At 46.9% G+C, this 70,851-nt stretch overlaps 1 protein-coding gene and 1 non-coding gene across 5 annotated transcripts; both read left to right on the forward strand.

Moving 5' to 3' along the window:
* Positions 1 to 9,262: 9,262 nt before the first annotated feature.
* PANK3 (pantothenate kinase 3) lies at positions 9,263 to 35,579 on the forward strand. Of its 4 annotated transcripts, none has more exons than XM_075164103.1 (7): positions 9,263 to 9,677; positions 19,305 to 19,657; positions 21,493 to 21,746; positions 22,391 to 22,567; positions 24,258 to 24,381; positions 27,540 to 27,665; positions 29,071 to 35,579. In XM_075164103.1, exons 1-7 carry the CDS (start codon positions 9,650 to 9,652, stop codon positions 29,119 to 29,121), a joined length of 1,113 nt encoding a protein of 370 aa, XP_075020204.1. In that variant the 5' UTR covers positions 9,263 to 9,649; the 3' UTR covers positions 29,122 to 35,579. The 4 variants fall into 4 exon arrangements, with proteins under 4 accessions (XP_075020204.1, XP_075020205.1, XP_075020206.1 ...); XM_075164104.1 differs by lacking the exon at positions 9,263 to 9,677 and adding an exon at positions 17,230 to 17,468; XM_075164105.1 differs by lacking the exon at positions 9,263 to 9,677 and having other exon boundaries at positions 19,497 to 19,661.
* Positions 35,580 to 41,721: 6,142 nt separating this feature from the next.
* Positions 41,722 to 41,793, forward strand: TRNAD-GUC (transfer RNA aspartic acid (anticodon GUC)). The gene has a single exon. It is a non-coding gene; the product is annotated as a tRNA-Asp (tRNA).
* Positions 41,794 to 70,851: the final 29,058 nt, after the last annotated feature.

The raw sequence follows: 70,851 nt of genomic DNA on the forward strand, positions 1-70,851 counted from the left end.
GCTTTTGTTTGACTGGGGCTTTGGAAAGATGCACAGAACGCAACCCTGCCATGGCAAGTGAAATGTTTATTTCCCATTAGGGAAAAGTGACCATCTAGCTACCATGCAACCAGAAGGCTCTAACACGCTTAGCTTCTTCTGCTACGTCATCTCTCCTTAACTGCAGCGGTTCATTCATATGTCTTTGTTACTACCAGAGCAACTTGAGCAGAAGGGACATAACCAATATAATAGCCGTCTCGCTAAATAAGTGTCAGTATGTGGAGCCTGCCATCACTGAAACATAAAACAATCGCTAGTTAATGTGCCAAACTCTGACTGAAACAGCACAGCTCAAGAGCCAGGGAAAAACTATCCCTGGTGGCAAGTACTACGGGCTACTTTTTATTTTGAATATAACGTCAGAAGCTCATCGCAGCTGGAGTTTATGGTGTACAACACAATCACCCAAACCCACAACTTACAGGTTTCAAAAATCCATGCAAGTAACTGCAGACACTTGTGCAAATATGTGCCTGGCACACCACTACCATTAATTTTTCATTCCTGCTTAAAACACTTCGTTTTCTAAAGCAGCAGCTGCTATGGTGCCAGGCAGAAGAAATCGACTGAGCAGTGGCTTACAAGCCCTCCGTGCACCATTTGTAGCCACTGAACTGCCAAGGCCCGAAACACGGCCCCTCTTCACCACCACCCAGAACTCTGTTCGCTTTGTCCCTTGAGCAGCAACGCGTACGAGGAAGGAGGTGACATTTACTCGTGGCCTCGCACCTGCTGGAGGGTGCTTTAAAAGGAATGACCTTGACTGGCAAGGCAAAAGCCATCAATATCTTGTTCGCACATCACTCTGGGATTTATTGAGGCAAAGCCTTGCAGCAAAGTGACCAGCAACAACTCAGCAAGGCTGGCCCTCTTCCTGGCCCTTTTCTGTCATGGCACTTCAATGTTAAGCGTTGGGATAAGGAACTAAGAATATCTATTTTGTAACTAAACGATGCAATTTTTGTATGCTTTTAGGCAGCACTTGCCGTTGGATAGTGATGCTTTATGTCAATGATTCTCTGACTCGCTATAGAATTATTTTATGTTAAGAAGAAAATAAAAAGCATTCAGATGTGCCAAAAATGTGAGGTTAACTGAAGTGTAATTAGCTCTGAAAGTTCCTCTGTAACCTGCCTAATGTTACAATAGATTTCAAGAACTGCGGATACAATGCAGTAGTTTTTACCTCTATAAAGTTTTAATATAAAGTGAAGAAAGATACTTACCCTTAAAAAATGGCAATGCAGACTGGTGTGAACTGATGTATTTTATTAATAGATTCTCATTGTGATGTAAGTTTAAATAAATTGTTGGGTTATGGAAGATTGTAACATACCTTGTGATGCAGATTATTTCTATGTGTATTTGACGTGTTGAGTCTGACCTTTTAGAGTACGGGAGGTAGCTCACGGAAAACGATGGGGGAACTACACACGTTCCTCTTGGGCAAATGTAGTCCCAAGTAGAGAATGGCTGCAGTTAAATGTAGTATGAACAGTGGTTACATATTTTTATGGCATCACAACCTAATCTTTTAGGAGTCTTACACGCACAAGTCAAGCCACGTAGTTTTTCAGCTTGGGCATTTTCTTCAATGAAATACTTTATTTGCTGCTTTTTTTTTTTCCTTAACCGTTTAAGAAAGGCCTGCAGTAAAAATACACTCATTAACTGATGGAATAAATGAAGAAATATTGGGAATTGGGGTCAGAGGAAGTCTGACTGAGGACATGGAAGTCACACAGCCAACAGTGGATGACAGGGATCTAGTGATGTCCTGACACGCGTATGTTCCAAATTTGCTGGCACACCTCTGTGGCTGATTGTCGTTAGTGACCCAGATGTAACAGACCTCTCCCGTTCCTTGCATTCCAGCCTCAGCATAGAATAAAACGAAGCTCCCACGTAGTCCTCAGCCTTCCCTCACCCATGCCCCGGTGTAACGCTCACATACTGCTAATTATGCTTCAAACTACGGCCCATAGCGTTGCCTTCGCTATTCCATGCAAAACTGGTGACAGCACTCAGCCAATAAAACCACTCAACTTTAATGAGCATCATTAAGCCTGAACTATGAAGGTTAATTATATAATTGTAGCAGATGGTAGCATTTCACCTAAAGCAAACCCAGCTGAGCCCACTAAAAAAGCTAGCGGGAACTGTTCAAAAATTTCTAGGTACTGGCTGCAGTAACTGGTTTGCACAACAGTTCTTTGTATTGCTCGTGGCTTCCTCGGCGAGCACTCAAGCGACCGCAGCCCAAGGATAAAATGCTCGTTTGTGCTTCTGCTTGCAGTGCTCTAGGTATCGCTTTTTAGCCATTGGTCTGAGGCAAAGAACGCCAAGAAACTGTCTATGAAAGCGTTTCTTTCTCTTTGTTTTTTCTAGTCGGCAGGGAATAGTTAGATGGTGTTGCTGTTTGCAGGGTGTTCGGCTGTGGGTTTTGCGTTGTTGTCTGGGGGTCCTCTCACTTCTGGTCTCTGTGACCTCATTTAAGAGTTACCTCCCAATTCCTGCTTCGGCTTATACAAGACAGCCTCAGTTCAGTGGGCTAGACAGGCAGAATTGTCTCAGTTTTGCCAAGCCCAAGGTGCTCTTGAGTCATCCCTTCGGCTTAAGGCCCAGCAAGATTCAGACTGGATCACTGGGTGGCAAGTCCACTACCGTTCTGCTCGTGTGAGCTGAGCCAGAACGTTTCCAGGATGTGCCTCATAGCTTTCGAGAACGGCTGAGGTGAACGTCAAATGAGGTGCCCCAAGCCGGCCCTTGGGCCCCACCGCTGGAGCAGGACGGGAGCCCGGAGACGGTACTGCCAGCCACTGGCAGGAGCCTTCGGGTCCTGTGGCGCACCCTGCGTCCTTCAGCTCTGCCAGCCAAACCCAGCGCTGAGCCACCCTCGTGCTGCCACCGCACGCCTCGGCCCCATGCCGGGGCCTGACCCTGGTGCCCTGGCACTGCCGAGGCCCTGCTGGGCTGGCCACTGCCACCCGTGTCGGGGTCCCCAGGCAAGTCACTTTCCCCGGCTGAGGCAGCTCTGTCCGCCTCCCGCTGCCGGGCTTGCGGTCGTTTGTTTCCTCACTTGCGGGGGGGGCCATTTAAAGCGCAAAGAGAGCGCGGACCAACGCCACGACCAGGGCAGCCCCCACCCCCTCCACCCCCGCCCCCACTCACCCCGCCCCGCCGCGGGGCGCGGCGCTGCGCGGGGTCCGCCAGCAGGTGGCGCCGCAGGGCGCGGCCCGTCCCGCTCCGCCCGGCGGATGTGTGGGGACGGCACGGGGTGGCACGGGGTGGCATGGAACGGCACGGGGTGGCACGGCACGGCACGGGGTGGCACGGGACGGCACGGGACGGCATGGGACGGCACGGGGTGGCATGGCACGGCACGGGGTGGCATGGAACGGCACGGGATGGCACGGGATGGCATGGCACGGCACGGGGTGGCATGGCACGGCACGGGATGGCACGGGGTGGCATGGCACGGCACGGGGTGGCATGGCACGGCACGGGATGGCATGGAATGGCACGGGGTGGCATGGAACGGCACGGGATGGCATGGGATGGCATGGAATGGAATAGACTATTTCAGTTGGAAGGGACCTACAACGATCATCTAGTCCAACTGCCCGACCAATTGAGGGCTGACCAAGTTAAAGCGTGTTATTAAGGGCGTTGTCCAAACGCCTCTTAAACACTGACAGGCTTGGGGCACCGACCACCCCTCGAGGAAGCCTGTTCCAGTGCTTGACCAGCCTCTCGGTAAAGAAATGCTTCCTCATGTCCAGTCTAAACCTCCCCAGCACAGCTCTGAACCATTCCCACGCGTCCTATCACTGGACACCAGGGAGAAGAGCTCAGCACCTCCCTCTCCACTTCCCCTCCTCAGCCCAAAGTCCTCATCCACTCCTCGTAGGAGCATATGTATATGTGATACATGGAACTTCTGAGGAGGTTTAAATAATAATTTCTCAGGTTTTACTGATCCTGTGCCATCAACTTCCTAGCACTGTTCACATTAGTCCTGTGAGGAAAGGAGCCCCTGCTGCTCCTTGAGCTGCAACTTGGCCTGGGGTCACTGCCGTCAGGAGCCCGCGGTTCACCCCAGGAATCTGCAGGAACCGGCAGCAGGAGGACGGCCCTGCCGAGCCCCGGGAGGGCGCCTGCGAGACCTCAGGGTGAACAACCCTCCTTCGGTGCCATCCCTCTGCAGCAGGACGATGGCTCTGTGTGCTGGCACGCGGGGCAGCTGGTCTCCCAGCGCAGCACCTGCAGTGCAGCGGCCTCAGGACGGTGTCATGACGGCAGCGTCACGAGGCTGCTGTTGATGGTACCACCGTTACTTTGGTGCTAGCACCTTATGGAATAACAACTGATTCTGCTATTTCTACCCTAATTCTGCTGCTGTTTGCTCATACATGCTGAGGCACAAGCACTGCATGCCTGCAGAGTTTATTACCCGGCAGCGCTGTACTCCAGTGACCAGTGCACAGCCCTGCAGCCCGTGATACCTCTTGTCTATGCAAGAAAGCGCAGCTGTTCCCCCAGCACCTTCAGCCCTCAGAGAGCCCTGCAGGCAGCAGGAAACTCCTTGGGCGTGTCACGGAGCACACACGCGGTGCAAGCAGTACGCATTAGTATGAGGAAGCTTAAACTTACACCATGACGCATAGGGGCATCCCTATGTCTCACAAGCAGGAGAAACAGAAGTTGCTGCGAGACTTGCATAGCTTTGCATCTTGTTCCTACATGATCTCTTGACCTTCTCCTTTCCCAGGGCTTCTGTGCTGTCAAAGTGAAGTGATGCTCAAGGTAGTCTGTGGATGACACTGCCTTCTCCTACTGTCTACAACTCTTGTCCCCATGGCACACGATTCACTCCTTTTCTGTAAAAATAATCTTTTACAACTGTTGAGGCTTACCTGGAGAGGGACAGTACACACCCTACTGCCGAGATGTGTGGAAGGGAGGAGAAAGGGTTAAATGAGTCCCACAGGATCAATGGCTTTTGTGCTCAGAGGATAGCTCAAAACTCACAGGGAATGAGTCCACTACATTTGCAGTGGTCCACAGTCTTCCAGCTAATCTTCTACCAGCAGCATTTGAACAGGCAGCTCCTCTGCCGTGCCTCACCTGCAGAGGACAGGTGAACCTGGACCCTGCACCACTCCAGGCTGCCCGCTGTCGCTGCTATCCCATGCTCCTGCATTGGCACCTTTATCCTGCCCCACCTTGTCGCCAGTGCCGAGACCCAGATCCTGCACTAGCGCAGGGGATGAATTTCTGCAAAGACAAAAAAAGCCAGAACTTAGGTACAGATTTCACCACCTTGGCAAAACGGCACGAGGCTTTGGCCCAGCGCACAGCTGTTCCCCAGCTTCATCCTTGGAAACTGTTTCATCTGAAACTTAAAAATACAGCAGAAGAAATAACACAAGTCAGACAATAAACATGAAATTTTCACTTGAGAAAACTGAAATTTTGTGCAGTGACAAGCAACTGAAGCCACAGTCCTCCACCGAGAAGGGTTGTTAATGACAGGCCAATGACTCAGCCCTGCCTGAGACACTTTGCGTGCAGAGCGAGGTGACAGGAACCAAATACCACAAGGTATTTACGTGGGGACTTTGCAGCACACAGATACTATCATGCTTTGGCCTAGCATGTGATAAAAGCATGCACAACAGGCAGTTACTATAGAGGAGCTTAAAATTCCTTAATTATATGCCAGCATATTTTGCATCTCTTAAACTGCCCTAGTTTCTTCTGGGTAAAGCACTCTTCAAATTGTTGGGGTGGTGGGTTTTTTTAAATTTTTTTTTTTTTTTTTACTATTTAGAGGTAAATACCAAAGTATGATTTAAGGCGCTAAGATCCAGATAGCTCAAGTTGGTCATACCAATAAATAAATGAGATTCTAATACAGCAATAAAACAATTTTTGTCTCGCCCCAAAACAACTTTGTAAGTAATACTCGTTTAAAAAAAAAAGTCCTCACCTCCAGGTATATCATTCATATAGAATCCTCTCACATGGCTTCATCCCACACAGACACTGTATAGTACTTTAGGATAGTTGTTAACAACTATCGCGTGGAATTGGTTATATAAATATACATATACCCACACATTTATATTTATATAGCAAATCACACATTCACGCTCAGATTTATTTATTCTTACTTATGGGATATTCAAAGCAGCGTTCTGGCTGACGTACAAATAATTGCAATCTAAAAGTGCTTGTAACCTATAAATCAGCTTGCTCTGCAAATTAAGGAATGTTCTGAGCCTCTCACAGGTCAAACTTCTGGTTTGAGCTAAACCTTTACTCTGAGGCAGACTACAGATAGCTAGGAGTTGAGCTTGGCTTGTTTTTTTTCACATATTCTGTCTTAGCTGTGAGGATGTTCAGCTAACACATTTCACCTTCTTGTGATGCAGTACTTAAACCGAACTTTCAGATTTGCTGATCTTGTTTTTAATTGAACAGCCCTCAGTTCTTTAATTATCACAGAGCCCTTTATTTATTCGCATTTTTTACATGGGGAGATGAATTAAGGTGGTTTGCTAGATAAATAGCCTAAAGTGGGCATCCAGTGTATTCAAATTCAGAACTTGCTCCTAAGAAACCCATGTACAAAATATCTATTTTTGTCCCTGAGCGAAGTCAGAGGCTAGGAAAGCAATCACCAAATCTGCATTGCTGGAAAGGGAGAATTATAATTTCCTCAGTGAAAGGCTGGGTCAGGAAGTTTTCTGCCTGTTCCAAGAGAGCAGGAATCGGACAGCTGTCAGGCAGTAGACTAGGTTTTTCTTGTTTTTCTGGGTTGCATGTGTATGTTTATTACTGGCACTTCCCAGAGATGGTATTTCATTTCCTCTAGAGTTAGAAGGTGCATAGGAAACATAGTCAGAGTGCAGGCGCTGGAAAAAATGCCTCAGGATTAAGGTACTGAAAAATCTCACTGCAGATCTGTTTTCCCCAACCCCACCAGAGATGCCTGCGTGACACCGGATAGCTCATTTTACACAAAACATTCCACACTGCATAGTCTGGTGACGGGCAGGAAATTAAAGACCCTATCTTACAATCACAGTGTATATTTATGAACAGGCACAAGTTAACTTCCAGGTAGCAGCTAAATTCTTGTATTCCCTAATATGTATGTAAATGCTTGTGTTTAAAATTTCAATAGTAAACTACATTGCAGTGAAAAACCGCAAAGCCACACCAAAATTTCCTCTCTTTAAGAATAACACATGGGAATTTCCACAATTACATGCAGCTTACAGGATGAGAGAAGTTCTGCAGCCTTGTTAATACACTCTTAACTTCCTTTAAAGGACAAGAAGTAAACATTAAGAAGACTTCAGAGTAAGTTTTCCAAATACAGACTTTTCAGAAAGGAAACATGATAAATGGGAGATGGCATCCACATCAGAATTTTGGCTTTCTTCAATGTAAGATTCTAGATGAAAATGAAGAAGAAATGCTTTTATGACAGGTTTTAGAATGACACTCAACAAAATACCAGTGCTCAAAGCAGATGCAGAGCCCCAAAATGAGGCATCTGGGCTCCCTCATCATGCACAAAGGTGGTCAGCGTGGGGAGCAAAGCTCTGCTGGACCTACTGAGCAGGAACTGAGGACAGGTCTACATCTGAAGTCTTTCCCTGTAGTAGGGCTGTAAGCGAACCCTGTCCTCTTCTGGGATCCGACATCCAAAATCCCCTCCTGAAGGTAGTGACCAGGACTAAGCAAAGGTCGCTTGGTATGGGGTAAAAGGTTTTTTGGTACGTGTTCAGGGGCAGTGGGGGAATGGAGGATGAGAAGACAGTGGTTCCTGTTTTTACACAGTAGGTTCATGTAGAACCGCTTGCCCAAGGAGGTTGAGGATTTAGTCTTTCCTCGGTTTGTGAAGGGTGGCTTCAACACAGACTTTTGCCAAAGCAGAACTCCAGTCACATCAGGAAACTTCAGCTTCCAAGACAACGCTGATGCCCAAATCCTCCTTCTGGACCATAGCTTTTAGATCCATCCTAGACCACAGTAATTGATCTAGAATTACACGGCACTTTATCACAGAGGGGGGGAAAAATGGCTGGCTGCTTCATGATGAGTTCTTGCTGGAAAACCGGGGGTTGGGAGCAGTAGGTCAGAGACCTTGCCATGTCCTGCCGCGGTCAGCAGGCTTCCCTCCAGCCAGGACACCCTCCACCACCCTCGTAACGGGGCGTCAAGTATCGGCCTACGCTTGTACTGCGTGAGGAGAAACTTCCCGAGGACTGAAGTTGTTTGTGTAGTCACTGGAGTCCAGGCACCAGCAAATAAAAGGAGCAATTTCCTACACTGCTTCTGGTGTGTAATTGCGTGAGCCCTTCCGGGCACAGTCAGGGGAAATGAAAAACAAACTTCAGCTTCCTCTTTATTTACCGACAAAGAGCCTTCCTGTAGTACTTATACCTCCGGAGCCACGCAGAGGGCGAACCCTGGGGCGGCCCGACACCCCGGTTCCACGGCGGCAGCTGCCATGGCAGCGCAAGCCCCTCTTGCCCTATCCCCTCTGCCGTGTCCCGCTTCCACACGGCCAACGCAACCGCCGTGGCCCGGTGGCTGCGGCCTGGCCCGGCCCGGCCCAGAGGCAGCGGAGACGCCGCGGCCGCCGCGGGGCTGACAGGAACCCCCCCCACCGCCCCCGCTCCCGCTCCCCTCAGCCCGCGCGCACCGCCCGGGCCCCGCCCCCCCACCAGGCGGTGGCGCCTCCCGATTGGCGGCGCGGCCGTGGGGTGACCGGCGGGCGGGGGGCGCCGCGCGGCACGCCGGGAGCTGTAGGCAGAGCGCGGCGGGAGCGCCGGGCCGGACTGCGGCTCCCGGCGCGCCTCGCGCCGCCCCGTGACGGGGCGGGGGGCAGCGCTGCGGCAGCGGCGGAGCGGGCGCGCAGGAGCCGCTGCGCTGCCTCGGCCCCATTGTGTGGCGCGGCCGCGGCTCCCCGGTGCCGGCCGCCATCTTGTGCCGGAGGGTTCCGCGCCGGGCCGCCGCGTCCGCCTCGGCCGGGGCCTCCGCAGGGGGCCGGGGCTGCCCTCCTACCGAGAGGGGTCGCGGCGGCGGCGGCGGGCAGCCCCTGCGCGCCGGGCCGCGCCCGAGCGGGGCCTCTCCCGCGCCTCCGCCCCCAGGGGCCGCCTCGGGCCGCTCTCCCCGGCCGCTGCCGTGCCTCGAGGCGGCGGGAAGGGCTGCCCTCCGCGGCGCGGCGGCCCCAGGACTGATGCTCGGCCGCTCGCAGCGGGACGCAGCCGCCGCGCCGGGCCGGGCGTGAGGGCCGCTCCGCGCCGCCTCCCGGCCTCGTCTCCCCGCCCCAGCCCGAAAGCCGATGCCGCCGCTGGACGAGCACCTGCCCGGGCCCCGGGCGTAGCGGTGGGCGCTGCCAGCGCCGCTCCCGAGGAGGCGGGCGCCCGCCGCCCACCGGCGGCGGATCAGGAGACCGAGGGCCGGCCCCGAGGAGCTGCCGCCGCTTCCCGCCCCATCAGGCGAGGGGCAGGACACCCACCCCGAGCGCGGCGCCGCGCCCCGCCCGCCCCAGCCGGCAGGCGGACCGGGCCGCCGCCGCCGCACCATGAAGATCAAGGACGCCAAGAAGCCGTGTAAGGCCGGGGGCTGCCGCCGCGCGTTCCGCCGCTCGGGCCGGGGGCAGGCGGCGTGCATCCCCGCCGTGGCGGGGCGCGGGGACCTGGGGGGAGGACTCGGCGGGTTGTTCGGGTCTGTGGATTTGGAAGCCGCCTGCCGAGACTCCTCTCGCTGCTGTGCGTCCCTTTTAAGTGAGGTTTCAGGGTTCAGGTGATCTTCAGTGTTAGCGCGGGAAGGGCTTCTCTCTAAATAGAAGGTAATACAATCAGTTTTGGGGGGATGGGTGCTGTTTTTAGTGAAGATGGCACTTGATCAGTGTACTGAACACCTGCGCAGGCAGCTGCAGTGGCTACAGTTTTGTTTTTTACGGGCTAATCAACTTCTGATTTTTTTTTTTTAAAGAGAGAATATTTGTTAATGTTTGGGTACAAGTCTTTCATTAAAGTATGCCGAATGCCCCCCTTTAATAAGCGCAGCTGTAACAATATTTCTTACTATTTATTCTTTTGGATTATCGTATTTGTTTTGGAGGGCGCAAACATGATTCACACACAGGTGAATGGAAACAAAATGCCTAAGACTGCCAGTACTTTTTTGTGGGAAGAGAGAACTGGACTGGGTAAAGTCAGTCTACATACAAGCAGTGTTTTCCCAGTGTAACAGATAAACAGCTGTGCAAGTCAACACACCTGTCAAACTTACACAGGTGTACCTTAGCTGTAAGGGATGCAGGTATTACTGCACTGAGTTAGGCTATTTTTTTCTTTGTCATCATACTTAAAAACTTATTTTCAGGGTGAGTTACTGTATGGAAAAGATGGCTAGTCCAAAGAGCTAGGCCTGCTGTTATTCTCAGTCATATGACATGCCTGTCTAATGAAGCGCATACAACTAAGACAGTATATTGAAAGTGTATATTTTAAATACATTGTTTGAGTAGCCCAACAAGAAGAAAATCACCAAACATGTATTTAACACAGAAAGTATTAGTGTAGCTCTAGAAATAGCTATAAACATGGAATTGAGTTTGGCTGTGAAAATACTTTGTTTCTTGTAGTGTGCTAAGGAAACCTTAAATATGCATCTTGTAGCACACAATTAGCCATCACCTCTTATTAGTGACAGCGTGTGGAAATTGCTGAATTGACTTGTTATCGTGTTTATGAAGAGTACAGTTCAGACAGCATTTTTTTCCCTGGTATAATATTTAAGGAAGGATATCAAGACTCTGAAGCAGTAGTTGGCTGTAAGACATTATCGTAGTTTGGTAATTTTAAATGGTGAGAGCATGGCTGCTTCTACTGCAGAAGCCTGCTAATTTTAGGAATGTCTCTGCTGTGCCTCAAAGACTGTTTTCTGTAGTGGTGGATTTAAACCTTATGTTTTAATAACAATGCCAAATGTTATCAAGAAGTTTTTACTGCTTAAATATGCTAAATTTGTAGTAGCACTCTTCCAGTTCTTGAACCTGAGCTTTGATGTTGGTTTTATGATGGGAATCAGAAACAATTGGAACTGCATAAGTGGTGGAGGGGAAGAATACGGTATCAAACTACGTCGTTTATTTCATCTTGACTCTTCCACATATTTTGAAGCTGGTGGCTTTTTTAAAGATAATAGCACCTAGTTTCTTAGGCAATGAACTTTAGACTCATTCTGCAGACCTCTGTCCTGGTTAGTTGGGCTGACTGAAGTGGGAGAGCAGTTGAATGTTTGAAGAGGAGCAGATCCACGAAAGGCTGAAGATGGAGAAGCCCATTGATGTTCAGGGGCTTTGGTGCCCAAATACTGCTGTCGCTTTGGCTTATATGCTCAAAATGACCTGTAAGCTGAGTTAGGCTCACAATACCATTTTCAGACTGTCTAGTTACAAATTATTTGGCTAAGACATCTGTAGACACTTTTCAATACAATTGCTGAATGGGTATTCGTTTCTTAGGCGAAGTGAGTATTTAATCGTCTGTGTTGGAGCCAAATTTAATGCAGGGGAAAAAGGGTTAATCATTACTTAACAAGAGGTTGTTAGTCTGCTCTAAGAGCCTGCGAAGTGGAATTGAGAAGATTGCTTTAGCCTACCTGTACTTCTATCTGTGATGTTTAGCATCATGAAAGAAAGCATGGTTGCACTAAGTGCCATGTCTGTCATAAGAGAGGTGAGGGTGAAATGGAGACACCTAGCAAGTTCAGAATTTCTGATGCAGATACACTGCCTAGACATGCTTGTGCGATCCTCCCTTTCAAATCTTCACCTGGCTAGTGCTGTTGCTACTTTGTTGTTGTAAAAACAGTGAGAAATGCAGCTGAATTTATGGAACATGGCTTCTGAGATTGACTGTCTTGAAAGAGACTAGTAAAGGGCCATTTAAATTTCTTTTGCAGGTGATGAGAGGTGATAGGCATTTTAAAGGAAGATAGCAGAAATTCAAATTAGGAAGACCTTGTAGGAAGCTAGCAGTGGAAGCTGGAGAGGTTGTGGGGTCTCCATCCTTGGAGGATTCTTGAAAAACTTCACAGGTCTTCAGGTCTTGGCTGGACAAGACCGTAGTTGACCTCATCTAGTGTTGGCGATTTTCCTGCTAGTATGACTGAGAGGTTGAACTAGATGACCTCCAGAGGACCCTTCCAACCAGGAGTTGCGTGATAGCTCTTCTGAGGAAATGCCTCTGGGGAAGAATGGCTGCTTCTCCTAAGAGAAACTTCTAAAGGTTATTTGGGGGTGGATATGATACATGTGAGAGCAGAGTCTTGCAGAACCGCTGCTGCTTGAGATCTGCCTAAAGGGAAGAGGGGAGCCACTCATTCAGAGAGCTCTTCATGTTGGCGGGGGAAGGCAAGGTGCCCGAGAGGAGCAAAGTGCCAGCATGCTGTGCTCTTCAGGGGACGTGGAGTCCTTCACCTTGGCTCTGGAGTGTAATGGACCGCTGAAGGAAGGCTTCTAATATTTAATACGCAGTGTATGTTTCTTTTAATTGTTTATTAAAAATAGCTTGAGAACAAATGCTTGCATTTCCTTTGAGGCGAATTGAGACACATTAATGTAGGAAAGTACATAGTAGAGATTGGCAAAATGCTGCATCAATATAAAGAAAAGATGAAAATCTTAAGTTTATTTTCTCTAATGTGCTTCTAGGGACACATGTAGTCATTGTGGACACAGTGATTCCATGCAGGATTTGTGTAGTAAAATTGATGAAAAATCCATTTAGGTTGCTGGAGAATCTTTTTTAAATGGATTTTTCTGTTCATAGAACTTGCTGCTTAGTCTTGTGGTATCCTAGCATTTTCTTATTAGTCCTTCAAAGCTGATTATTAGCCCATAGCTGATGTTACAGGCTCTCATTTCACTGCAGTTGAAAAATGTGTTTCTAATAATGGGTTAACTGCCAGGCACAGTTTATACTGTGTTTGCATCTGTAAGTGTTAGATTATGCCTGTGCATGCTGTATCTCACTATAATAAAAATACCTATCCCCAAAGAGATTGCTGCTGAAATGTCAACAAAATTAACAGAATGAGCAAGGAGGGAGAAGATGAAAGCAGCAATATTTCATCTTGTATTAGCTTTACATGGTATGCACTTGTAGATGTGATAAACCTAATGAAGAGCAGTTACAGTAATTGCCGATTACCACCTGTCCTCCCACTGGTAAACGTGGCCTTGCTGTAGCGTGATTAGAGGTGGCTGAGTGTGGAAGCGTGGTGAGTTTAGAGTTTGATGGAGAAGTTTTCCCATGAGGGAAATGGGAGGATGTGTATGTCAGATACATTTAATTTGAGTGTTAATTCTATCCAGCCCAAATCTATTTTGAGGTGGACTTGGGATATTTGAACCAAAAACCTGTTACAAAACTAGGTAAGCAGAGAAATTCTCCGGTGTCTCAAGGGCTAAGGACACTTGATGTGCAGTTTTGCTCTGTAGAGGCCCATAGGCACACATCCATATAACATAGGTACAGCAAAGGCACTTTTCTGCCTAACCATCAGGTGAGTCCCACTTGATTTAGCAGTTCAACAACCTTTGATGTGTTTTCTCTTAACTTGTCCCATTGCGCATGTTAGCTACCTTAGACTGCTAGCTGATATAGGTGTTAGAGTTTACCATTAACTTTTACTCTGCTTTACATCTGTATGCAGATGTTTTAGGGAAATACTGGAAGCATATGAATGTGTATGTGTACATAGAAGAAAATGCATTTGGAGAAACTGCAAGATATGTTTAGTTTAAGTTTCTGTGTTTATAAACACTAACTGTGTAATAGTTCAATATAACTTTTATATAGTTAACTTGTTTAACCCTAATCGGATAAGAATGGGATCAAGGTTAGTTTTGTTATCAAAGGCTACGTACTGAGCTGAATTAGAAGATCAGTTTTGTGCATCAGAACTGATAATACTGCATACTTTCATAAAGAACTGTTGCAGTGCTGGCAGAAGTAAACTTAAGTTTTCATGTGATTTCATGATCATTTTCCTTTCTCGTATTTTAAGCCAATATAGAACCATGAACTGCAGCGCGTTTTGGCAGTTGTTATCCAAGCCACATTTGTACTTGAAGTGCAACAGTCTTGCATCTTAATAATACGAAAGCTTTCTTACAAAGATGACAAAATCTGGTAACCTGTTCTCTGCTCTCACTGACAACTGTGAGGTGGTTTTTTTCCCCACCCCCCACTTAAATTAGGAGGTAGCTATTCTTCTTCAAAGGTTGGTTCTTGTTAATTTAATGTAGGGTTGACCCAGACTGTTATTTTATCTTACAGGGAGAAGGAAGTATTTTAAAGGTGTTTGTGTTTCAAATGTGTCGTTACATTCGTAGGAAAGAGTTTACCAGTAATCTGTTTCTCAGTCTTTAACAGCTAAATACAAATAGAGCGTTAAACCGAAGAATCTTATGTGTGACTGAATAAGGGGGAAGTAGTTAAGTCTTTCAGTGTGTACTTCCTGCAGCTTTGGATCCAAAACGGATGTACAAAGTCAAAATACTAGTATGTGGTCTGTGTGGGGAACTTCGAAGGTCCTCTGCGCTGCTGAAGCAGAACCCATAGAAAAGGAAAACACTTCAACCTTTGTGCTTGTATTGGCATGAGAAGGATTTTTTACTGTAGTTATTTCCTTTTGGCATATAAAGACCTTACATGATAAGATATAAGTAACCTTAAGATTGCTGCCAGAAACTATGTACACCAAGAACTTGAGGAGTGCAAACACAAGAGAATGAGGCCTCCCTGTGTAGCTTTAAAGAATAATTTAAAAAACAACCAACAGCTATCAGCTTGGGTTTTCTTACTAGGCAGAACTGCTGCATCATTACTTGACCACAGCACCTTGTGACTGCACTCTTCCCATGCAGGAAGTGGTTTTCTACATTTCAGGAAGTAGATCTAGGGAATCCTCTTAAACATCTTTTTTTTTTTTAACTCTGAGCAGGTTATAGGCACTCTGAGAGGTTTGAGAGATCAAAGCTATCTTCATGGCATGTATGGAACAATCTGTTGCTTTACAGCAAAGGTCCCTGGTCGCGTGTCTACATAGGGACCACAGTTGCTCCTGACAGAGCTGGGGCGTGAAAGAAAATCTGGGTTTGGAATTAAGGAGGTTGGATATTGTGATACTCCTCTCGCTGTCCCGTTGGAGACAGTTCAGTTTGGTGTGAAGTATCACATTAAACCATATGGGTTTTGACTTCCTAGTTTGTGTTCTACTTTGCATGTTTGTCTCTTCTCAGATAGTAAAAATATGTATTTTATGTATTCTTAAATAGAGCCTGGCTTGACTTCCTAAAAGCAGAATGCATGTTTTTGAAGCAGTTTTAAGGAAGTTGGGCTTGTTGAGTAAAAAGCTCGATCCCTGCTTTTCTTTTTCAAATTGCAGCTCACCTCTGCAGAGAAGAGCTGAATTTTGAAAAGACAGGGCACTGGGTTTGTTCCGTGAATAGCAGTTAAATTCTCAGCAAGGAATACTTCTGAGCTGTACATCGCTTTTTGTAGAGCCTTCCTAGGAATAAGAACAGTTATAAAGAGGAAAAGCTGAGAAAAATCTGTTAATGACCAAATCCCCACAGAGCTGCAGAAAAAGCCCAGTTTTAATGCAGGTGCATTGACTCTCCTTATGAATTGAAGCTGCGGAATGATGGTTACAGTTGCGCAAGTCCTCAAACCTGGTATCTGCAGACCTATAAGCTTTGAACAAAGGTTGTGCAATTGGTATTCATCTCATCCAGGCACGTTTCTTTAACTATGACTGCCATAAGGATCAAGCTGATGTCTGGGAATTTTTTTTTTCAAAAGATTGTGCTGCCATCATTCTGCTCCTAAATCTCTCGCTCAAAGAAGCATGACCCACAGATATGACTATAAAAATACTTTTTACAGAATCATTTATGTATCCTCAGCCCAAGGTATACGCCATGCTATTTTTATCTTGTTCCAAGACAGCTTTCAAATAGAAGACTGCCTCAGAATTAAAGTTTTCATGGATTTGAGAGAGCATCCAGCTACAGATGCTGGTACATATGCTGCAGATACAATACGTAAAAGTGAAAACGCTTGTGCTTCAAACATGCCTCAAAGAGTAGCAAGATCACCTTAAGCAGAGTGCTTATATATGTAGTATAAAGTAATGCACAGGTTCCTTGTATGTGTGGCATGACTTGAAGTAGATGTGTCCTCCTCAGCCATTGCCACGATTAGCCTGGCTGCCCTATGGAGGGGAAATCTTGTGGGAAACTCGAGCATGCTCTCCATAGTATGTTTTCTGAGTAGACCTTCATCCTGAATCTCTCTGTGGCCTTATTTGAACCCTGCAAAGGAAATCACCTTTTGAGTAATTGGAAGAGGAACTGGTGTTTTCACATGGGTTCCTGTTTTCTCCGTTCCCCCTGCATCCAGATAGGGTGGATCCTGAGCCAAGACCCACCCAAAGCAAACTGATTTGAAGGCTGCAGCAATAGAAGGAGAGTTCACAAGGTTTCCGTATTGTGTCCACGTACAATTACGTTCTAACTCTGTAGAACCAGTGTATTTCTAATATTTAAAGGTAGCTCAAGCATGGATGAATCTTGTATCCTTGCAGTCCCAAAATCACAGCAACAGTTCAACTGATTGTGCGCTTGCCATATATGTGTCTGTGTATCTCCTTCTGTGTTTGGAAAGCAAAATGGCTTTAATTTTCCTGGCTAGACCTGTATATAAATCAATCAAGAGTGGCTTACATACACAAGGATTCTTGTGTAATATCTTTTTCTGGGTTGCTGGTATAAGGAGTAAGTTAACAGTACGTGGGCCCAGTTGCTTGTTAGAACTCCTCCACCGTGCAAATGAAACTTGAGCAATGTACTTACCAGCCAAATCTTGACAAATTTTCCACAGAAAAATGTGAAACTTCTTGGGGTTTGTCGCAGAGGTGAAAACTGACCTATTTCTTCAGTCTCAAAATCTTTAAATTGCTGTTAAGATCACTCAGTTAACCCAGAAAACTGATACTGTACAGCATGATCCCATTTTTCAGCATAAAATGTTCTCATTTGAATTATGGAATAAACTTCCTTACAGTTCAACTGTTCTTGTTTTTTACTTGGTATACAAGATTCATAAACCTTAAGACTTTGAGATGTGACTAATGCTGTATTTGCAAAAGCCTTTCGAATCATTTAACGTGGAATGCGGTGGATCTTCTGACAAACAGGCACGACTCCCACCAAATCTTCCTTAAGCTCATCGCTTGAACTCTCAGCTGTTTCCCTCTCTTTCTTCTTGTGGAAGACTAGATCCTCGTTACTCAGTAGGCCCACTGAACGGGAAGAATCCCAAGTATTTTAGGTAGTACTTGGCTTGCTGTGTCCTAGTTAAATTCTGAATGGGTTGGATTGACTCCTACAGGCACTTTCTGGTGTGCTGGGTGAATCAACTTCCCTTCTTCGGTTTTGGTCTTGTGACATTGTTTATGATGAAAGACTGAAACTTAGTGAGATCGCTTAATAAATCGACAGTTAATTGTCATTAAGATAGCAAATTTTCTTATGTCTGGAGTCACAGTGCAAAGAAGTCGGGTATGCAGTTGTAAAGTCAATTCATATGTGACTTTATGCGTAGTCTTATGCTTAGATCTTGGCTTTATAGAACAGATATCAGGTTTATAGAACTTCTTTATTCCCACTTGGAGCTAGATTTTACTCACAGAATTTATCCTTGTATTTAAATTTTTTTTTCCAAGATGAGTAAGGTTACTGACTCAGTCTTTTTTGTTAATACCTGATAGTATCCTCTGGATATCCATTCCTGAAAGTTGAGGCAACTTTTAAGTTTCTTTTCTTTTTTAACTTTTGCACTCATGTTATAAATGAACTGGCATGCAGCCAGCCTTGACTAAATACATTCAAATATTTTGGTAGGCCATTCTTCTTAAGGATAGATCCCTGCTGGTAATGTAAATCCAACATAATTACATCTTACTCATGATGAACATGTTAACATCGTTTTGGTTTTGTTCCTGAGTTTCAGTGCTTCTATGATATATGAATTGCATCTGAAGAAATAAATTGGAACTCTACAGAATATTAAACAAAAAAAAAAAAAAAAAACCCCCAAAAAACCAAAAATAACCCAGCAAGTGATAGTGTCAATTAGAAAATAAAAATACCAGCTTACCAGCTGGATGTTCAGGATCTTTCTTAAACTTACAAATTAAGTTTTAAATGCTGTTTCTGGGAGGTGACAGTGGGGAAACTCTCAGATGAAGATGTTGTCTTTGTTGTAGGGTTGCTGAGTATCTGTTTTACCACACATGGTTAGGAAGATTTGTTGATACGGGCATATTCAAATCATGGTCCTAGATGACGTAAACCATAGAATCCGTGATAGGAATTGCAGTCATCCCACAAAAGTGACAAAGACAAAATATTTGTGTTGTAGTATTGTTGTTTTGTAGTACAGAAGTTCCCCCTTCCTATCCAAGATACAAAAAAGGAAAAATTGGAACCTAGATTCAGTAATATTAATTTTCTATCTTGCACGTACTTCTTAATAGTACTTTTTGTTAGACCTTTGTAACTTCAAGGGATATATGAACAGCTCTGTTCAGCTCCATAAATTGGGCATCTTAACTGTGTCAATTTTTAACAATACATGCAAATAAATTAATGCTTCCCTCTCAAATGAAACACGTTATGTGAGCAAAAGATAACGTTAGAGGAGGAATACCTGTCCTGCTGCTGTCAGCCATAATGTGTAACCTACTTTCTCACAAGTATGCATTGCAGTCTTTCTGCTAAACTATGTCAAAACTATTATTTTAGGAGGGAAGGTTATTTTAATCCCTTGTTCTCAAAAAAAAAAATAGTTGTTGAATCTTGTTTATGAGTTGGTATGAAAGATATAATATGGTTTGGGGAGTTTTTAGTTGGGCTTTCTAAGCCGATGTGACAGCATTTAAATGTGTAAATAGAGTTGCTGATTTTTCCATTTTTACCTGTGGCCAGAGGGATATTTAAGATCATGCAATGGCAGTGAGTACTAATTCTCTGTTCCTGTGAGGATTTTTGTTAACGTCTTCCTTGTTGAAAAGCATAGCGTTGGTTTAGTCTTAAGTTACGTGTATTGCTTTTGCTCTTTAACAAAGCTAATCGATCAATTCTTTTATCTTCACAGCTTTTCCATGGTTTGGCATGGACATTGGGGGAACTTTGGTGAAACTTGCATATTTTGAACCTATTGATATCACTGCCGAGGAGGAGCAGGAGGAAGTTGAGAGCTTGAAGAGCATCCGCAAATATCTGACTTCCAACGTAGCCTACGGATCCACTGGCATTCGAGATGTCCACCTTGAGCTGAAAGACTTAACGATTTTTGCGCGAAGAGGAAACTTGCACTTTATTCGGTTCCCAACTCATGATTTGCCTACTTTTATCCAAATGGGAAGAAATAAAAACTTTTCAACACTACATACGGTGCTCTGTGCCACTGGCGGTGGCGCTTACAAGTTTGAAGAAGACTTTCGCACAGTAGGTAGCCTATCTTTCCTCGTACTGAAGCTGATGCTAAAAGCGTTGCTGATGATGGGTTAAAATAAGCAGTATTTTGAAAAACTGTGGAATGCTCAAAGATTATTAATTATGCATTTGTTTTTCAGTCTTAAGTATGATAATCTAGAAATATGCTTTCTGACATCATCACAATAAACATGAAGATCTAATGATAACAGCTAATTAGAACCTTCCATTAATGCAGTGAAATGCAGGACACCTTTGTGGAAGTCAACAATTTTCTAATCTGTGTTTTCTCTGAGGGGGAATGTGCTTAAACTGCTGAGGTGCTTGAGTCACTTTGGATTTTCTTTCCTAAGCAGTCTTTGATGATAGGTTTTCAATGTTTGTGCGTGGGATTATCCTCATTAATTTAGTGCAGTGCATTGTTTAGAGATCTGTGACAAAACACATGTCTGAAAGATGGTCTTTTTTCAACTGCAGAGCCGTTTGGGATTTTTCTGAGGTGTTTTGACTCTTCCCTTGACGATCAAAATTGATAATTTGTTTAGGTGCAGTTTCTATCCAGAGATAGTTGTTACTAACTGAGAATCTTATCACAGTATCCAGTGTGCACATGTCCTAGTTTTAAAGTGGCTGCAGACCTCTTGTGTTTCTAGAGACAAGACGACTTTCAATAGCACAAAATGTTTGGTTTCAAAAATCTGCTTCATTTCCATTCCTGTGCCAGTCTTCCGTTGAGCTGGTACAACTGTTTGTGGGGTAGGGTCGCAATTTGTACAGCAGAACTAATTAATGATCTAAACCCCCACATAAATATTTTATGTTGGAACAATTCCCTGATCTGCTCCACAGTGAAGCTTCACAGTTGTGCCGTGGCAAGAAAAGCTGAAGGGACCTGGGGGAAGAGGAGGGGACGGGCAGTGCTGTGATCCGGTACTGATGTCAGTCGGCAGTGTGCAATCCCGTCTGATTGTGCAACTTTGTAATCTAACTGCAGGCTGCTTTCTAAATGTGAGCTGATTCAGAGATAGACTTTGAGTGGTTTTTCTTGGATTAGCTGCCTAATTGGATTCTCTAACTGTTGGAACTCCCTGCTGTGGTGAGGGAGAGAACATGATCACTCTTTTTGTGAAAGCCCCGAGTTAAATTGTGTTAAGTATGGTGTGAAATTACAGCCTTCCTGGAATCCACAGCACCTGTTAAATTGTATTTCTGCTTTATGAGAGAATGGTAGCTTAAATGTCATCTGCAAAACTGAGGAAGAACTGTAACGAGCCTAAAGTCCTGTAGAATTTCTGACCTGTGGTTTTCTTGTGATCTTTGCAGTGTTAATAAAGTTGCAAGGATAGTTAGTACAATGCCATTGAGGTTTTTATCTTAGGTTTTTATCTGCTGACATCTTAGAAATGACTGTTTGACGTCTAAGATGGGGGAGGAAACCCATAGACCTTGAAAATATGTGCAGACATGCGAGTTTCACCAAGATGACACTCAATGGGGACTCTAGGGTATTTGGTGACCTTTTTTTGATTTAGATTGATGAAAAATCTTGCTAATTTTTCAATGGATTAATGTCTGAGTATCTCAAAAGTTATCTTTAGGCTTACCAAAGCAGATATTTATACTGCTTGTGTGTTCTGGATTCAAGTCTGAGGTCTAGATTTATAGTCAGAGTCATTTGCTAATCGATGTATTCAGAATTTACCTCCGAATTCTTTGTTGGCTTTATAGTGGGATTGAAGTTCGTGAATTAGTTGCCTGAGGTAGCTTCTAGTACTAGTTTCCAAATTTGTAGCATGTTTAAGCAATGTTAGAACATGTTGACGCTGTCTTTTTTCTTTTTAACACAGATTGGAAACCTCCAGCTGCACAAACTGGATGAGCTTGACTGCCTTGTCAAAGGCTTATTGTATATAGACTCTGTCAGCTTCAATGGCCAGGCAGAGTGCTATTATTTTGAAAATGCCTCAGATCCTGAGAGATGCCAAAAGATGCCTTTTAACCTGGATGATCCATACCCATTGTTGGTTGTTAACATTGGTTCAGGAGTCAGTATTTTATCAGTCCATTCCAAAGACAACTATAAAAGAGTAACTGGAACAAGGTAACTTAAAAACCTAAGTTGGGGTTGTTACTCTACGGAACAATGAGCCTTCTGTTTTCAAAGTGGTTCCTCTCCCTGACTCCCCTCACCTATCCCTTCCCTCACTGTAGTATGGAAGAGTATTTTATCTTTAATTTACAGCTGCATTCATTGAAGCCCATTCCCATAGTTCTGTTATTGAGAAGATTTAGCTAGTATCTTATTTGTCAATCGATGAGTGCTAGGAGTGCTCCGCAGTGAGATTTTGTAGGTTTTGTCTTAAGTTTTGATAATTTGTCCAGTGTGTTTCTCTTGCTCCATAAGAATAAATATGTCCGCACATGTTTTACAGTAAATGATCAAGGATCAGAGTCAGTGGCATGATGTGGGTATTCAGGGAGTTTGTCTGTGATTAAGTCTTCAAGCTTACATTTTGAGAGTTTATAACTACTTGTTAGCTCTTACTGTATGGTTAGCTTCTTGTAAGTGACTTATATAAATGTTAAATTGATTGACAGCTTTTTGTGTAGTGAACCTTGAGCAAGAAAGCAGACAGCTTGGTATCTAAGTTGAAGGGCTTTATTTGTTTATTTTGCTAGTCAGACATAAGAATCTTTGATGTGAGGAAATACTATTTAAAAGCAACTAGTTTTCTTTCTTCTTAGTCTAGGTGGAGGGACCTTTCTTGGTTTATGCAGTTTGTTGACGGGCTGTGAAAGTTTTGAAGAAGCTCTGGAAATGGCATCCAAAGGAGACAGCACACACGCTGACAAACTGGTTCGAGATATTTATGGAGGAGATTATGAAAGATTTGGCTTGCCAGGATGGGCTGTAGCATCCAGGTAAGCAAGAGATCTTTTTGTTGGTTCTTTTGCTGGTTTGGGGGGCTTCAAAAACAATACTTAAACTATTAATACAGAGAAAACTGCTTTTTGCAAACTTGTATTGTAGTCAAGTTATGTTTTTATCCTAAAAGTATATATACTCAGTTTTCCTGAAGATTTAAAGCTACATGCAACTGCATGAAGAAACCTCACGTGGTATGTCATATACAGCGTTACATGAGTCAGAGAGAACGTGAGGTGATCACAGGAGTGGCAAGAACAAAGTACAGAGGAAAAACAAAGCCAATTACTTTTTGACTTCCCATATACAGCGTTACATGAGTCAGAGAGAACGTGAGGTGATCACAGGAGTGACAAGAACAGAGTACAGAGGAAAAACAAAGCCAATTACTTTTTGACTTCCTAGAATCTTTTAGTAGGGCTGTTGTCCAGAGGGAAGGTGAGAGGAAAACGGCATTTGTGTTGCTCTTACAGTAGTATCTCTTCATTTTTTTGAAAGACACTGCTCTTTTTGATATACAGTTGTCAGTATAGTCACCTGGTATAATGTTTTAACCACTTTTCTCACTTATGAAGGCTGTTGAACATAAACAGTTTGCATCATGAGAATAAATGTATTTTATTGCCAATGACAGAGGATTTTTGTCATAGCTGCAAGTTTTATTTCCATTGGAGAAGATTATTCATGATGTTACAGCTTCTCTATCCTTAAGAAATGTAAGAAGAATAAACTTTGGGAGTGAAACTAATACGTACATAAGAGAGTTCATTAAATCTTTGCTCTTATTCAGTAGTAAGAGGTCTTAATTCACGGTAACTTAATTCTTCTCCCTCTCCAGCCAGCTGAGGCCAAGCCTCTTGAGAGAGCATATGCTGAGAGGTTTTAATACGTGCAAACTTTACACTTTTAGTCAATACATCTTAACTCGCTCTTTATATAGGTACTTTTTGCTCTCATTTACTTTTTAAGACCCTTAGGATCTTTAATGACTATTTGAGTTTTAGAATAATCAGGATTCTGGCTTTCCGAACTGACTTAGATATGGCACAGAGTCCTTAGTGGTAAAATATCATGCATATTCTTGTTGTGTTTTTTCTTTTTTTATAATTCATAAGAAATTATCTACTGTGTATGGTAATGGAAATGCCCTTCTAATCCAGCACTCTTCATTTATACCATCTAAATTGCAGTCTGTCAGCTGTTTATTTTCTGTTTCAGAGGATTGTTCCATCATAAAACCATTCAACTCATCTCTGGTTTACTTCTACTTTGAGAATAGAGGACTGGATAGGTATTGTGAGAAAGCAAGCATGAGGAGTTGGAGGATTCACCAGTCAGACTTAAGCATTGACTTAATTTACAGTGACTAGATTTGCAGAGTACCCTTGCCTAAGAATAAGACTACTTTTTGCTGTAGATGCTTCTTCATGGAAGTCAACAATCTAAACAAAAGTATTTTGTTGGGGGTCATTATTGTAACAAGATTGACTGTTTCCTGTGAAGGAATAAATACATACGTTGTAGTGTCAGTTGTCAAATTGCTGTATTTAATACAGACTTAAAAAAGGAGCTTCTTAAGAACAAACATGAGTCTTAAGTTCTGTTATAGCATAAAAATTACATTCTGAAATTACTTCAAATGCACATGAATCACTTTGTACTTAATGGAGATTTTTCTTGTTCTAGTTTTGGGAATATGATCTACAAAGAGAAGAGAGAGTCTGTTAGTAAAGAAGATCTTGCAAGAGCCATATTGGTCACCATCACCAATAACATTGGGTCTATTGCCCGGATGTGTGCAGTAAATGAGGTAAAAACTTCTGACAAGGAAATGATCTATCTATAGGTCTATTATTTGGTTTCAGATTAAATGATCGCTAAAATGATGTATCATTTTAAACCTTTTAGTACATTCTCAAATGAAACGAAGAAATTCATGTAGTATTAAAGAATTAGGAATTGGTTCAGAATATTTTGACTGTCTTTGGAGAAGTGGGACAAGGATGTCTTTGCCAATGGGGAAGGTAAGCCGATGAGGAGGGCTTCAAACTAGCTTTGTTAGGGAATGGAGCCTGAAGCCTGCAGATAAGTGAGGGAGCGGGGGAGCACAGGATGTTGTGATGAAAGGACTTGAAGTCTGCTTGTGAAAACAGGATGATTGTGGGCCCAACTTAAGTCTCTGTACACAAACACATGCAGCATGGGATGCAAGAGGACCTGTAAGTCCTGGTTCTCATGAGGGACTATCTCAACCTCTATTGGAAGGGTAACATGGCAGATCACAAGCAATCCATACTTCTCAGTGTGCTGGGGACAATTCTCTGACACAAGTGCAGGCAGGCTGACTAGGCAAACATGGTGCTGGACCTGCTGTTCATGAGTGAAGAACTGGTCAGGGATTTCAGTGACAGCCTTGAAACAGTAGAGTTTAAGATCCTGAGGAGAGTGAAGAAGGCAAGTAGCAGAATGGAGACTCTAGATGGACTTGAGTAGAACAGGATTCTGGTTTGGGGGGATTTAGGAAGTAAGATCTTGTGGGAGGTTGTCCCAATGACATAAGCAGCCCAGAGTAGCTCATCGATCTTCCAGGATAGCATCCTCACGGCAAAAGCAAAAGGTGGGATACAGACTGGCTAGGGAGTAGCATTGCAGAAGAGAGGAGGATGCTGGCAGACAAGTTGAACTGAACAGGAATCAGCAGTGTACGTGTGCAGTGGTGAAGGCTGACCTTGTACTGAGATGTATTAGCAAGGGCATAGCCAGCAGGTGAGAGGAGGTGATACGCTGGGCATGACCTCTTTCCCCCTCCTCCCCAACCACCACCATCACCAAAAGAGAAGCACTGACAAACTAGAACAAGTCTAACGGACAGGTTACTGAGACAGGGCCCTGCCCTGGAGCACCTAACGTATGAGCAGACACTGAGGGATCCGGGTTAAGCCTGAAGAAGCAGCTGAAGCCTGGAATGGTTGTCACTATCTAGAGAGGGAAGACGCTGCCAGGTACAGCCATGCACAGCAGAAGGATGGGAAGCAATGGGTGCAACTTGTAGCAAAGGGAATTCTGATTGGTATAAAGGAAAAAAGATGCTCACAACGAGAGTGGTTAAGCCCTAAAACATGGATTTAGAGAGAGACTGTGGACTCTGTGTCCTTGGAGAGTTTCAAAGTATGTGACTTGAGCAACTTAAATGTTGAAATTGCTGAAAGACCTGCTTTGAGCAGTGCATAGGACCTGATGGCCTCCAGCAGTTTCTTCAAGCTGAAATTATTCTCTGATTAAAGCTCGTAGAAAGCCTTGCTTCTAGTTAAGCATTATTTTTAATTTTTACCAACTCTTGAGACTTGAAATTGTTTTGATACCTGTTTTCTTACTGGTTGATACAGAGACAGTTTCCTGCTATCTTCTATTTCTCAAAGCTCTGCTAAACAGAACCAGTATGCGTTCAGTTTCAGTATGGTTAGCATGGACAGTCAAGAACCTGTGGAAGAATACTGAATTTAGACATAGAAGATATGGGTGTCTGAGCACCAGGGATTTCCTCATTCATTATCAAGAAACTTTGGATAAAGTGAGGTTTAGTAACAGCTTGCTTAGAGAAGACTAAGGGTAACTGTATTTAGAGCTCTGCTTAAAATCTATGAATGTGATAGTCTCAGAAATATCAATAACCTTGTTAGCTGCAGTAACCCTCCTTTTGCTTAGGAGCCAGACTAATATATTTTTCTGGTTTTAATACTGCAAGTTCTCCCTCAGTTTCTTTCTCTGTCTTTCTCTCATGTCCGTCTCGGAGAAGAAAGTTAATTTTGTGGGTATTAAGTTGATTTTGGCTTTGCTTTATGGCAAAGCTTGATAACAAAAGAGTTAAAATAAGAGTGAAGTTGAAAGTACATACTAATAGTCTGGGTCTGAGGCAAATGTATGCAATTTATATTTAAGGGTAGGGGTAAATGAGTACAAATCAGAACTCATAAACTGCACAAATTAACTTTATTCCCAGTTTTTTTGGTCTAATTCCAACTGTGTCACAGAACTACAAATCATAAGAAATAGTTAATAGGGATACACAAACTAATATCTTGAACTGATGTATAAAGATAAAGTAATTATTTCAGTTTCCTGCTATAGAGCAGAATTATGTTTGGATGCCTTAACAGTGTGTTTACTTTGTCTTCACTGTGAACGAATCAAGATGGTGAAAAACAGTTGTATGTTAGTCATTTGACTACAGGTTGAATTGTCGTACTAGATTTTGTAACAACTTGGATATGAGCATTCATCTAACATAATTAAGCGCTTATTTAAGCAGTATATTAAGCACTAACACAATTAAATTTTCTTTGGTTCTTGCTCTCATATCATTAAACCAGTGTTTAATGGTGCTTCCACTTAATGTTGGATTTATTTCAGTGAATGGGGAAAATTAAACGATTTTCACTTTTTTACACTTGATTAAAATTCACAGCTCACTTCTAGTATTTCAGTCTTAGTCTAATGTTATGCTGAGGTGTGTTGAGGTCTCAAGATGAAAGGAACATCTGTTATGTCTTACTGTCTTCGGCTTCTTTACAGTGCTGCCTTGTTGCATATGGATCAAGCAGCATTGTACAGGGCTATGAAGGCATTGAGTCTTCTCTACCAAATACAAGTATTTTTCATTTAATTTCTCTTAGCTGGAGCTGTTCTTTGGCTTAATTACTGAAAATGCTCACTTAATTTGAAACACAAATGCTACTTGTCTGTCAATTAAGTCCTTTAATTCTTGAGGGTTGCACGGTTTTTATTCTTCCTCAAGTATGCTGTGTTTTAAATTTTGGAACCATGTTTTAATTGTGGGTTGTTTGGTTTTTGGTTTTGGTTTGGTTTTTTTTTCTTGCTCGAGACAGTCTTCTTTCATAGCTTAATTTTTCAAAGCTGTGTTAAACAGTGAAAAGACTTAATCCTTTGCTGTTTTTCTCTTCTTTTTAGAAAATAAACAGAGTTGTGTTTGTTGGCAATTTTTTACGTGTGAATACTTTGTCAATGAAACTTCTTGCATATGCACTGGATTACTGGTCAAAAGGCCAGCTGAAGGCCTTGTTCCTAGAACATGAGGTATGCTGTGGTTCATTTATCTGCATGTATTGTTTTATCATAGATCAAAAACGCATGTATTGAGTACCTCTCATATGTATGGTATCCTGAGACACCAAGTACTCAGTAAGCATTGGAAATAAGAGGATGTTTGTCATACTGTATTGGTTCTCTGGGGACAGCACTCTCTGCCAGGGAAGTGCTTCAGTCACTTCGGGGTATCTCAGTTCACGCTATAGATCTTTGGAGAGGGACAAGAAAATGTTAAGCTCTGCGCTAAGGTTCAACAGTCTTTGCTTGGGTTTGGGTGGAAACAATAGTAAATATTGCATTTCAAAAGATCACAGAGAGATCTAAAGCATGGGCCTTTGAAATACCTGTATTGTTCTCAACTGAGCTTGAGCAACATCCTGAAACTCGAGACTGCTTTTAACAAGGACTGTTTTCATACCACCACAGATAGGCCTTGAAATTGTCGTAGGGATTTTATGCCCTGAGACTAACCTGCTTTTGGGCAGCTTCTGCAATCTAGATCAGTATGTAAAGCTGAGAGAGTTGACCTGTTTGGGTTAAAATATAGGCAAGCGGTATTAATTACAGGTGCAGCAGTTGGGAGACTTGTAGCTTCTTGGCAGTGGGCTGGCAATTTTTGTCCTCAATTTGTTGGTCTGCAAATATTACAGCATTACATCTCTTCCCCTTCAGTTGATTCTCACAACTTTTTTCCTTTATTGCTTATCCTGAGACTGACAGTAGTCTGTCTTGGTGCTAGTGTCTGCAGTAATAGCAGAATGGTTCCTTGTTAGTTCTACCCCCTTCACATTTTTCTTGGATAAATTTTAAATTCTTGCATTTGGTCAAGTGTAAATTCCAAACAGTTCTATGTTTCATAGTTATAGGGAGGGGGAACATCTTGCTTCCCCAGAGGGGAAAAGTAATCCAACAGGAGAATGTGGTTCTTTGTGTGCAGGTAAGTATACAGTCCAAAAAATGGTGTTGAAGGTTGGACATAATTCTTTAAAAATGTGAGGTGCAGTTAGTTTAAGAAATTTTTTACTTGTACCTTAGGAATAGTGTTGTTACGGATATTGAAAATCCTTTGGCAACCAAAATACACAGCTCCTCTAGGAAAAACAAACCAAACCTGATTTCCGTGCTTTAGGAGTCACTGATACATGTCGTAGAAGTCCTGCAGCGTATGGGGAGGCTTGGGGTGAAATCTCCTTAAGTTAAGCTAGATAAGAAGGATAAAAAGTTTGTTTCACAAAGCTTTAAAAAATAGTTATGAAAGATTATATATTAAAAGTGTATGGTGTTCTTTCTGTAGCATTGGTCCACCAGATGCTTTGTTGTCATTGAAATGTGATTAGTGCAGAATTTAATACCCTACTTGAACCTGAAATATTTTTTTGTTTGTTTTGAACAGGGATACTTTGGAGCTGTTGGTGCTCTTCTTGGGCTGCCAAATTTCAGTTGAGATGCCAGATGTCACTACACTGAACTATTTTCCACCTGAATGACGCTTATTTATGGCAATGGGAACTAAATCTGGGGAGGGGAGAAGAAAATAGCAGATTTTCTGTAACTGTTTTTTAAGAAGTGATTAGCTACTGAATATTGCCATTATAAGGAAGGGGTTTTCGCTCTGTTGGGCATTGAAAAGTGAACTGTTTGGGGATATCGTTTATGTTCTTAGGTACATGTAGCCAGTATTGAACTTTTAATATGCAATACATCCTCTGAAAACAAGCTTCCAGAAGAAGGAATGCCAAACCTTTAAGTGCTAAGTGTGAAAATATTGCAAGTTTACTCCTGAGGCTTTAGGCCTATCAGTTTTGTATATAATTGATGAATTAAAAATTATTTTCATTAGTTATACTATATTGTGAGCACAATTTCCCATGTGTACTTACAGAAAACAACTTTAAAAACAGTAAGGTACTATCTACAAGGTGAGGGAACTGTAGCCAATTGCTTCCCACAGTGAGAATAGTAATTATTTTATTTTCATGTGTAATGGAAATAATATTAATGCTTTAATTTCCAGTGGGAAGAATAGAAACACAAAAAATCAGCCAAAGCAGCAGATTAAACAGCTGGTGTTTTGAAGGTTTTGTGAAGATACTCACTTTGCCTCTTCATTTATTTGAAGATGCAGCTGGTATTTTGGGAAGATCCCCTCTGTCTTTGGTTGGATTTGGAAAAGAATTTAATGATTAATGAAGGCAGGTTTTGGGGGTTGGGGTTGTTTTTTTTTTGAAGACATGACTTTCAAAATGCCTTCTGGTTTTTTTTGGTGTCTCTTACGAATTCTGACATCATGCATCATTATTTGTAAAGGTACCACAAAGCCTGAGAGAATCCTTATAAAATAGACCTCATAATTCTGATGCTTTGGCTTATTTCTGTGAAGGTTTGGAAAATTTCTGCCCCCTCCTACTAATTTGAAAATGTGATTTCGCCTTAATTTTATAAGAGTTGATCAGAATCTAATTAGATGTTGAAAATGAAAGGTTGTTAGCTTGCTTTTGGATTTGGAAGTTTGTTTTTGAAAGTTGAGGACAGCATTAGAGTTTGTATTGCAGCACCAAACGGACCAATAGTTAGTGCACTTGCAATATGGAACCATTTATCAAATTGTGGCCTTGGGATAAAATCCATACTCTGGAACTGATCTTTGGGTTTTTCTGTATACTTTTAAAATTTACAGTTGTGATTATTGTAATAAGTTTAGTCCTGAAGCCAGGACGTGAGATCTTTAACTTGTAAGAATATTATACAGTCATTAGCTGTATGACTCTTTGTGGTCTAAAGAGCTACCCAATTTTATGATACCATTTTAATGTTAAATATTTCCTATAAGTGCATGAGGAGCAACCAGACTAGAACACATTCATATCTTGGGGTTTAAGGTATTTTTAAAACTGACTGCTCGAGTATTCCACAGCATGGCTGTATTGTATTCACAGACACATCCACCTAGTTAGAGTGTTAGAAACCTCGATGTGCTATTATCAGTCTTCTCTTTCTTTTCTTAAAATTCAAAGCCCCATACTAACATCGTATGATTTTTTAAAAAAAAATTCTGTGGTCCTTTAGGAGTAACTTAGAGTAGCCAGTTCATTAAGCCCAATGCCAATCGCAAATGCAGTTCCATTTATTGTTGCTTTTCCTGGTACTCATACTACATTTCCATTGTGCTTGCTTTGATGTTTCATTTTAGACTTAAAACAAACAAAAATTACACTCACAGTTCAACTGATGTAATGCTAAATCAGAGCACTTCAGAAAATAAGTGAATATGGGTTTTATAGAATGTCTTTATAAATGCTGTATACTGTTCCTTTTAAGTTACGATTGACTATAGAAAGTAACCTTTATTTGGTTATAAAACCTTGTAAAAACTTAATTTTCTGAATGTTTTGACAGCCTCCTGAAAATTTTGCAAACTAACTGCGTATTTTACTTGCAAAGTGAAGTTCTTTAAGACACATACTAGAGCTTGATTAGAAACAGTTCCTTTAGACCATATTTATTGCTACTTCACTTCTCATTTTGTGATAATGAAAGAGAGCTGCTCGTGAAGCAGTAGTTGAAGTTACTTGTATATTTAACCAGAAGCACATGTAGAAGATGATTACCTAATGACCACGGTTAATTTAAACCATTTGAAGTTGACATGACCTAAGATACATTTTTAAAATAAGTTGTACAGGGTTACAGAATAAATTAATGGAGTAATTCTTGAATAGCTGTACTGTATAGAAACTACTGTGAGAATCAAAAAGTATGCCCTACCTCTATTTTACTTCCCGTGAGCTTCTAAAAAAATTGGCTTCCTTATGCTAGTTTTATCAGCACAAGTGTTACTTCATTACAAGAGCAACCAGAGAAGTTTTCAAGCCCTACTGTAAAGCCCAGGGGTCCTGTATTTAAGCCACATCTTTGGTCTCTCAATTTAGAACTTGTTACTAGAGTCTCCAACGATTAACTCTACCACCAGTAAAAATGCTAAGCATCACAAATAATTGCAAGATAAGCCTTTTCGTCTAAATTAACCTTCTAAATAATTTTTTATCTAAATTATCTTCTAAACAGGCCTTGAAAAGGCTTGTTTCTTTTATACAAATCACTGAAGTAACTTGCTTTTTCCTGATCTTCTCTGTTTTTACTTTCACCCTTGCCATTTTTTTTCCTCAAAGCTAACTGGTTGAACTGGCTTTAGAGTGAATTGATTCAATGTGATGTACTACAGTAGAGAAAATTTGGGGTTTTCTCAGGGCTACTGTTGTCTACTCAAGTGGAACCACTTCTCTAGAGGAAAGTTGTGTGATACTTCTTCTAAAGTAAAATGTAAAGCTCATTTTGAATGTGTAATCGTTTTCAGCTCAATTAGCCATGTGAGTGCCTTTTAATTTTTTCATGTAATGCCAATTTTGCTGGTACTGGGACTTTACCCAGGAGGTTTCCTAACCAGTGTTGCTTGCCAGAGAAATGGCAGATAATTTTATTGGCTATGGAGATGATCTCTTCAATCCAGTGTAGCTAGAGATGCCAGGAAAACTGCATCAGGTTCCTGGCTTCCTGTCCCTGTAGCCCTTACTTTGGGGTAATGCTTTTCCTTTTCTTGGTCTCATCCCTCCAGCTTGGTCTTTTTAAGTATTATACACAGTTTTATTGTAGAAGTATCGTCCTAAAAATCATACAAGGTTTTAGTCAGATAAGTACAGATTCTTTCTGGCCAAAGAAGTTCATTTTTAGATGAAGCTATTCCAAGTTGGTGTGGCTATTAAACTTAACCACTTTCACCTTTCTAGTTCTACTAGGATAACTGCAGTTTGAATGAGAAGGGAACTTCTACAGTACATTTTGAATATTTAGCAAGCTGGAATGAACACACCCTCAACGTTCTTTACTGAAGCTAGCAAAGGTTTAAGTATAAACACTTCTTCATTCTTTTAGTAAAGCCTCAATAAAATTAACAGTTCAGAGAGAAGCAGCTCTGATACACTTTCGTTGTCTTACAGTTTGGTCCAGATTTTCAAAGGGTCTTCAGGTGTCTGACCTGCCTTTTGAAGATCTTTCCCTCCCTCTCTCTCTAGTGTTCTGCAAGCACCTGTGTGATTCTACCAACACCTCCATTCATAATTCGAGAGTTACAGCATGGAAAGAATATGAGACCATGCTGTCCCACTTACTCTCAGCCTGTATATTAAGAACAAAAGTTCAGTTCTGGCTTCTCATAACGGATTAAATATTCCTGCAGTAGTACTGTGAGATTCCTACTTGCGTTTGAGTTGTTGGTGCAAGGTGATTATATTGCCTTTAAGGGTTGTAATACTAACTCTTTGTCTCTGTCCAGTATAGGTCTTCAGGAAATACTTACTTCCAGATAAGTTGCAATAACTTCTCATTTCTGAATGTTTCAGAATAACAGTGGGATTTTAACATTTGGAACTAATTAAACTGTCTTTTATCTAGAGCAAATATGTGCTTCTTGAAGACTAGATGGTGTCTTATGCATTCAGTCATTAACTTATGTTAATGCCTAAATTTACATTCAACCTATTTTTAAATACCACTTTCACTATTCACATTCTGATTACTAGATGGCTCTATTCCTGAGGAAACAGTTTAGCTGCGTTCAGAACAGAGATGAAAATCAGTGTGGTTCTGTTGAGCTAGTTGTGGTCAGCTTTTTATCCTGAGTCCATTTGCACACATAAAGAGATTAGTGTTTTCCTAGCGACAGTGCTTTCTACATCCCTTTTTTTGAATTATGTAGGCTTAAAAAACATGTCATATGTAATAGAGCTTTGCTTAGGTTAAAAAATGAACAAAAATCTAACCTGTGGGTCAGGTTAGAAGTATTTGACCAAGACATGTAGGTCACAGTGCAGAGAGAGGAACACGCTTGACGCATACAGTTACTGGTTTGGTTGTATTAATTTTTCTATTTCCTGTTAACGCACACTGAGAGGGGGCAGACTTAACAATCGTTCTGGATAAAATGGGTGAATTAGTCCTCAGACATGACCATGGGAGATAAAAAAAACTTTATCACAGTACAGAGGGATAATTCCCTGCTTACATTCTTTAAGTTTTACTGATACATTCCAAAGTACATCGCCAGTATTCTGTCATCTGTGATAAAATTACTAATGCTTTAATTTTCAAAGAAGTCTGCAAAGCAGCCTGTTTTATTAGTTTTGTTTACTTCACACACGTAAAGCATATTAAGTATTCTTAAAAACATACTTTCTGAAAATATCTCAAAAGATGCTGTAATATATTTGAAATTATTAATGTGCTAATGGACTATGTTTGAGCAGTCTAGGTTTGCATAACTGAGTGCCAAATCCTGCTCACTTTAGTTACTTGAGTAGATGATTCTTTTAAACGGGGACTGTTTTACCGAATGAGCAAGATTTGGCCTCGAGGTCTTCTGCCTGGGGAACACAGTAATGCTACTTTCCATATTCCTGCTGGTGCTAAATCATTTGTTGAAAATAAAGATTCTAAATAGATATTGTAAATAAAATATTTATGGCCTGGTCCTTTTGACAGACTTAAAATTTATCATTTGCAAATATTTTTTGGCCTTATTTCAAGTTTCCCTTTTGGTTTTTTTTTTAGAGTATGTGGGCTGTGTTTGTTAATGTGGCAAGTCATTGGCAGGTTTGGCTTCCTGTGCTGCTTCTGTAAGGCCCGTAACATTCCCGTTGTGCATTATGATAGGGATGACTTTTCATTGCTGGATTTCAGTGTTGCCCTTCATCTTGTTTAGACTTTGTAGCTGTTTAAACAAATAGTATAAAGTAGAACACGATTGGCATTTGTTCTCTGCTGAAACCTCAAGAAAATCGCCATTTCTGTAAGCATTTGGGGAAGTTGTTGAAAATGCAAAAATACCCATTTAAAATAATTTTAAAAGCTAAATGTGTTAATTAGTCTTGCCTATAAAATGAACTGGAATATGGTCTATCAGTTGCTAATCTTTGCTATAAATTGCTAGCATTTCACAATTCTTCTAGCATCAATTTAAGAGCATTGTAAATACAAGCTTTGGGAGGAGGTATATTAGTTTCAGATTGTGCATTACAAAAGAATTTAATTATAAGACTAGTGGATTAGTATTTTGAGACATATTAAATTACGACATCTAGAACATGAAAATTAGTGTGTTGATGTTATAGAGATAGGATATAGAGGGCTTTTGATAATTGCACTTTTTTAATTTCTGAGTTTTGGCATTTTAATAAACGAGTGTTTAATTTTCCCTCTACTGTCTCGTCATGTGCAGGCCTTCTAATCACCAATTGCTGTCTTCAAATATTTGTTTTAGTTAGTTAGCAAAACGGACAGGCAAATTTATAAATTGTAAACCGTGTAGGATGGAAGTTCTCTGAAGAGCCATTTGGTTAAGTTGCCTTATTCTATTACATTGCACTCATGTTATGTCTCCACTTTCTTGTTTACTGTTCAGACACTGAAGATGTGATGTAAAAATATGTGCTACAAATTTTTATTCATAAATTACTGATTAATACCTTTGTGTCACCTGTTAATACAGCTCTTGTAAATGATGCCTTTATGCCATCTGTAATACAGCTCTTGTAAATTGTTTAAATTATTTTTCTTTTTATAGATTCTCGTTACTGAATGTACAGATTAGATCCCTTTAATATGTCACCGAGTAATTTGATTGGGGCCCAAATATGGCCAACGCTGTAATTCATCCCATCAAAACTGTAAATAATTCTTTACTGCTTGTTTGCATGAATGAAGTTTGGATTTCATTTACTTTGTCATAACCCAACTCCTCTGTGATGGGCCTACTTTTTACAGTTTATTTTCCTGGTTTTATTACCATTTGTTCTGTATGAATGTTGAAACAGTACTTTGTCTTTTCCTAATAAATAATTTGAGATTGTTCATTGTTTGCCTACATTTGTGGGGCTTGGGGGAGGGATTTCTGGGTGTGGTTTTTACCTTTAGCATGATAAATTGCTGTGATACTTGATACTGGGGGTTGTTGCGTAACATTTTGTACTAAGGAAACATGACTGGTATGGTTTTCATGCTCTTTTCTTCCTCTCCTTTAATAAAAGCCTATACTTCACAGTTCTTAGATTCAAGTCCTGTTTTTAGAAACATTTGATGTCCTAAAGAACTTTAGTTTTGCAGTCTTGAAGTAGAAAGCATGCTGTGAAGCTGCCGTAAGCTTTTGCCTTCCAAGTTCACTTGAGAGCACATGCTGATTCATGCACACAGGTGACTCGGAGTGGTGCTTCCCTGTTGAACAAAATACTAAATGTATGAACTGCACGTTATATATAAACTGCCATTGCTCCTCTGTTGGAATTGTTCTTTGCTTATGTTTTGGAACAGCCAAATTACATTGTCCTGAAGTTGTTCTGACTGGATGCCTAACGGGCAAGGAGTTGTCAGGAATGAAGTCTGTGCCACAACAGCATGCTGGCAATGCATCTTGTGACAAGCTTGCTGTGTCAGAGACTGCTCATCAGGGTTCACTGTACAAATATTTTAGCCATCCAAACTACAAATCTTTGCTTTAAATTGCCAAAAAAGAAGCCCTGAAAATTCCATTCTGTGTTGTATCTCCATCGAGTCTGGCAAAGAGGAGCTCTGCACCAGAGTGATTCTTTTTACTTAGGGGAAATGAGCTTGTAAGAAATACAAGTTCCTTTGCAAGTTTATGGGGTGTTGATTTGTTTGGTTTGCCATTTTTTTTAAGGCAGAAATATCTCTCCTTTCCTTGAGTGAACTGTAGTAGCCTTTTGTGGAAGCTGGTTTGCATTTCAGCTAGAGTCCTTAACTGCTTCCTGGTGCTGCCTGTGTGCAAGCTCAGAGGACGGGGTAAGCTGTGCGAGCTTCATTTCGTTCTATCTTATCTGTGGATCTGATTAAAAAAAAAAGTTTGTATGAAACAAGCAACTTCCTCTTACTGTAAGACTATTCAGCCAAGTGTATTTGAATTTTTATTGGACTCAGAAATGCAAACCTCTAATAATCCTTGTAACTTCCCTCTTTTTAGAACTATAGATTAAAGATGAAGTTTGCCTTTTGTCCCAGAGTGAAACCCCCCTGCTCTAAGGGCATTTCTGTCCATCAACAGGTGTTCAGTAAGTATGTCCACTTCTGCCATTTCAGGCTGCAGCACGAAACAGTAGTAGCAGACACCTTGTGCACAGCAGTGGGAGGTACCGCGGTGGCTGACCACGTTCTCCTGTTTCTGGAGGGAGCAGACGGAGCACCGCTCCCTGGGGCCTCAGCACGGAGTCTGCTGCACCACGAGCATCCCTCTGCCTCAGGGAGGTGCATCCTTAGGGCTACGGGGCAATTGGTGTTGCTCCCTGCCCGCAGGCAGGACGGGGAGAGAATTTTTATGCAACCTGTAAGTATGTAGTTGAGAGAGTCAATGCGGCAATGGTGGCTGCGTTGTAACCTTACGGGGTCGCGGGGCAAATTGCCTCCGGGAGGCTGCAGTAACTCTGTGGCTGGCCCAGACTCCGAGTGTGGGCCCTGGAAGCTGCATGCAGGAAGGGAAGTGATGAAAGTAGCTCTCTTTCAGCAGGGTCGTAAGCAGTTACGGAAGCAGCAATATCAACTTTCTGTAGGTAAAAATTCCTCTTCCAAGGACATAACAAAGCTCTTCAGCTCCTGAAGGTGCCTTTCTTGGGAAGGTCGTAAAGCTATGCCATGTAGAAAGGAAATGTGCGCCCTGAGAGTGCTTAAGGTATCAGAAACATGCTTGAGTTGGTGAGCAACTTGGCAAATTTTGAACGGGACAGATACCTCTGTGGCGTACAAACGCTTTATCCTCTCAACCCTTTAGATTCTGGCTGAGCAGTGTTGATTGAGAAGCTTTTGACCATGGTTTATTGCAGCATTCTGCATTGTTTTTTCTTTACATAGTTATAAAGGAGATTTACATACCACTTTTTTGCCCTAAAACAGTTTACACATTAAGCAATGAGTAGGGGAAATGATCTAGCAGTTTTTTGCATGATGAAGCCCGAATGGAAGAGAGATCCAAAATGACAGCGTATTTCAAGCAGATGATGAAATACATTCCATCAACGGAGGGGGGAGAAGTACAAAGAGTGACGATTCCTAGCCAAACTCCAGACTCTGCAAGTCCTGAAAGGTAAAGGGCCTGCAGCCTGTGGGATATTAAGGCAGAGTAAGCACCTAAGAAATTACTTGCAAATTAAAAATGGAGTAGTCTGGTCCCACGGCATCACGTGTGCCCAGCCAGCTCCAGGGCTCCGTGACTGTTTTCCTCTCCAGCGGGAAACGCCTCGCTCCCACCGCTTCTGCTCCTGAGCGCAAACCTTAGAAGTGAGAACCTGAGGCAAAGAAGGTACCGACTACTGTAGCCCTTTCTGTGTCTCTTGTTACAGGGGATCGTGAGTCTTGACAAAACGGGGTGGTTCTGTTGAAGGAGACCAGTGTATCAGGGTGAGTGCTGTCAAGGTGAATGGCCCTGAGTTTTGGCCGGAGACTGGTTATGAGAGACTGGTGGCAGCAGAGGAATGCAAGCCTGGAAGCAGCAAGGGAGCAGGTGTTGGTGGCAAGGGAATGCAAGGAGAGGTGCTTTGCACCGTAAATGCGAAGAGCTAACACCCAAATCAGTGGCATTAGAGGTGTAGGAGAGAGGTGTCACTGGAGGAACTGGCTGCAGCAAATTAAGTTTGCTGCTTTTAAAAAGTACTCAAAGTCAGTGTCCTTGACCTGCAAGCAGTGCTAGCTGTTAACTCCAGAACTGATGTCATCTGCAGTATTTGACTTTGTTTTGAGTTTATAGCCACTTATCACTTTTCTGTTGTGATGAATTTATTATAGCTTATCACTTCACTTGAATTCCCTGGCAAGGTCCTGCCAGAGGCCATGCATCCCAAACAGTCAGCTCAGGACAACAGGAACCAGAGCATTCCGCATTTTCTCATTTTGGGTAGATAAATCTCTTTCCAGGACAATCCCTAGCAGTCCTATCACCTAGCTGTCTGTAACTTTTCTTACAAGAAAGAACGTTTTGTTGCAGCATCTCAGGCTGGTGGATACACTGGAGAAGTGTAACCTCTTCTAGGGGAAGTTAAGAGGCTTTCCTCAGTTCTGCGTTTAATTTCCATGGAGTTACATTTCACTTCAGGAACACACTGCAATGGATGAGTCAGATTTAAAATCTTAACCAAGATCTACAGGTTTATGGCTGCTTATTAGCTTGGAGATCAACGTGCAATCTGTGAGTAACACAGCGTTCTCCTCACTTTTTTGAAGGGGCTGTATTAAATGTGTAAAAGGTCTTTCATATATGTCTTTCATAACGTCTTTCATAACCTAGATGTGTCCAGATACGCAAATTATCGAGTTGTCTCTGACATAATCTGTTCATCTACGTTTTGTATCACAGGCTTTGGTCTGGTTTGCTATCTGTGGAGAGTGACTGATGTCATTTGATAGCAGACAATACAATTTCCCAGGGAACGCGTAGGAAGTACAAAGGTTTACCTCAGTAACTTAAAACTAAGAGGAAAAGGTGTTACTTCTTAAGAAAGACTGTTCAGGTCACCGTTGGAGAGCTGCACGCAAGGTATGGGGAATGCTGAATTGCTGTTTTGAAGCCAGCTCTAGGACTTCTGACATGGCTGGGGCTGGACAACGCAAACCTGTTCATGGATGCCTCTTCTCCTTCTTTCCACGCAGTGTGTTGCTGTTACTCATTTGTCCCCTGGTTAAGCAGAGAGTTTAGTAAAGGATTTACCTTTCATGAAAGGCACACTGCTGAGCTAATGGTGTCCACAAATACCCCAAGAGTAGAGCACGCCTGTTCTTACTGGAAAGGATAAGGGAGGAAAAAGCCACAAACCGAAAAAGCCACAAACCAGAAAACCCCATGGTCAGTAAGACTCCGTACTTTGTAAGTTGGTACCAGGGGAATTGCAAGTGTTCAACATCTGATAACCTGATCTCTTTTCTGACCATTAAATTTACTTATTTTAAAATTGCAATTGATTCATCTTTCAGTTTGGGGTATTTAAGGGCAGCCAATTTTCCCCATCCTCTGGGAACCAGTCTGCTTTACATCACCCGCCTGCCCTTCCCGAATTCATTCTCTCACAAGGGTTGGAGTGGGTGACTCACAGGCAGGGCCTTCTGGCCAGAGTCCTGCACTAGGCTGAGCCTTAACATCAGTTTCTGATCTACCAGGCAAGGTGATGAATTTCAACAGCGTGAGACCTTTTGCTTATAAATGGGATCAGTTCGGAAGCCTTCCAGCCTCTTTAGCCATCATTTGCACGAGGTGTAGAGCTGACAGCTGGAGGCTGTAGCTGTGTCAGCTTTTCTCAATTAATCCGTTACTACCTCTGAGTTAACACCCCAGCTGTCTCTGGCATTTCATGGGTATTTGTTTGTCAGCTCAGACTGGGACCTACGTGAGACAGGAAAACACTTCAGTCCTGCAGTTCTCACGTCCTTTGAGGATTAGGGTTTGATTCTGCTACCACAGGAAAACTGACGACATGGAGAAGGAGTAAAAAAAACTTCAGACAAATAGATATTAAGTCCTACTATGGGACAGTTTTAAAAAATCAGTTCCAGCTGCCACCGGGAATGTATTGTAGGTGCTATAAGCATCTTTCACACCAAATACTGCTGCTCTTTGCTCTGATGGGGTGAGAATAGGACCTCTGGGGATCTCATAAAAGGTGTGTGATTTCAAGTTCTCCATTTTCAGCTGCTCTTCTCCCTTGTGCTGGGACCTTGCATGGGGAGGGGGGGCAGAGAATTGCCAATGCAAACAGCTCCACTGCCAGACCAAAAGAGGAGCTTTAGGCAAACATTGTAATATGCGGGAGGCTTCCTTAGCACACAGATATGGTTACAAAACACTCCACAGCATGTTCCAGCCTGGGAAATTAATGTAGTATTAATTTTAAGCTGTTTGGGGACAGTTCACTAGCTGTGGTTGCGCTTTGGCTCCATGTCTGTTTCCTCTGTATCAATTAACAAACCCAAAATTAATCTTGACACAAAAATAACAGCTCATTTCCCACCCATGGATCTATAGGTGCTGCCTCAGTGTGGTGATTTCCCCTACCTACAGCTGGATACGCTTGACCAGGACAGGCGGGAGTCCCCTCTTGCCTGTAGCCCATGACAGTGACGCTAGATGCTCACCCCGTGTGGTTTTGTATCATGTAGCTGTGGCGCTTAGGGACATGGTTTAGTGGTGGACTTGGCAGTGCCAGGTTTGCGGTTGGACGCGATGATCTTATTTTCCAACCTAAATGATTCTATGTTTTCCTTTAACTTCTTCAGCTCTTGTGAAATCTGGAAGTGAAGTTTCTTTTATTGAGTTTTCTCTGTATTCTCAGTGTGTATTTCCTAATTTTCCAGAATTGGCAGCAGTTTGGATGGGGAGAGAAAAGTTTCTGAATCTTCACCAAAAAACCAAACTTTTTTCTAACTTTTTGCTGTTAGAGATGGATCTTATCTCAGACTCTGACATGCCGCTTCCATGGAAGTGGATGTGATGCAGCATCATGTTCTCACACAGATAAATGCAATCTCCTGACTTGCTTTGATACCAACAGAGCAGTGATTTTGGGCTTACGCAGCTACAATAAGTCCTGGAGCTGAGCTTACGTGTTTTTTAAAGTGTATATCCTATAGACATATTATGCATATGTGTGTATGTTTGTAAAGTAAATATTGAAGCCCGAGCTTGGCCCTTATGCAGGAAGCTTTGAGGTGAGCGCTCTTCCAGCTGACAGCGCAGACGGTCTCGGCTCTGGACCGAGTTGGTGCGGGCAGCGCTTGCACACCGCAGGGAGGCCGAGGCAGGGCGGGCAGTCGCTACCCCGGTGTTCTGAGCAGCCTCTCTGTGCCTCAGGGTTGGACTGTCACAGCCAGAGCAACCGCAGCGACCGGCAGCAAGAGGGACCGGGGAGAGAACTGCGGCCGCCGGGAGGCCACCGGTGCGGGAGCGATCGCGGCCAATGAACTCGCCTGCGGCCGGCCGAACCCCGACCCCGCGGGGGGCTCCCGCTCCTCGTTAGTATAGTGGTGAGTATCCCCGCCTGTCACGCGGGAGACCGGGGTTCGATTCCCCGACGGGGAGGTCAGCCCGCCTTTTCCTGCCCGGCCCGGGCGGGGGCGGGAGGGACCGGCCCCGGGCCCTGCCGGTCTGTCGTCGGTTTTTGTCCTTCTGTCCGCCCGGTAACGGATCCGGTGCATTGCCGCTCTGTCGTCGGTTTTTGTCCTTCTGTCCGCCCGGTAACGGACCCGGTGCATTGCTGCTCTGTCGTCGGTGTTTGTCCTTCTGTCCGCCCGGTAACGGACCCGGTGCATTGCCGCTCTGTCGTCGGTTTTTGTCCTTCTGTCCGCCCGGTAACGGACCCGGTGCATTGCCGCTCTGTCGTCGGTTTTTGTCCTTCTGTCTGTCCAGTAACGGAGCCGGTGCGTGAGAAAGAGGAGAGCTGTGCGCCTTCCTGGGCAGCGGTGGGAGCAGCGGGGGCTGCGCTTGCGGGGGTAAGGCCTGTTGCCAAAAGGCGCAGAGGTGTTAGTTCGTAGGGAAGCGAATCAGGCCGCTGGTGGCGAGAAGGGCTCTGGCGGTGCCGCGGAGATGCCAGGGGCAGCTTGCGAGGGTCGGGGGCTCGCCAGCTAGAGCCAGCGCGCTGCGCTCCCGTGCTCCTTGCAAGGACGCTCGGTGGCGTGCGGAGCAGAAGCCTTCGTGGTGCTACGGTATGAATGCTGCGTGACAGAGGCAGTAATATGCCCCTAAATGGATTTCTGATTTAGCTGCCTCTAGTGACTATCCTAGAAGAAATCTAATCCTAATTTTTAAAAATATCCAGTGATTTATTACGACCCTTTATAATCTGTGTGAGACCCAAGTTGCCCTTATTGTTACAGTTTGGTACCTTATTTCAAGTCTGCATCTCCTTATCATCATCTCCAGTATTAAATTTATATGCCAACCATCAGAAGCATTTAAACTTTGACCAAAACACATTTTTGAAAGTAAACTTTCACAAGAAAACTGTGTGGTTTTTTAACCACCCAGTAAACATATATGACTCCTACTAGTTCCAAGAGGTTCTCTATAAAAAAAAAAAAAAAGCCACCCCGCTTCAGCAGCTTAGCTGTTGTCAGAAGCGAGCTGCCCGTTGCGAAACCTGCGTGGCCGCCTCTGCTTTCAGAGCAAACCCCGCTCCGTGGCGCGCTGGCTTCTGGCAGCGGCAGAAGTCGTTACTGCAGGCCCCGCGCTGACGCTTGTTCCGAGCTGGATCCTAGGAATATAAACTTGGTAAAACAGCGACGGCCTCTGCTGCGAAGCCCAGACAGTGCTGTAAGCAAAACCTTTGGTGCCGGTCTGGGGAGCGTGGCAGGGGTCCCGGCAGGGTCCTGGTGCCAGGCCCGTGGGTACCACAGCGGGGGTGACAGCCGGGCTGTGTGTTTGGTGGCTGCCAGCCACGTGCCTGAGCTAATCCCAGCGCCTCTTTCAGAGTTTTCTTGCTTTTTCTTCTAGAGTTTTCATCACCTTTGCAGGCGGTGGCTAACACTGGTACGTAGGACTGAAAATGTGAGATTCTGGAACTGAAACTGCGGATCCAGGCTGGGTCAGCTGCGGGTCCCGCTTGCCTGGGGCGTCTCTGCAGCACACACCCTTCGAGTCACAGGCTTCTTGGCAAATGTCTTTGGCACCTTTCAGGGAGAATTAGTAAACATCTTGTACAGAAAGAAGACTTAAATGTAAGTCTCTTGATGAGCAACAGTTTGATCGATTGTTTCACTCCAAGCAATGTGTTTGCAATAGGAGTCACAGCGATAACGACAGTTCTAGAGCTTCTCCCTGAAAATTTCCATGTCCCTCATCTATCCTTGCAGAGGTTAATCTAGCTCTCTTGGAGCGAGGAAATCCAAACCTGCTTCGATCACCTTGTTAGTGATCATCTGTTAGTTTGTGCTGGCTTCTGCAACTCTTTCTCCTAGGAGTGGTGGCTGGTTCCAGGGGGCTTCACTGGGAGGCTGAAACCACTACAGCAGTGAACCTCTCTCAGCTTAGTTCTAAGGTTATTTTCAAATATATTTGTGAAGTTTTGTTAAACTATATTTTTATCCAACCTAGACAGTACTCTGGGACACCTGCTCGATCTGGCAGCACTTCCACGGACGCTGGGGTTTGGGGCATCCCTGGGGTGTGCCCCCACCCCACAGCCCACCGCAGGTGAGGGCACGGGGTGCTGCACCCCTGAGCTGGCGCAGAGCAACCTCTGCCACCGTCGCAGGGAGAGCAGCCACAGTCGGCAGCAGCGCGTGCTCGTTAATTATGCTGCTCGTGAGCATAGGAACTGAAACCTGAAGTGACTTAAAGAAATGTGCTTGATTTCTCTTCAGAGAAGGCTCACGCAGCTGCGGCAGGACGTGTCAGTGCGTGGTGCTGCTCATGCTCCTGCTGTCAGCAAGTTCTGCACGACGAGAGTGTAATCCCATGGGACCGCTCCGAAGGAAAGGTTAAGCCTTTGCTTCTTGAAAGGTGAAACACTGACGTAGAGATTGCCTTTCATGAACAGATGCAATGTTGAAGGTAAAGTTGGGTTTCGCACTTCCTGGGCGCTCGTGATTGGGACATAAAGTTTAACATAAAACAACTTGTGTTAGAATGCGATTTGATGGCACAGTAAGGCTCTCGGTCACGCCTGGCAACGTTTGATTAACACATAGCTGGTCTCTAGTCACTTCAGTTACTGGATTGTAGGAATTGGAACAGATTTTCCAAATCAGAGGGTGTCAACACAATACTAAAAGAAATGTCACACCTAAAAGCCTCCTGCCCAGTCCCTGCAGCTCGCGCTGATGGGAAGTGTTGCCGGAGCAAAAAAATTCCAGCGCTTTTAGAGAGACTTCTTAGCAGCTCTTTGAACAGATACGAAACTAGACGTGTTGAAATAACACTTGTCACGTACATGTTTATTTGAAATATGATTCTAGTTTATAGTATCATTCAGGATTTCATTCAAATGCCTGTGTTCTCTGAAGAAATACAAGACTGCTGTCCTACCCTCTCCTACTCACACGCATACAACAGCAGTATTTTTACTCAAAGGGAATCTCTTTTTCAGGCTCTAATAACCTGCTTCTTGGCTCTTCATTCTCTGTCTTCAGAGACGTGGTGATCTTCTTGAGCTGTCAATTTTTAGCCTGGTATAGGCTTATAAATGTATCAATCTGAGACTGAAAACTAAAGCTGGGGTTTTTTGGCATGATATTGTCCTTTTAGAGAATTTCCTGGTAAAACTGAGAGCATCTTATTTTAAAAATAAATTAAAGAAATCATTCTTTCAGATCCGGACTCTGCTTTCCCTGCTACTTCACTATAGATAATCTTTGGGTAAATTGCTGGAAAACATGCCTTAATTTTTTAAACGTTATTTTCCAATCCCTATTTTTTAAAAAAGGTGGTGGGTTTTTTTTGTCAGGTGACTCCCTCGCGCCCCGCGGAGCATCTCTGTGGGGCACAGCCTCTCCCCGCACGTCGCTAGTTGTTCCTCAGCAGGCAGGAGTGGCTGCTCTGGGTCTGGTGACACCACATCTGTTCCAGCTGCTTATCTCTACCTGTAGATGCTCCTGAAAGCCTGCAAAGGCTGAGCGCCTGCTGCGCTGCATTTTTCCGCTTGGCCCTGGCAGCGCACACAACCCGGTGCTCATCAGACCTGTAAGCGTTTCGTTGAATTCGGATCTGGCCCAGCTGGGGCTCAGCGCTTCTCGCAGCATCTGCAGTGAGCCCTGCGGAGCCGGGCTGCAGCCGAGCCCGGGGCTGGGCTGAGACGGGGCGAGCGTGGTTTGTAGGTGGGCGCGCTGGTCCAGCCAGCACTAAATGCCCTTTGATGCCCCATGTGCTTGGTATGGCTGGGTTTCTATCACGTACAAATGAATTATTTGTCCAGGGGTTCCAGTAAAAGCACTTGCGGGCCTGACGCGATGCGCGTCAATAGGCTGAAAGAGCAGAGGGAGATGTCGCAGACAGGCCATGGGCTCTTCTGTAACCCCCGGCAATGTGTACCTCTCCTCCCCACAAACCCTGTCCTTGGCAGGGTGATGAAGTGAAACTGCTCAAACAAGGTTTCCTTAATAGATTTAGGCTTAATAAAATCTTCCTTAAGCCTCTAAATTGTTTCTGCAAAACCTGCCGTTGGTCCTTTTAAGTCATCTGTTGTCACCTTCAGCCCTGGTGCTATTATTAAAGCGGATCTGTGTTCCTTCACCATAACGGCACCCCGGCTGTAGCTAATACCTTTCCTTCTAGGGCAGCAGCTCCTGGGTCTTGCCGTCGCGCGCGTCCAGCGGTTCTGGTTAACACCCGGTTGGTTAATGCCTCGTGGCGGCAGCTGAAGGAAATGCCTCCAGCTGGTGCTTACATTTAAACGTTTGCACTAGCATGTTCCCGCTAGCCTAGCTGAATAGCAAAGTATTGAGTTCAGTGCACTCTCACTACTTGATGTTTTTATCATTTAAGGCTTGAGACAACTTGTAAATGCTTAAAATAGTGTGAAAATCCCTGTGCTGGCACAGGCTCCCAGCCTTACTGGAAGGCTGTCTGCTGTTCTCCGGGTGTAAAAGTTTCATATGTTCCACAGAACGATTATGGTAAAGCAAAATTTTAAATAACCAAACCTATATGACAGTTATCATTTAAAAGGAAATCCATAACTTAAGGGTGTCAGAATAACAAGTTGATTGAAAAATAGGAATTGATGAGCAACCAGCTGTCCATCACGTGAGTACCCTGGCTTCAGTGGGCTCCGTTATGGGAGCTCCACTGAGTTCCACAATTTTTTCCACAAAGGTATTAAATGAAACTTTGTTCGTATAAACTACAAATAACTATTGCCGGGTTCTGTGTGTTGGGAATGTAATCTGTGACATAAACTTTTCTGAGTGAAGGAAGAAGGAAGCGGGGAGAAGGGTTATGGGAAGCAGGTGAGCGTTTGCTCCTGACGGCAGCTCAGCTGCGGGAGCGACAGCTCGTCCTGGCGCAGGGAGACAGACCTTCACGGTGCCGGCAGCTTTTCACATGGATGGGCTGAGCCCGCTCCTCATTTTAGCAGCTCTGGCCCTGGGCCTTTTCAGGACTCCTTTTTTCCAGCCATCGATGCTGCAGGCTACGTGCGCCCTAGAGTAAAGCCACTGCAGGTCTGCCCTTTCCCCGCTGTGAAACGTCTCGTCCCTGCAGAGGGACCAGGACTGGGAGGGTTGTGACTGCTGCGGTCGGTCGCTCGGTTCTTGCGCATTGCTCCCTGAAGGTCTCTCGCCTTTGCCACAGGGAAGCATGTCTTTGCTTGGGAAAAAGTGGGAATGTCGGTCTGTGTGTGACCGTTTGCCTGTTTCTGCCCATCCTGTGACTCTGACGTTAGGTCCTACAGCTCTCCACAGGCTCTCTGGGGATGCCTGCCGTCCCCCCTGGTTTGGCATACAGGTGACAGCATGTGCTGGCTTCTATTTTTTGGAAGCAATGAATCCAAAACAGGAGACACGGACTCGAGCAACCGGATGGGCGCAGCGCCTGGCCCCCTGCCGCCGCAGAGGCTCTGGCCGGAGGGTGGCAAGTACCCGCGTCCGCAGGACAGCCAGCGGCCGGGTGAGCGGGGTCACACCCGCGGCGCAGGAGGTCATTTATTCGTTTTGGTGCAATAAACTTACAACAGGTGACCAAAGTCTTCCTGTGGATGTTTCAGACTGGTTAACTAAATGTAATTGCTACTTTAATTTCTCTGTAAAAAGGCAGCCCTCAGAAGTGGCAGCTGACTTGCCTAAGAAATGCCAATATATCTGTCTCTGTTCTGTAACAGTGCTGTTTGTTCCTGCCGTATGAAATTAATCCTAAAATCTTGGTTGAACACTCCTCTTGAGGCGGAAAGAAGCGACCTCCGTGTTGCTATTAGTAACGGAGCGATGTGACTGGGGGTAAGGGAGAGAGAGGCTGCTTTTACCACCATGGTATTTGTAAATAATGTTATGGACGACGGATGGCAGGTTTGCTCTTTGCTCTGAGTGTGAACATTAACTAGGGACATCTGATCTAGTTATAACCTCCCTCTGCTAGTGAAACCGCTCCCTTGGCGTGGTCTGTTTTGGGAAATGACAGCTTTAGCTGTTAGACTAGAGATGGGAAGGAAATCTCTTACGTTGGTATCTAGCAGTTGAGATGGCCAAATTTTGCTTGTAAAGAAAAATCAGACATCCCTCTTACTCGAGATTATCAGCACGTTTTGATGCCCGTGCCCAGCCCTGCCTGCCCGCTGCAGACTGGCACGGGACATTTCTTGGCTCGCTCTGACATCGTGCCTTGAGTGCTGTAAGAGGCCTCTGGCTAAATGATAAGCCACTTATCTTCAAACTGTATATTTTTTTAATCTAACTGTGAATAAATACTCCTCTGTGCTGGCTAATAAAGCTGTCTCTTTGGGCAAAAGAATGACTCAAGTTTAACTTTAGCTGTTAAGTCATTAATTATCTTTTTTAACAGTATGCACATGCTCATACACCCCTTTAAATATTTGTGAGAGAGTGGCAGTATCCAAACACATGGTTACCAGCTGCAGCCAGCTCAAGCTGAAACATCACACCCCCGGTCTCATTCGGGCGCAGATGAAATCCAGATGCACAAACGCTTGAGTTCTCCACAAGGGAGATGCTAAACGGTACATAAAAACTATTGTACCTTGGCCTTTAATACTATGGACAGGTTCAGATTACTTTTGCAGCGACTCTAACGACTAGTTGTTGGCTTTTTTTTGTTCAAATATGTTGTTTTACCATTCTGGATCATTTAAAAACGCCAATGTTACCTAAATGCCTCTGCTGAGTGAGGATGTTTGCTTCATCTCGAAATGGCCTGATGTTTTGGGAAATGTTTCGGCCCTTGCAGAAGTCCCAAGGCAGAGATGTGAATGTGAGAAGCTTCGAGGAATGTGGAGTGACTTTGCTGCTTTTTCCTAGCCACAGCTTTATTTTTAGCATGCCTCATGTTTAAGGGTCATGTCTGGGAGACAACGGGAGGTACTTTAGTTCCTTTGTCAATAGCCTGACTGTTTCTTGATTTTTTTGGCTTTATGAAACAGATTTTCTTCTTTACGGCTGCGATATCTCCATGAAATTGTAGGTGACTGCCACAGACTCATTAGGCATCAAGTTAAGAATGAAATGAAGCAAAACGAGTTTGTGCAGCACGCCAGGGGCATGCCAGCGCTGCTGCGGCCGGGATTGCTTACAGGCACCAAAACCGAAGGTCATTCTGTGCTCTCGGGAGGACCGCTTGCTGTCTCCCCAGAGAGAGATGTCAGCTGCCCACGGGAGACATCCGAGCGGCACGCAGCCCTCGGAGCCGGCCGCAGCCGTGGCCAGCACCTGCCCACTGCCCCGCGCTGCCGGCGGCACTGCCCGCAGCAGAGGGGCTGCACGGAGCTGCCGGCAGTGGTTCATGGCACGTCATGGGTCTGGGAGAAAAGCTGCCGCGGGAGGAGGCACGTCAGCGACGACCGGTATTCCTCTGCTGGCTTGTTCCTGCCCTTTTAAAACTCGCACGACCTTTTCTCAGCAGCAGAAGGAAAACTACACTTCCTGGGGATCAGGCTTGAAGCAGAGCTCTGCAGGTAGCACAAAATGCATTTAACAGCTCTTTAATATTAAAAAGCTCTGGGCTTGGTTAGAAGCATTGCCAGCATAACTACAGTGGGAGGTGACATTACCTGTATCAAGCAAACTGAAATGAATGTAATTTTGTCACTTTGCTGCCTGTGTCCCCGCTGCCCGTGTTGCTTTGTCCCTCCTCTGAGCAGCAGCCCAGTCTAAGGGCTGTGTGGTGCCCCCAGCTGCTGTGGGCCTGCTGGCAGGGAGCTCCGCTGTGCCCTCAGAGGACTTGGGGTGGCCCTGTGTCCCCCCACGCAGCTCACCGGGTGCCGGGATGGAAACCAGCCTCTTGCACAAGCTGCGATATGTGTGTCTGCCATCGCAGGTCCTGCTTACTTCGGTTTTAAACCTAAATGCCTCCATCATGTTAAGTCTCATCTTCGTGGAAGGGTAATTCCCTGTAATGGCTCCTGAATGCGGCCAGGGAGGCGTCTGCAAACCGTCCTGCGCAGGGCGGGCTCGCTGCTCCGAGCATCTCCCTGGCAGGGAGGAGTGGGGAACGGCTGCTTGCGTGGCCCAGGTACACCTGCGATTATATCTGGGGATTGCATTTGTCCAAAACCAAAAAACCTTTTTAAATGGAAGCATATACTTAGTGCTTCCTCTTCATCGTGATACTACCTTCTACTGTCTCAGAAATCCAGGCCAAAACCTCAGCTACGCGTACAAGTTTGCCGTATGAAATGCATTACACGTGGCTGAGAACTACCCGCCCTGCGCTGCAGGTCTGAACCGCGCGGCGGCTCTGAGGAGCCGCTGAATGCTGCAGTTCGCCGCCTCGGAGCAGGCACCGGGCTGTCACCAGCTGCGCCGCCAGTCCTTGGATTTCCTTCCGCTGAGGGACATTAATTAAGTTGTCTTAATCAGGATGCAGGTTTGCAGCATCAGTCCACAACATAAGGAATCAGCTTTAAAGACTCCCGTGGCGCTCTGCGGCCTCCCCGGGGTGCAGTTGCGTGCTGGGTGAGGAGCACCCAGCGGCGGGGGTTTGGTGGTTTATCAGCCGAGGCGCAGGCGGGTGCGGGTCGGTGGTGTGTGCTGGAGCCGCCTGGTAAGCGTGGCTGTGCGCTGAGCTCGCTTCAACAAATACCGCTGAAACCCCTTCCTGTGAGACACCAGACCCACACCTGCTGCCAGAAAAGGAAATGGTGGATGTGTGAAGCCTGCCCAGCAGCCATTTGTAGTCACCTTCCATTCAAGTTATCTCCCCATCAATTGCTTTTCTTTTCCAGGACTGATTTTGCCCAGGAGCTTCATCAGTGCTGAGCTACGTGTCAGGTATTTGCTTTTTGTACGTACGCAGCGGCTTCCGTTGTAAAACTATTCCATTCTCGCCTCCCTAATGGGGAGGAAACCTAAATGCAATGATTGCGTGTGCTTCTACTTCTTCCAGCGTGCTGTTATGAGAACATGCTTATGTGGGCGCTATCTCCAGGCACGTAACTGAACGGGCACGTGGCAGAGGATTTTCGTATGTCCCCGTCGCTGCTTAGAGAGTGGCTAGCACAGGAAAGAAGTGCCTTCGGAGCGGGGTTTCTCTAGGACGTTCCTCAGGTAAGTGTCCTGGAGCCCTCTTCTGTTTGAATGGTCTCTGCACAAAACCTTCACTCAGGTTAATCCCTAACACAGGAGAAACATCCCATTCCGCTTGTAGACCAGGCTGCTCTGTTCAAAATAAATATTAAAAAAAACAACAACCCAAACCCAACAAAAACCACCCCAAACAACTGCATACTAGTAAAGGAGATGGCAGGCACGCGACCTACCGCACAGACACTGTAAATTAGCCAGCTCCGAAAGGAGGAGGGAGCCGTGGCACAGACGGTTAATGCAGCGCCATTGGGAAGGCAAAGGTGCAGTGCTCCCAGAAACACGCGTAGCCTCGCTCTTTATTTATTACCCTGCGCGGTAGGGAACGGCTGTGTTTATACGAGGTGGGAGCCGAGCCTCGGAGCTGGGCTGAGCTCCGGGGTGGGGACCCGGCGGGGGCCACGGCCCTGGGCTCTGCTCCCTCCTCTTGCCGGAGGGATGTTCGTGAACCTCCCGCAGACTTCTCTGTGCAGAAACCGTTCCAGTCCAGCTTAAGAGGCGAGAGCTGGGAGAATGGATTTGCTGTGGTCCTAACGTGCTGCAATTTCTCTCCGAGGCGCTGGATCCGAAGGGGCGAGGATGGCGGCGCCGGGGAAGCCCCGCCTGAGGCGATGCCTCAGCGACCACCCCGGGGGCTCCACCAGCAAGGCATGGGATGGCTTCTGGAAGAGCGCAAGGGAAGAACGCCTCGCAGGTCAGTCCAAAGGCATATTTAATCCCATGCTGAATCAAGGGCTATGGCCGTGACCAAGGAATGAAAATTAAAAGTGCTCCTTGTAACGCTGCTGCGCTGTGTGTCGTGTGGTGTGTCGCACCAGAGTGCTGACCTTCGCCTGCGCTGCTTTTTCGCTTGCGGGACCAAGTGGGTTTTTTGAACTGCTGGTTTGTATATAGAGCCGCGAATTCTCAGATTTATCCAGAATTTGATTTCTAGCTTTCAATATTTATACCTGTTCTTTGGCTGGAGTTTTGTAGACATTTTAAACTATGAAGGTGTCAGTCAGCTGCGCAGTGCCCAACAGCCTCTTCTCAAGGCGCACCCGTAGTGCTTAAAGCTGTATGACCGCAAGCGGCTGCGAGGAGAAGCCCAGAAATAAGCCTGAAGGAGTAAATGAAGAAATATTCCCTTAGATACCAGCTTCTGGGTAATGATGCATAAAGAGCTCAGGAGCATGTTGAAAAAATTCATGTTCTGAGAAACTGGTTAGTGCACAGGCTAACACGCTGCTGGCCTGTTGCTTGGGGAGGGAAGTGTGGGCGTTGCATGGCAGGATGAAATCGGTGCTTTTGAAACGCACGCTAAATAAAACCTCCTTCCAGAACAGTGATGTTGCTGGAAGGAGCTTTGGGGACTTTAAGCCTGGTATATTGTGGTAAAAATACATATGCTCTTGGGAGGAATACTTGGTAGGTGAATACAAGGAGTTTCTTCCAGAGCTTTGATTTCAGATCTGGCAGATTTTCAATACAGAAGTTCTGGATAAACCCAGGTACGATGGAGGTAAACCTTTCCAGAGCATCTCTGAGTGCACATAATACCGTCATGTCCCGTTAACAACTATTGCGGGCAGCCCAGCACTGGAAGGCAGTGCTGAGGTTATTTTTAAGTTGAACTCCAAAGCTTTTAGTGGACAGCGGGTAAAAAAAAATCCATTACTCAGCTTTTGCCTGCACTGGCTGGAATAGGAGCTGATTTGATGTAAGGCTGAATAGGGAACTCCTATCCCAGTTCATATTTTCTTCCTTCTGCCATTTGTTGCCGTTATGCTCTTGGGTGTTGCTGATGTTCACAAGGACTCTGATGAACAACTTGGGCAAAAATAAGAGAGTAGGTAGTGGGGAGTAGCTTGACTAAAACAAGTGAAGCATGAACTCTCCAATTTGATCCTTTCTGTCTGGAAATCTGTGCCTGTCAGAGCGATCCCGGGGTTTAGGACGGACACCTGCAGGAGGGGGTTGTAAAGGAGCGGGCGATCCTGAGGACCGGCGTGAAGGCAGAGCAAACTCTGCCCAGGCTCATTCTGCTGGTACTCCACAACGAGTACTAGTGGCTCTGCTACGGCCATGAAGCTAAACCAAAGCCTGGGTCAAGCCAACCCCTAGCACATGGGGAAGGTCAGCTTTCGACTTTAGATCGGAGCTTCCCAACTGTTCTGTATATTTGCACAAAATCTGAGGCTGCTCCGATCATACCGTGAAGGGTTTAGATCAAAAGCTAACCTTTGCCACGCCAGGGTCCCTGGATTTTGCACCATTAATGTCTGCCGGGGCTGGGCGGGTGCCCCGCAAAGGCAGACTGGTCTGCTGCACGCCCAGCGGGAGCCACGTCCTCGGGGTGGCTGTGCTGCAGCCCTGCGTGAGCAGCGCTGCCGGGACATGGGCAAGTCCTAGGAGGAGCAGGCGGGTGGGTTTGGGGCCAAGTATCACCTGGGAACACGTGTGGTTGCACCCCCCGAGGGGCTTGTCTGGTGCCTGTGCTTTGCAGGAAGGTTTCTGGTATACTGCGTGGCGAAAGCACATGGAAACAGCCGCTTGCAACTGTTGGACAAAAAATATATATAATGGTTTCTTTGGCTGGAACCAAGAACTTCTTGTCCTTGACAGATCAAATGCACGGCAGAAACCCTTAGAAACAGTTTGCTTCCCTGGCTAAGTCCAGATTTTTACTCCATGTTGTCTTGTCTTTAAAAACAAATAAATAAATAACAACACCAGATTGTTTTTATCGATCTTAACATTGACTTGTCTTTAGAAAGTTATAAAATTAAAATAACCACACTAGATCGGTCCAAGAGGACTCTTCGGATCTGAGAGCCTGACCCCGCCTTCAGGGTGCTGACCCTCCAACTTTCCCATTTCACTTTTTAACATCAGCATCTCTAGTATCAGCTTGGTGTTTCCTGAAGTGTAATTGGTATCTACAAGCCAAAGCATAACTGGAAAGCTCTTAAGAATGACTGCCACAAAGCCCATTTTCTAAAGGTTTCTTCTCTTCTTTCTCTTCTGCCTGATGTTGTCAGGAAATCTGGGACTGGTGTGGTCGGTGCAACGTGGGATTTTGGGGTGGCTGCTGCTCAGGGAATCAGCCTGAGCTGACAAGGCTAAGGGTCAGTTCTGGGCTCCTCTTTGTTTTTTGGTGTTACAGAAAGATGTGAACTTGAACCTGCATGGTTTTTCAGGAAGCCTTTCTAGGATGTCAAAAATAATACCTCTACCTGCCCCCCTAGCTGTCCAGCTACCTGTCTGCAAGTCTGACCCTCCAAGCTCTCGGGCTGTGTGTTGGCCAGTGCAGATGTGCACCGCGCAGCGCCTCGGCCAGGGACCGGTGACGGTGGTGGGGTCTGGGGCTGCGCTGGGACCCTGCGCTGCGTGGCACGGAGGCGAATGCTGGGCTTGCTAAGCAAAGTGCCTGTGGTCTTCCTCCCCCAGCGCATGGTCCTTGTCCCCAGCTGGCAGCATCTCAGGCAGGGCAAGAGTACTACATGTTCTAGTTACTGAAAATGGCTTTCTAGATTATTTTTTTTAAGAAGCTTGGTGGGTTCGCATAGCCCTTTCTACTTGTGCCTTGCATTCATCTTTGCAGGGGCAGGAGGTTTCGTAGCAGTATTTCCACCCAGCAATCTGCTGTTCTCTTGCCAGTGGGGCATCCCTCTCTCCAGCCCCGAGGCTGTCTTCAAAATAAGTCGAAGCTGCGACCACCAAACTGAGATATTTCTTTTTTCCCCTGAGCCTACAAGCACTTCACTCTTTATGAGAAGACCTTTCAGAGGTGCCAAGGGGCTTAACTGTTATTGCAAACATCCCCGTTCCTCCTCCAAAACAAGAAGCAAGTTATTCTTTGGGCTGAAGTTACATTTCAGTTTGGAAGTTTATTGGTGCTGCGAGTGAGGCACGATACGCTCCTGCCTGAGGATGGAGCAAAGAGGCTGTCGGATTAGTTTGGGACTTTCAGTGGAGGAATAGGACATTGGGAATTATATTTGTGTGTAAGATCTATGATTTGGGGGTCTCCAAGGTCCTCAAACCACTTTGAAAATCCTAGCTTTAATTTGTGTGGGCCGGTCATGACTCTGGCATCGGAGCACAAAGGCGTCTGAGCTGGACTGAACAGTACCAGCAAACCCGTGGTCACTGCCTGCGGTTGTGGAGCCCGTCCATTGGAAGCCTGAGGGTTTATCCTGTGTACATCCAAGACGTGTTGGTCCACAGGAGTATCGAGCATGAATGTTCCTGAGGAGCAGAAGTAACACAAATTCTGCCAGGTGGATGGTCTCTTTCTTCTGTACAGCAATAGCCAGCACTTAAATTACAACTCTTCCAGGTGGTATGAATAAGGCCCAGCACGGTCAGGAAGCCTTTCGAGGAGCTCAGGGTTCAGGCATCTGCTGTTTCTCAGGAAGGTTTGCATTATCCCTCTGTCCTCCCACTGCTGGTCCTGGAGCATATCACAGAGACCAGCCTTCAGGACTGCAGTTTATTGCAGTTCTGGGTTTCTCAGAAAGAAGTTGTAAAATAGTAATCCTGATATTAATTGGAAAATATACACACATACATATTCATTGAGAGAAATGGTATATCAAAATATGTTTTGCTTTAGAAAATAACACCTCAAAAATTAGAAACTCTTGCAATAGTTTCCTATGAGAAAGTGCATACCTCTGATTGAACTCAGCCTATCCCTTCCCCGGGTGACACAATTTAGGTAATTCTTAAAAACCCAAGCTATAGCTATCTTAAAAATCCATAGAGATCGTCTCTTATTCCAAACACAAGCTAACGGGCTTTTGGCAATCTGGACACAATTTAGGTAATTCTTAAAAACCCAAGCTATAGCTATCCTAAAAATCCATAGAGACCGTCTCTTATTCCAAACACAAGCTAATGGGCTTTTGGCAATCTGGATCTCTGCTCTTTAAGGAATTTTAATTCTATCGAGCCTTTCATGACAGCCGTTCTGGCACCTCATTTGGCCAAAGCCGTTCCCTGCTGCCGTAGCACATGCCCCAGGAGCCTTTGTCCCGAGGGCTGTGCTGGTACACGTGCCGTTGTTGGTGATACGGGTTAGAGCTTCGTTGTTTCAAGTTTCTGTAGATATCAAACATGAGCTGTTATTTGTCAGAGGAGAGAAATTATCTTTAATATAGTGTGTTTGATAGACTTACATTAGAGAAAGATGGGGGAAAATTAGGCATGACAAATGCCTTGCTTTGTCAAAGTAATTCTTCATACTCTAATTGTATTGTTTTCTGTACAACAACAGAGGCATTATAAGCTATTGTGACTAAGTTCAATCATGCCTGAGATTATATTAGTTCTTCTACTTAATGGTGTTAAAACCAGAGCTAAGACCAAGAAAACAATCGTCTTCAGTAGAGCAAAAGATATATTTTCTTCTGCCTAATATTATCGCATCTGTTCTCTTCCAAAAATAATGTTGTGATAAGGCTTTCCAATGAAGGAATTAGGGAACTCTTCAGTGCACTTGTATTTGTGAGTCAATGCAGAGGAGAAGAAAATAAAGCCCCAAGAATGGTATCGGAGCTGCTCTTAGCTGGGTCCCTGGAAGGGGGAGTGCAAGCCCTTCCCAGGGCTGCAGCCCCGGCACCCGCAGGCTCGGGGGCGCGGGGCGTTACAGCGAGCACGGCCGCGGGGATCCTTCAGCCCAAGAGAGAGCCCAGCAGGCTGCCAAACGCTGCAGTCACTCGGTGCGCTGAGCGACACCTCGTTCAGAGCCGCGCTTGGTCCTGGCGTCCCTCCCTTGCACCTCGAGGTCCGGGCTGCATTTGGAAAGGGAAGAAACTCCTCAGCGAGCTGCACTTTCAATCATTTGTTTCTGGTTTGGGACATAATATGAACCACACCAAGAGCTTTCGAGGGGGAGACAAGCCAGAGCCTTTTGAAACAAATGGCTTTGTGCCAGTCCAACCGCTGCGTAGTACGAAGGGCTGGGAAGTAAAGATTTAGCAGCGTGTTTGGGGCTGGCTCCTCTCCTTCTCCCTGGCTGGCAGGTTGTGCCGCAGGTCTCCCAGGCAGCTCCCCTGGGCTCGCAGGGGCAGAGGGACTGAGACACCCGTCTGCTGCACTGGGAAGGGGAGGGGGGCTGGGTGCACCCCTTGGCTCCCCTCCCCTGGTCTGTCGGGGGCTTCTTCCAGAACGCCGGTTGCCTTGACAAATATTTTGCAGTGTTGTCACAAGCACCCAGGGAACAGCGGTCCCTCCCCTTCTGCCCAAAGACCGGCGACGCTGTGCGTAATTCTAAAAAAATGAAGCATGCCGTAGCCTGTGCTGCATCCCGGCCGTGACGGGGGGCGGTGGCTGGGCGGCAGCGCTGGTGGAGGGGAGGGCTCCCTCGGGTTTGTGCCTGCTGCCTCCCTTCGCCCCAGCGGGACCGGGCCCAGTCCCCTCCCCGGGCTAATGCAGCCCACCCGGGCCAGGCAGCAACGCTTATCCCCCTGCCCGCCTGCCTCTGCACAGCGTGCCTGCAGCGCCGAGTGACAAACCCCTCTCCGGGGGCTTGACAGACCCCGGATGGGGGGACCCCCCCGGGCATCGCCAGAGGTTTCTTTGTCTTCAAGGGAGGTCACCGCCGGCTTTTTATTTACATCGTGCCCTGGTGCTCCCTTCTCCTGCCTTGCCTGTACAAAACAGCGGGGGTAGGAGCAGCGTTTTTCGCTGTGCTGGCAGCTCTGTAGGCAGCAGGGCACGTTGCAGAGCCCTAGCGTGGAGCCCTGAACATGTCTGGTGGGAGTGGCAGGGAGGTGAGACCTGGCCTGGGCTGGAGATGCTCAGGGTGCTGCAGGAGGCAGCCACCCATACTCAGGAGCGGGACAAGGCTGTCCCCCACTCAGCCAGGTCACTGCCTCCTCTCCCAGCAGCAACCGTCTTGCTGAAGCCAGTCCTGGGGCTCTTGCTGAGCAGGGCAGAACTCTGCCATGGCTGGCTGAGCAAGTGTGGAGAGATGGTTGGACTCGACGATCTTAGAGGTCTCTTCCAATCTTAATGATTCTGTGATTCTGAGACGCTCCCCTGGGCTGAGCCCCCGCTGCTCCTGCTCATCTCAGCCCAGCACCAAGCACTTCCAACCTGCCCAGCTCTCCCTGCAAAAGCATTAGGGCCAGGCCCTCTGAACGTATTTTTTAGGGACCATAGGGTGATTTGGTTCTGTATGGGTTGAGATTTCCCCACCTTTCTAGTCTTGCAGTCACACCAGACTTGTGTTGGCTCAAGCCTCCTTCCAAGAATCCTTTCCCTGCCTGTACGTATCGGCCGCCCGTAGCCCGGCCTCTGCTGGGCTTGTGGCTGAGCACACAGCTCTGCCGAGCCCTGCTTTGAGATGAAACATCTTGTGTTGACTCGTTTTGACCCGGGCGACCTTCCAGAACAGATAGTTGCACACGAGTTACGCTGGGCTGTGAGAAAGTAGCACAGAAAGGTTTTTGCTAAATATGGGGGCCAGGGCCGTGGGTAGTATTTACTACTCTGCACCAGATGCAAGAGCTCTAATACGACTGTGAAGAAGAGCAAGCGATGGCTACCTGGGCTGAGTCTCCTCCTGGCTGCGGAGCGGAGCAGGTTTTGGTGTGCACCTGGCTGGAAGCCTGGAGAGACCCTTCATTAGCTTTTAGGAGAGGTTCAGGGTCTGAGGCCAGGAGAAGCGTGATGAACATCAGCCAGTGCTCTGCCACGCGCAGCCCCCGTCCCTTGCCACACGGGCGGGTGTTACAGGGCTGAAGTGGCGTTTGGTGAAGGAACTGTAACGTTGTGCACACCGAAACCTGCTAACTGGCACAAAACCTCGCCACTTGTGAGTGCTGGGAGAAGGGGAAATGGCGTTCACTGGGTTACAGCACGAGCTTTTGTGCCTTCATACTGAACCGGACCAGGTGGCACCTACTGGTGTCCTCTCCCCAGCACTGGCCAGACGCAGAGGCATGGGGACTCCAAGCCTACAGAAGCACACCTGTATGCAAACAACAAATATGACAACACTACTCCAATTACAAAGTATTTAAGATGTGAGGATACGGGCATCAGTGACCCTGAAAAGGTCTGCAAAGAAAGGGGAAGGTGATACGCTGCTCTGCGTATGACAGGACGGCCAAAACGCTAACACGACGTGTGCGCACAAACTCCAGGCAACTTTAAGGAGGAGCTGAAGAAGGTTGGTCACTTTTCTGACAACTGTTGCCATTGCTCCTGGGTTGCTGTGCTTAGCCCAAGCATCGCAATTCAAAAAAGAAGTTGGTAACGTGGATAATGCTCTCGCTGGAGAGCACGTAGGAGATCCAGCTGCTGGATTCCTGCGGTTCCTTCTGGCCCCGTGGTCTCCAGCAATGACAGAGGGAGCAGCAGGAGCCTGCGGTGCTCCGGCGGTGCCGAGGCTCCTGCAGAGCCGGGTCGCTGGCAGCGGGAGGCTGAAACTCCCAGCACTCGGAGGAGCCTCAAACGAAGAAAAGTTTATTGAAGGAAAGGCAAAACGGTCATGTTCTCCTAGCGCTCTTTCTGGGTCTCTTTCCTCCTCTGATGCCAGCATCCACCCAGGCAAACCACCGCTGCGTTGCTGCCCAGATGTCTGCCAGCTGACCCGCCGACTACACAACTCGCGCTCGCTCACTGCAAGCCGCAGAGAAATGTGGTGCTCTGTCTTTGTAAACAGGCTAAAAATATCGCGGTGCTGTTCCTCCGAGGGCCCGGGAGTTCAGAGAGGCTGGGAAGGAAGCCGGGGTCAGGCTGCCTCCGGGGACCAGCCGCAGGCATCACACGTAGGCGCGGGGCCACGGGACGGTCCCCTCCGGCTCTGCAGGAACGGGCGCTGGCTAGAGGAGACCCCACGCGTCAGACACAGCGCTGTGTCCTGCCGCCCCAGCCCTGGCGCGCTGGTGGTGCCAGGTCTCCTGGTTAGTGCTAATTGTGCGAGGCGGCGGGAGGAGTGACCTGGCATCAGAAGCCCGGTGTGGCAGCGGGGAGCAGCCCGGGGTGGTGGGACTGCTCACAAAGCTTGGCTTTGGTTCTGCTCCTCTTCTGAAGAGTAATCATTCTCTTTTCTGTAACACCGCATTCATTGCGTTCAGTGGTGCAGGTGCCAGCGTCCTGCAAAACACTGCACTGGTGGTGCCACCCCCAGCCAACCCTTTTGCGAAGGGTGCCCTGTGAGAGGCTTGTGCCTCCATTTCTCTGGTTTCTGGAGTCAGAAAAGACTTCTTTCAGACATCCTATTTTAGAAGCAATTAAAAGCTAATTTCTGTTCTCGTCACACCAGTGTACCTTGCTGAAGTCCGTGGCTATCCTAACCACATCCCGGTCAGGGTAACCAGGACCCGTGTCTGGATGTCTCCCTCCACAAATGATGCAGAAGCATGTTCCAACTAGAAACTCATCAGGAGTTATTTCAGTTAGCAATATATGGCTGGCAGCCATGAGGACCTGGAACGTTTTTGGATTTTCCTTCGTTAGTGCTTAACCTTGTTACCTGGTGCGAGACTATGCAGCACAGAGTTAATTAGTAATGAGCTCTGGTGCCCCGTCAGGCGTCTGTTGTGTGCTGTGAGCAGCTGAAAACGGAGACCAGGGGTCAGCTCTGGTCTCCCAGCAGTAACGGCAGAGATCTCTGTGTTGTACGCTACCTGGCTTCTCCCTCCGTCTCTCCACCGTACTTGTAAATTTAGTATTTCCCCTGCGTGAGCTGTGGCGGAGGGAGCCAGGGATCGGCTGCTCTCCCTGGGCCTGCGGTGACTGCCTGGTGCTGGGCAGGTCAATCTCAAACGCAGGGGGAATAGGTCCAGAACGGGATAAATGCGCGTGGTGGGCAATGAACACATTAACGCCCAGACGCGCTACTAGCATCCTCTAGTCCCTACCTGCCCGAAATCCCAGTGAAACCCCAAACCGCCCGGCACTCGGGTGGGCTGCCGTGGAGGTGGGTGCTGCCGTGGAGGTGGGTGCTGCCGTGGAGGTGGTGCTGCCGTGGAGGTGGGTGCTGCCGTGGCGTGGGTGCTGCCGTGGAGGTGGGTGCTGCCGTGGAGGTGGGTGCTGCCGTGGAGGTGGTGCTGCCGTGGGGTGGGTGCTGCCGTGGAGGTGGTGCTGCCGTGGAGGTGGTGCTGCCGTGGAGGTGGGTGCTGCCGTGGAGGTGGGTGCTGCCGTGGAGGTGGTGCTGCCGTGGAGGTGGTGCTGCCGTGGAGGTGGTGCTGCCGTGGAGGTGGGTGCTGCCGTGGAGGTGGTGCTGCCGTGGAGGTGGTGCTGCCGTGGAGGTGGGTGCTGCCGTGGAGGTGGTGCTGCCGTGGAGGTGGGTGCTGCCGTGGAGGTGGGTGCTGCCGTGGAGGTGGTGCTGCCGTGGAGGTGGTGCTGCCGTGGAGGTGGGTGCTGCCGTGGAGGTGGTGCTGCCGTGGAGGTGGTGCTGCCGTGGAGGTGGGTGCTGCCGTGGAGTGGGTGCTGCCGTGGAGGTGGGTGCTGCCGTGGAGTGGGTGCTGCCGTGGAGGTGGGTGCTGCCGTGGAGGTGGTGCTGCCGTGGGTGCTGCCCTCTCTCCCGCCTGCGGCTGCCTTCCCGCGGCAGTCTCGCCTGAGCCCGCTGCCCCTCTGCAACAGCGCCTGAGCCCTCACCCTGCAGACTCTTCACTGCGAAATGAAGTCAAACCGTGATCAGCTGCCTCCTCTCCAACCCGAATGAATTCGATACAGAGATTGTTTTAAAGAAACTAACGTTTGCTGTGTAAAAGAGTTTCAGTGTAAGAGCACTAGATTTAGCATACTTTTCCCGTTGCCTCTGGCAAAACCGGGCAGGGTGTCAGGGGTGGTGTCCGCGTTATAGCACGCGGCAAGGGGCTTTGCACTGAGCTCATCCAGCTGGGCCACGCTCCAGCGTATCGAGGATTTCTCACTGTCGTAACTCTAGTGCTTCGAGTACCTCTGCGCGTTTCATTCCTCTCTGTCCCGCAGCTGATTTAAACGCTATGTATCCTGCATTTATGTCCTGACAGTATTTCTTGCTGGGGCCTGTGCCACCCACACCTTTGCAGCGTCAAACTCAATCCCTGTTGCAAACTCGGTTGTCGATGCTGATGTGAGACGGCAGCCGAGGGGACTGCTGATGAATACCGAGGGAAAGAGAAAGGGAACGGCGTGTCAGAGCCCCGCCGAGATGCAAAGAGCGGCTGGAGGGGGCTGTGACCGAGCTGCTCTTTCCCAGGGAGGATTCTCCACCCCGTCCTGGGTGGGATCTCGGCAGTCCTGCTTAAAGCCGAGCAGCCGGGGTTGGAGTTCAGTCGCCCCAGGCAAGACTTGCTCGCTTGCAGGGATAACTTCTGCACAGGACAGTGACACGTTGCAGCTCTCTCTCCCCATGGAAGGTAGGAGGAGGTTTATTTTCTTTCCTTGATTATTCTATTTCTTTAATGTTATTACCAGAAAACAGGGCGTGAGCTGTTTTGGGTGATGGAACAGCAAAGGTGTGAGTCTGGCTGTTCCCTCCTGGGACGTGCTGCTTCTGCCTCTGCTCATTTAGACAGAAAACAGGAAGTTTTACAGTGATAGATTTTGTTTGGGATTTAGGAAAAAAAAATGTTATCAGAAATTTTGAAATGGAATGCTTAAGCAGCCCCGTGACGCCCCAGGCATTTAAGGCTGGGCGAAGCCTGCTCTCCGGAGGAGGCAGCGCGGGTGAGGGTCCGCGCTCGCCGCGGTTTCCCCTCTGGAGGGGAGCAGCTCCCTACGCGGCCGCAGAGCCCTGTGGCTCCCCGCGCCCTGCAGCGGCTGGGGTGCCCTGCGGGGGCTAGGGAGTCCTTGAGGGGTATGCATGTGTGCACACATGCATGGGGGTGTGCTTTATTTTCTTATACATCTCACAGGGCATTAGTCATGAAATTCCATGTGCTGGCCAAGAAATGGAAGTTTTTGTTTGTTAGATAAAAAATTCTGTGTCTCACGGTGAGTGTCAGCCCAGGGCGGGCAGGGCAGCAGGAGAGGGCACGGGAGGCTCCTCACAGGGGTCACCAGGACCCTTAGTGCTCACCGCTGAAGTCTCGTCCCTGCCGTGCGTGCACAGGCAGGGCAGGGGAAGGCTTTCCCGCAGGGGACGGATGGGGTGGTGGGCAGCACGGGAGCCGGGAAAGCAGCAGCAGTGCGTCGTGGTGGGGAAAGCATGTCAGGCCTCGGGAAAACATCAGCATCGGAGGAGAAGTCACCCTGAGCACTGATGCCTCTTCCTGAAAAGTAATGGCAAATCGGTGTTTACCAGGGGGAAAAAACGCGAGAGGACCTTTGCAATGGGTGCCCTGAGCCTGCAGCAGCGGGGTGGCTGTGCCGGCAGCCGGCACACGCAGGGGCTGGAGCGGGGCAGCGGGTGCTGCTGCAGGCTTCAGCGCTCAGCCGTGCTCTCAGTGCCTCCCCAGAGCGGGAGGAGGTTTTGGGGTACAGGTTGAGCATGTGTTTGCTGTCTCACCTGGTTCCACCCCTCAGTTGCTCTCCCACCTTGCTCCTGCTGTGCCCGGGTACCCTCAGCAGGGCTGGAGCCCCTCGGCAGCACCCCAGCCTGCGGGAGCTGGTGCCCCCATCCTGGGGCAATCCTGGCACTGCTCCGGCCGTCAGCTGGGCCAGCTTCAGCTCCCGCCTTTGCCAAAGGCTTGCTTTGTAATGCTGAAAAAATCCTACAGTAACTCTGACGGATCTGTAGGAGGGTATTAAGTGTCTACATGTCAGATGGTGGCTTTTATTTTATCGCTCCATGTAAAACATTTTGTGTTCTCTGGGCAGGAGATGGAAGTGTTACAGTGAATGTTTTCAGAAAATGAATTAGTGTCATGTCGTCCCTTCCCAGCGACGCTCCCCTGACAGACGGCCACTGGGGCCGCGGCTGCCCAGCCTCGCCGGCAGCTCTGCTCTGCATGGGCTTTGAGGACTGTTTGCCAGGACCACAACTGGGAATAACACTGCACTTCTTGTCCTTTGCCTCTCTATAAAATAAATCAAGCTGAGTTTTCAACCCTCTGTTTGCTGATGCTCTCCGTCTGAGTTTTGAGTCAATTTATTTCTCATTGCTTTGCATCACCCTGGCGATGTGCCGAGCACAAGAGCTGAGAAGAAACATAATTAGTTTGCTGCATTTGAGGCCAGGGCTGAGCATCCATCCATTGGAACACACAGGTCTTCCCGGCGGTGGAAAAGGTGTATTTTTTAAGGTAGAAAATTACTTGTCTTTTGGAAATGAGTAAATTGTTGACATAAGCTAAAAGTCGTAAGAGGAGAATGGGTTACGTGGCCAGATATTCACCGTAAGAACATTATGCACCTGAGTGCTGATAGAACAAATGCGGTGGGAAGCAGCCCGGAGCGGTGCTGGCTGGAGGGCAGGAGGGGCCGAGCTGCTGGCCACGCCGTGCCCAGCGGCAGGGAAGGACCCACCTTGTCCCACGGCTGCAGCGCCCCAGGGGCGCTGGGCAGGGAGAAGCCACCATCTCTCCGCTCTCCTGAGTGTTGCATTCGCTGGCGAGAGCTGCTTGTAAAGCCAGTAGAAGTGCCCGGCACGAAGCACAAGCCTGAGGCGGGCAGCAGGGCGACCCAGGTCCCGGCAGTACCCGTCCGGGGTGTGCGGCAGTGGGGAAACCTGCTGGGGTGCTGCAAAGGCCCCCCGAGCGATCGTGGGGCTGCCGGGGCCAGCGCTCCCGGCCGTGAGCGGGGGTACCCCCCTGTCCCCGGTCAGAGAGCTATTAAGAGACAGGGAGCTGGTTCTGGAAACGTTTTCATGTTCATTGCTGTTTTCTTGGTATAAATTTGCCATTCCAGCTTCTGAAGTCCAGCATTTAGGAACGCTTGCAGAGTTAGCATTATCTGACACCTGCCAAAAACCTGGCCCTCGTGGTCTGGCAAGACCCGTGCAACAGGGGCTGAGCGCACAAGCTGCCCGCTGTACCCGTCCTTCCTCTGCCTCTTCCCGTTTCCCTTGGTGTTCCTGGGAAAAGGCAGGACCTGGAGCAGTCGGAAGGCACGCTTGTGTGGGAAAGGAACTTGGCTTCTCTGGTGAATAAATAATATCAAATAAGTAGCTGCTTTATGCATTAAAACAAAGCTTTATGAAAGGCAAAAGACAAAGGAAAGGCCCTCTGACATCTCGGTAGGTTTTTACTGTCGTGCCTGACGTCTTCTGGCTGCTGGAGCCTGGGGACCACTTGCGGGTCCCACCTTGGTTCAGCGACCTTAAGCATCTGAAGTAGGATTGGTGCTGGCCGCCCTGGTTTCAGCATTTTGGGGCTGTGGTACTGCAGACCTGCTGCTGCTTCCATCGCCTTCCAGAAACGGGGCAGGAGCAAGGCGTTTGCGGGGGAGAGAGGTTTGGGGGGGGTGCGCAGAAGGTGGTTTTACAAAGAGGTCGGTGCTCATGTGCTGCACGGCAGCTTCCCGCTCTCCTTCCCAACTCCCAGCTCTCAAACAAAAATGAGGATCCTCTTGAAATTTGACCTTTTTTCTCAGTTTTACTCATTGTATTTGGTAATTGTTCCTCCTTTCTTTCCCGAGGCAGCACAGTGATCAGATGATGTCCCTGACTCATGCTACCCAGCCTTGCATGATGGGGCCTTTCTGTTTGTTAGGCAAAGCCTATTGATTTAATTTCTGTATCATTATTCAAGCTAATATTGAATATGTCACTGATGATGGTGCATGAAATCAAACAGAGTCTGAAAAGAAAGGTGAAATATTAAATAAATGCTTGCTAAAGGATGGGAAGGAGGTGGAGGTGAATGTGCAATAAGGTGACACGGTGCTGTGGCTGCTGCTCCACCCCTCCGGCTGCACGCAGGCTGTTAGTGCCTTCGGCTTCTGGGAAGTGTCGGCAGGGCCACCTGAGCTGGTCAAACACCAGCAGTGGTTGCTGCTGGGGGACACGGATTGAAAGCCATGTCAAATAGTGAATGGCCAAACTTGCATCCGACCCCAGCGAGCTCCTGTGCCGCTGCGCAGCTGCGCGCTGCCAGCAGAGCGGTTCACTCGATGGCTACCTGGGACGGGAGGGGGACGGGACCTCTCCCACCCAGTGCAAGGATGGTGAGAGCTGTCTGCCGAGGTGGCTGTACTGTCCCTTGCACCAGCACATCTTGGCCTAAGCAGAAATACCCGTCGCACTCGACATTACACATAAATATATAATTATGCATAACGATGGGTCTGAAGAGTGTATAATAAATGCAGACACGTCTGTGGCTGGTTGTGCAGGGACTGTGGGAAAGACCTGTCCAACACAGCTTTCTCTAGGCTCTTGGGGTAACTTACCACTAGATGTCACAGCGTGCTTGGGTTTGTGGCTGGGGACCAGGCGTGCCACCGGCGCCGGGGACCCCACCCAGAGCCGGGGCGAAGCTGTTCCCTAAAGTTCCTCTGTTGGACTGAAGCAAATAAATAGCATCTTCATGTCCGTTCTTTTTTTTTAGAGCATTTTGGAAATATTCTTAGATTTCATATGTCATTCAGCAAAGTCAGAGAGACCAACAGGTGAATAACGGGGTTCACCTGCTGCCAGCCCGCAGGGGTCACCCCGATGGGACCCCTCCCCAGCAGGTATCCAGCAGCCCTTCTCCCACTGCAGCAAACGGCAAACTCTCGTTAGCTTCAGTTAATTTAGCAGGAGCACACTATATGTGTTTGAAAAGCTCTTGCTGCAAGGGGGACACGGTTTGCCATCAGTCCCGTTCCCGCCAGCACCAGGCAAATGGAGGCCAGAGCCGGCGCAGATGTCTGGTGCTGACCTCTGCCTAAACCGCATCAAAGAGCTATTTATAGGCGCACAGGAAACCGTGCTGGACCCTGCGCTTCCTCTCTCATCCGAGCTGAATCTTTAGTCAGCTCGGCAGCGCAGGGAACGTTTGGTTTGTGTGCTTTTTCATTGAACGTGGCACTGAGCAGTGGTAGAATATGTACATGGTTGGGTTTGGGCAGGCTGGTGACGAGATAGGCAAGTGGTCTTCTAAACTTGTTACAGTTTTATAAAAAAATGGGTATTTTGTTGAAAGACTAGAAGTAGATTAGAGTGTGATGCATTTGCTGAATAAATAAATGAATGACAGCATTTAGAGCCTGGTGGTGGAAGTGATTTATGTACAGACCCAGACGGGCGAGGCCACACCACCCCCCGTACCCAGGCAGTTCTCGGGTGAAGTGTAGCTGTTGAAGTAACGGTGGCATCACTCTGCTGCATTCACGCGCCATCAAAAATGAGCACGTTTGTGACAATCTCAGACTGAACAAAGGACACATCCAGGTCTTACCTGGGATGGACAGTGGTATTCTTTCCTCCTGTTCAGTAGCATCGCTCGTCTTGAGACCAGGATCTGCCCAGCCTGGGTGGGGATCTTGCGCTCTGAACGCTGGTCTTCAGCCTGGAGAGCAGCTCCCCGGACAGGACACTGCTCCCTTCCTGCATACGGGGAAGCCGGGCGGGCGCGCTGCGGGGGGGGCAGGACTCGTGCACCGCGCGCAGGGAAGGGAGCCGCTGCCCACCCCCTGGATGGCAGTGTGCGCGTCCCCTCGGTCTCCTCCCGTCAGGGCAGATCTGGGGACCTTCACACGCAGCAGAGCGCTTACTAGTCTCGGTACCCCGGAGTCTGTGGGGAGCTACCTAGGGCGGTATCTGCATATGATTAGGAGATTTAGGTTTCCAAACAGCAGCTGCACACCAGCCCCAGCTCACGCACTTCTGTGCCACAGGAGGTGCCCTGCAAGTGACCTTGAAAGACCAAGAGCCCGCTCCCAGGCTGGCCGTGGTGAGCAGTTCCCCATCAGACACGCTGCCAAAAAGGAAAAGGGCAAAGCAATGTTTTACTTCATAAATCACACTTTTTTTTTCAAGTGTATGTATGTATCTAATTCTTTTCTTCTCCCCATGTCCAGAAAACAGGGCTGTTCCCGTGCTGGCTCTACCTGCTATGTCAGCACGTGAAGATGCTCTCATAAGGTGTAAGGGTTTTTCAAAAGGGTCCATAATTTAATAAACACATTCCTAAAAAGCCTGTGGTTTTCAAAAGTTATCTGGAAAGAAAACTCTTTTTGAACCTCAATGCCCTTCAGTCCGTAGCAGATTCGCTCTTGCAGTCACCGCTGAGGCTGTGGACTCCGTGTGTCTCATCAGAGCAGCGTAGCAGAGGGCTCTATATCTTCAATGCTTTAACTGATTAGGCTACTAATTACAGAAGCTAGAGAGTTGTTTAAAGCAGCTGAAGGAGAAATCACAGGGATTTTCCTAGAACCACTTCCAAACTGATAGGATATTAAACAAAGAAGAACTTGGAGAAATTTAAATTACAGCTTGTGACCTGAATGTCAGCCATCGTGCTGCACATACCCCGAGGAGCGCGTTCTCTCTGCGACAGACAAGATGGATGGGGTATAGCTGCAAACCACGCGCTACTATTAATTTTCTACACATGAATCTTTCCGATCAGTAACACGTTGTCATTTTGCTTTGTCTGGGATTGCCTTTTTTTTTCCCCCGCTCTGGCACCAGTCCAGAATATGTACAAATCTTATTTAGTCACAATTAGTGACTGTGCCTTAATATTAGGAGTCTCCCAACATACTTACTGGGCTGCTTTCTCCTTAGAGAAAGAGATTTGAGCCACCCAATCATTCCCGTCACCTGCAATAGCTATCACAGCAAAAGGTGCTTTGAGCAGAGCAGGTTGCTCCTCCGGAGAAGAAGAACGATTTATTGGTCAGGGGCCGCCCTTCGGTGCTGGGAGGTCGGGGGCCAGTTCCAGCTCTGGGGAAATGGCGTAGCCTCACCGCGTTTCAGAAAAGCATCGCTTCCCTGTTTCGGTGGGGGTGGGAGGAAGGGTGCTCGGGATACGTGCGGAGAGGAGAAAAGGTGAGATGCATATAAATACCGGGAAAACCAGCAAAAGCTTCTCCGGGCTGTCCCGCCTGAGTGTCTTAAGGCTGAGGGAGGTCCTCGCGGGGGAGGCAGCGGTGCATCCTCTGTGGCCTGTTGGCAGTTCCCGGGGCTGGCCTGGGCTGTGTTCCCCTGCCCGGGTGGAAAGACCCCAGTCTGTGAACACAGCATCCCTGCCGCGGGCGGGAGCAGCCCAGCGCCGGCTCCACGTGCTCACCCGGCTCTGAGGCACGGGCAGGGACGGGAGCTGGTGGCCGGGGAATCGGCATCAGCCCCGGGGCAACGGCCGCAGCCTGGCTCCTGCTGCGAGCAGCCAAGGCCAGGTGAGACCGCCTGCCTGAGCCGGGGTTACTGCCGGAGCAAGGAACCTTCTCCCGCCTGGAGATGGAGGTGGGCGGGAGGGGGGCACGAACAGGTTTACTTCTGTAGGATGGGGCTGGGACTTAGGGCAGCAACTCTTTGGGGAAAATAAAACCCCAAGACTTAAAATTAACATAAATCTAATTTTCTGTAGTTATCACCAATCTCAGATTAATTCTGCAGCATGACCAAAGTGCTGCAAGGCCCTCGCACTACTCGTGTACACATTAAATGTGATTTCCAGACATATTAGGGCTTCTCAAGGGGAGTGCAGGCAAGGAGCGGGCTGGGAGGCAGCCGGGCCGAGTGCCCTGCAGGAGGAATGTGGGGGCACAGAGACATGCAGGGCCCCGAGTTCCCTTTCACCTGTTTTTTTTTCCACTCTTGTGCTGTTCTGTCACCCCCAGATGGGTCAGCATTTGATTTACACCAGCGAAAGAGCTGAACCTGGAGCCTGGCCATCAGAACTCACCAAGGAAAGCCGAGGGTACGTTTCAGAGCGGCGTGGTTCGCACGGCTCCCAGAGCCGCTGCCAGGAGGAGGGCGGCGCGGGGAAGACCCGCGGGTCCTGCGGCCTGGCTGGGGCTGGCCTTGGGGCGTGCACAGCAAACGGCTTCTGCCCTGCTGCATCCATCGTCTCAACGGCAAGGGACTTCAGGCACAGATCAGGCTCCTGAGGTGTAGGCTTGTCCATCCCAGGGAAAGAGAAATTCCTCCCTGGGGCCTTTACTGGAAGCAGTGGGATGGCGGGGAACGCGATGGCTCTGCGTCAGGGGCCATACCTTTCCGGACAAGGAGGCAGCGATGATGCCGCAGAGCCAGCAGGTCTCCAAGTGGAAACAACCCCCAAAGCCATTCTGTGCCCAGTGAGAGTGCACAGGAGAGGAGTTGCCCAGCATCTCCCTGAACTAGGTAGCTGGCTCAGCATCGGACCAACTGAGTCAATGGGCATTTTTCCTTTGATTTCAGAGCTGTGGGGTGGTTCCTCCACGACCTGCTGAGCAGACCCCGGGATCCGTCTGCACGGTCAGGCACGGCAGTGAGCTGGAATGAGGGGGGCATGCAGGGCGTGAACAGGAAGGACTTTGACTGCAATCCCCAGACAGCTGAACATTTCAAGCCAAGCTGTGCACGCTCGTTAGCGCTCACAAGCAGAGCCCAAGTGCAGTCCCGAGGTACGGGATCCACCCCTCGGTTTGTCCTGCAGTCGCTGCAGCAGTTGGCCCAGCAGTGATCTTCTGTTGCCAGGAGAAGAGAGCACACGATGTTCAGGGAGGAGAGGTCAGGTCTCTTCCTGTTTAGATGTTTTCAAAAAATGCTTGAGCATTTTAGTGGAAAAATGACTGAGGGAGCCATTCAAATTAGGAAACAGGAAATACTGCACTAGCGTAAATACAATTCTGACAGCTGAAATGAGAGGCAAGTGGTTGTCAGGTAGGGCTGGTAAGCACGCTGCTGGACCAGCAGCTCGTGCCAAAGCTCAGCAGCCAAGGGGCACGTTCTCACCGCCACGCACAGGGACGTACCTGCTCAGCAGTCGTTGCCAGTGCTGTGCCAGCTCGGATGGCAGCGCCGAGTCACTGGGTCTTTCATCTCAGGTTCTCCCAACATAGTGCCAATAGTCAGTAAGACGTGTCCTTCAAGTGGGGGACTCTTAGTATTTCCAGTGGC

Source organism: Calonectris borealis, chromosome 15 (genome assembly GCF_964195595.1).
Source record: "Calonectris borealis chromosome 15, bCalBor7.hap1.2, whole genome shotgun sequence".
Lineage (NCBI taxonomy): Eukaryota > Metazoa > Chordata > Aves > Procellariiformes > Procellariidae > Calonectris > Calonectris borealis.

What these genes read in the sequence shown, in the direction of transcription:
- PANK3 (XM_075164103.1), top strand. Translation starts at nt 9,650, where the DNA reads ATGAAGATCAAGGACGCCAAGAAGCCGT. An exon ending in GGATGGGCTGTAGCATCCAG is followed by an intron (nt 22,568 to 24,257) that starts GTAAGCAAGAGA and finishes TTCTTGTTCTAG; the next exon opens with TTTTGGGAATATGATCTACA. An exon ending in GGATGTGTGCAGTAAATGAG is followed by an intron (nt 24,382 to 27,539) that starts GTAAAAACTTCT and finishes TCTTCTTTTTAG; the next exon opens with AAAATAAACAGAGTTGTGTT.